The sequence below is a fragment of the Miscanthus floridulus genome, chromosome 17 (assembly GCF_019320115.1).
Source record: "Miscanthus floridulus cultivar M001 chromosome 17, ASM1932011v1, whole genome shotgun sequence".
Taxonomy (NCBI): domain Eukaryota; kingdom Viridiplantae; phylum Streptophyta; class Magnoliopsida; order Poales; family Poaceae; genus Miscanthus; species Miscanthus floridulus.
Window position 1 is genome coordinate 44,124,695 of NC_089596.1, and position 72,089 is coordinate 44,196,783.

The 72,089-nt window shown below is 43.4% G+C and overlaps 1 protein-coding gene, 1 non-coding gene and 1 pseudogene across 3 annotated transcripts; 2 read left to right on the top strand and 1 right to left on the bottom strand.

Annotated features, from left to right (window-relative positions):
• Positions 1-15,703: 15,703 nt before the first annotated feature.
• Positions 15,704-35,715, bottom strand: LOC136515591 (peroxidase 29-like; annotated as a pseudogene).
• On the top strand, positions 35,572-41,702 carry LOC136517087 (putative ubiquitin-conjugating enzyme E2 38). Of its 2 annotated transcripts, XM_066510608.1 has the most exons (7): positions 35,572-35,727; positions 35,850-35,958; positions 39,240-39,644; positions 39,721-39,784; positions 39,999-40,138; positions 40,219-40,530; positions 41,125-41,702. In XM_066510608.1, the coding sequence occupies exons 1-7, from the start codon at positions 35,714-35,716 to the stop codon at positions 41,455-41,457; spliced, it is 1,377 nt and encodes a 458-aa protein (XP_066366705.1). In that variant the 5' UTR covers positions 35,572-35,713; the 3' UTR covers positions 41,458-41,702. The 2 variants fall into 2 exon arrangements, with proteins under 2 accessions (XP_066366705.1, XP_066366706.1); XM_066510609.1 differs by lacking the exons at positions 35,572-35,727; positions 35,850-35,958 and adding an exon at positions 35,970-36,174.
• Positions 41,703-67,762: 26,060 nt separating this feature from the next.
• On the top strand, positions 67,763-67,871 carry LOC136519213 (small nucleolar RNA R71). Its single transcript, XR_010774772.1, has one exon. It is a non-coding gene; the product is annotated as a small nucleolar RNA R71 (small nucleolar RNA).
• Positions 67,872-72,089: the final 4,218 nt, after the last annotated feature.

Here is a 72,089-nt window from a genome sequence, read left to right on the forward strand (position 1 = left end):
AAATACACATCACATACACAGGGTTGCAGCGGAAATAATATTACATATGGGTTCACAAATAAAAGTACAAGTTTGGGTTTCAAAACCGCTTAGTGAAAACAACATAGCTTTCAAATGATTACATTAATATAAGTTCCAAATATATTACTAGCATAAGTGACATCATCCGGACAAAAGCATATAGATGAGAAGTAACTATAGAATCACCGAGCCCACCGGCGGTTAGCCACCATCTTCAACAGGCCGAGAACTTCCACCTGCAACATGGTGGGATAAACCCTGAGTACTCGAATGTACTCAGCCAGACTTACCCGTCGAAAACCAAAACAAATGACACCAAGGATCATGCATAGCTTAATTTAGTGGATCTGGCTGGACAACCTTTTTGCATAAAAGCTTGAGTAACCATTAGCATTATTCACCTAGTACTAGCAGTGACTTTTAGCCATTACCTACCATCTATATTAGCACCTGTACTAATCAATCACTTGATTAAGTTGCAAACAATAATAACCATATCAGGTATTTCATGGCTCATTGTCATTATCATCATCATCATCATCATCATCATTTAACCATATCTTTAAATTTAGTGAATCTACGTTGCCGCTGCTCAGTCAAGTTCTCACTATCCGGGAGAGACGGCGATTCGAATCGATTCCTATCCAGCTGGAGGGGTATTCCTAAACACAAACCCTGCTTCCCCCGTCAGGGTCGCAAACGAGTCACCTTTGGTACGATTCAGGAGTCGCGAGTCCGAACAGATCGACATTCTCAGAGAACCACTCTGCCAAGGTTGTTCGGGACTCTAACCCGCCTTGGACTTATGCCAATGGCTCTCCGCACATCCTTACTACCTCCAGAATGCTGCCACTGCTCGCGTCCCCGGCCTGAGTCGAGCTACTAGGCTTCGCGGTCGGAACGACTTATCCAGCCAGCTAAGTGTTAGGCTGCGTTCAACATGACATGAGGACGTACAGCGTATCGGTCCTTAAACGACACAGACGGGGATAGATTCACACCCAAGACCTCCATGCCTTGTTGCTGCACTACCATCATCCCGTCCGGTCTCCTTTCATTATTAACACATGGTTCTTTTTCATGATAGCTAATTATAGCCAACCGTGACCAGAGCTCATCCTACATCTCGCAGGTGACAGGAAATCACCCGACTTCTACCGGTCTATGCATAGCTAAGCATCATTCGATCCTACACTTAATTAGGATTCACAGGATTTTATCTGGACAAGGTAGGGATATAATGCAACAATTGGTTCCAACCAATTCCTATACTTAATGCATCATCAACAATAAGAGATACTCAATATATTTGTAAAAACATGGGAGACTTAGAATGCTCCGGGGCTTGCCTGGGATCCCACACTAAGTCAGTGTTAGTTAGATGACACTCGCTAAGTGAACATCTCCCGTCCTAGCACTTGTCCAGTCCTTCCACCTTCGGGATAGGTCCATCAAACGCCGTCTCCAGGTTTGGCTCCAACATCTCATCCTTCACGTGGTGCATCTAGCGTACCTAATGAGATGCAAGATGCATGTGTATGAATGTGATGAATGGTAACACAAGATGCATCACACATAAGCATTTAAGACAAACACAAGATTATGCAAGACATAGACACCAATAGCTATTTAACTAACATCACACAACTAACTATAGAGAGCAAGCACATCAAGCATGACACAAGTTTAACAAGGTCACAAGTATCATAACTTGATCATCAACAAAGCCACACTTAGCAATATACAAGCAAACAACTATAATTGGAATCTGTCAATTTCTGGACATGAAAACAACAGCTATAAGATTTAGCTATAACTGGAGTTACACAAATCCAAATGACTTGCAAGAAGACATTTTAGAAAGCTTATGAAATTATCTACATTTCATATATAACCATCACAGCATGATTCCCATGTTAAGTAGGTCGAAATTATACCTTTACAGAAACTGGTTCATACAAAACAGAGAGCAGCCATTTCTGGAACCCAACTTTAAACAGGCATAACTCACAAACTACAAGGCCAAATACCACCAAATTTTAACAGAAGCTAGATACATGAATTATCTACAACTTTTATATAAACAAGTTTCACAACAAAGCACATTATCATGAAGAACTTTGCTAAGTTCCCAGATCTGTCCATAAACCACATCGGCAAGAAAATAATTATTAACTTATGCTGCAAACACATAATTAGGCAAAACTAACTTTACCAACATGTCACACATGACTAAAGAACACCAGAAAACCTAGTGTCCATGACCAAATAAATTCTTTTAATGCATTTCTTAATTTATTTTAGATAACAAGGTGACTTAATGAACATATACCAAAAGTATACAATAATTTCTACAAAAATTACAGTGGCTCACATATCCTCTCAATAGTCTACTGTACAAATTTCACTCCATTTGAATATGTATAGCAACCTCTATGAAAAAGACAAGTTGCTAAAGCAAGAAATCATGTGAGAGCAAGATAAACCAATAACTCACTCATACTTCATCCAATACTCATGAAATTTTTACCACACATCAACTATCACATGAGTAGCATGCCACAAAAATTTCACTTCATTTGGAGCCCTAGATCTTACAGTTATGAAAAAGACAAATACAACTAGAATTAAAAACCTAGAGGCATAAATCTATTTTTACAGCTAAAACTTTAACTAAAACATGACATATTATAGATCTACTGCATAGAGCAATTTCACAAGGATTCCAAAAAGTCCACATTTACTATTTTACAAATTTCCTATGAATTACTTGCAATTCCAAAGTTCTTGCAAAATAATCACAAACCAGTCCTTACGGCACTATTCACATGAGTCACATGTTTCGCAACTGGACCCAAAAAAGAGCTTCTAAATACACATGAGTCCTCCTTCTTCAACCTCACGGAGACAGAGCAGAGCACCGGCTCGAGGACGTGGCCGGGCTTCGGGAATCCGGCGGGAAGCGACCCTAGGCAGCAGGAAGGGACAGCCGGCCTAGCCACGGCCAGCTGTGGCCCGCGCCTGGCCATGCCGCGGCCGGCTACAGCAGCAGCGGCCCAGCGGCCGGTGCGCCGGAGGCATCAGCCTGCAGACGACCGCGACCGAGGAGATGGCACAGAGGAGCAGCGCGAGGCCAGGAAGAGGAAGACAAGGTTGGTTGGGGGCGGCAACGGTGCTGCTTGGTGGTCGGCCATGGAGCTCCACTCCCTGTCCATGGTGACCGCTTCGGACTGAGAGACAGAGACAGAACAAGAGGGAGGGGGAGAATGGAGAACACAGGGAGCAAGGGCTCGGGCTCGGCCTCAAAAACACGAGCGAGTGCGAGTTGGCGCGCATGCAGCGAGCGAGGTGTCGAGCGAAGCGAGCTGAGGGAGCCACGCGGCGTCGAAACCCTGTGCGATCGGACATTGCTGCTGTTCTGAAGATTCAAAAATGTAATACCACCTCAAACGTACGACTGAAGTTCGATTTTCTCCCCTCCATATCTCTCGAAACGATTAGTAATTTGATCAACTAATTAGACCCTATGATAGAGCTACATGAGTACAACAACTTTGATTAAGGGACCTAGGATTGATTTGGCCTATTTTGAGAGATAAAAGGCTGCAAAGTAGGCTACCTGAAACTGAATCCTGAGTTTCAGTTTCAAGTCGACTGAAACTGCATTTTTCAACGATCCATAACTCCAAATCTATTCGTCCTTTGCCACAATTTCAGTAATACAAGATGTAGAGCTACATGGGAACTACAACTTTGTCAACATGAGTTAGAGCTGGATCGACCTAGATTGGGAGTTACATTGTTCCAAAGTATGAACCCCGAAACTGTAAAACAGCTTAACACTTAGCGAAATTTGCTAAGTCTAAAACAGCCCCAATTCTGCCATGTGGGCCACTTTTGAGGGTGTTCTGATCATTTTCATGAGATGACCATAAAACAACTTTTGTTCCTTAGCAAGTTTACTACAACTTTGCTTAAGGGTGCTCCTCCATGCAAACACTCCAAGCTGCACTTTTTAAATAGTCAACAAAACTAGTTCTAGGGTCAACATGAGTCAACTAGGGCTTAGAAACCTAATTTGGACTAATGACCTTTATGAACATTGTTCCTAATGACATTATAAATGTAGCTAGGGTGTTTTGGTGGGTCACCACATTCATTTGCATGTGATGCAATTGCTCTAGCTTCTCAAATCAATTTAAACATGCATTTGCAACACATGGAATGTTAACTCGAAACAAGCGAAACAATCCGTTGAAACACTGGACCCTAGTACATGGGACATGTACAACCCCTCTAGGGTACTAGGCATAACACACAGACACCATAGAAGGTACAAACATACATGAGCAGTAAAGAACACCATGTTGCAACATGGAAACATAGAATGATGCACATGTGGTAATGATATGAATGTGCTTATGTGATGCAATGCAGATGCACCAATGTAAGGCAAACACCAGGGGTGTTACAGGAGTGGTGGTCGGTTTTTACTGGCTAAGTTAGAATAACCATAAAATTCGAAGTGACACATTAGAGTGGTCGGAGAAATCATAATTGCTTTATTGAAGTAAATCGAAAGTACAAAAGGAGTACATATCTTAGTAGTTAAGCATAGAAACGTCTAAGCTTGTCGATGTGCCACAAGTTTGGTACGTCCGTACCGTCCAGGTGAGCTAACCTATAAGACGTTGGTCGTGTGACTTCCTTGATCATGAAGGGTCCCTCCCATGGGGTTGCAAGTTTGTGGACACCAGCCTGGTTCGTCTTCCACTTTAGGACCAAATCCCCGACCACGAAGAACCGCTCTTTAACATTTTTGTTGTAGTACCTACGCAAAACAGCAAGGTATTTGGCCGTACGTACACAAGAATCGAGCCTTTTCTCTTCTGCGCTGTTTACTTCTAGCTCCCGTACTTCATTGACCTTGCCCTCGTCGAAGTTCTCTACCCTTGCTGGTCTGAAAGCTATATCTAGTGGGAGGACTGCCTCAGCGCCGTAAACCATAAAGTATGGTGAGACGCCGGTGTTACGACTAGGCTGAGTTCGGAGGCCCCAGACCATGGCTGGTAACTCCTTGAGCCATCTTCCGGGGGCTTTGTCGTTTTCTCTGTACATCCTCTTCTTCAATGCATCCAAGATCATGCCATTTGCCCGCTCGACTTGTCCATTAGCTCTAGGGTGCGCCACCGAGACGTATTTTACTACTATGCCCCTTTCATCGCAGAAGTCCCAAAAAGCGTTCCCGGTGAACTGAGTACCCAGATCGGTGATGATGCTATTGGGTATGCCGAAATGGTGGATGACCTGGTCGAGGAACATGATAGCCTTTTCTGAAGATGCCTGTACCAAAGGCATGTATTCTATCCACTTAGAAAATTTGTCAATCAGCACAAAGACGCATGTAAATTTCCCAAGAACCGGTTTGAAGGGCCCAATCATATCCAGTCCCCAGCATGCGAAGGGCCAAGAGGCTGGTATCGTCTAGATCTCGTGTGCTGGTACGTGGATTCTTTTGGCGAAGAACTGACAACCCTCACAGTGGCGAACTAGCTTCTCTGCGTCGGCTACTGCTGACGGCCAATAAAACCCTGCTCGGAAAGCCTTACCGACCAGTGTTCTTGAGGCCGCGTGGTTGCCGCAGGAGCCAGAGTGGATTTGGTCCAAGAGATGTTCACCTTCTTCCTGGGTTATACACTTCATCAGGATTTCTTCCTTTGTGTTTTTGCGCCATAACTTGCCATCGACAAGCAGATACTGCTTACTGCGATGCATCAGGCGCTCATTTTCTGTCCGATCAGTATAACCGCTGCCATCTGTTAAGTACTTGATGAAAGGTACTCTCCAGTCTGGCTCATGAGTGGTCGGAGGCGGCTCGGTTGTGCTTGGCACCGGAACCGTAGCCACCAATTGCTGGTCTGGAGCTTTGTCGACCATGGAATCTTCCTCTTCGATGGAAGGCATGAGCAGGTCTTGGACGAATACACCATGTGGGATTTTGGCTCGGGATGATCCTAACTTTGATAGCGCATCCGCTGCTTGGTTCTTGTCCCGGAACACGTGTATGTACTCGATGCCATAGAACCTGCCTTCCAGCTTTCTTATCGATTTGCAGTATGCGTCCATCTTTTCGCTGGTCGTGTCCCAATCCTTATTGAGTTGGTTGATGACTAGAGCCGAGTCTCTGTAGACATAGAGACGTTTAGCACCAAGCTCAACCACAATGCGTAAACCATGCAGGCATGCTTCATACTCGGTGGCGTTATTAGATGCTAGGAAATAAATCCTGAGCACGTACTGGAGCTGCTCCTTGGATGGTGACACGAAAAGAACCCCTGCTCCCGCACCATCAATGTTGAGAGAGCCGTCGAAGTACATCGTCCAATATTCGTTGGATCCCGGAGAGGCAGGCGTGCTTAAGTCTGTCCACTCGACGATGAAATCGACGAGTGCCTGAGACTTGATTGTAGTACGGCTTGCAAATTCCAAGGAGAAGGGGCATAGCTCCATTGCCCATTTGACGATGCGCCCGTTCGCATCCTTATTGCGAATGATGTCCCCCAAAGGGTACTCGGTCATGACCACCACACGATATCCGTCAAAGTAATGTCTCAACTTTTGGGATGTTATCAGTATGGTGTAGAGCAGTTTCTGAATCTATGGGTACCTGGTCTTAGATTCGTTGAGTACCTCGCTGACGAAATAAATTGGCCGCTGTACCTTATAGGCGTGGCCCGGCTCGTCGCGCTTGACCACCATGGTTGCTGCAATGTAAAGTAGGAGGGTTTCGTCTTCTCTAGGAGCAGTGAGGACTAGAGGTGATGTAAGGTAATGTTTTAGCTGCATGAAGGCAGCGTCTGCTTCTTCCAACCACTCAAACTTCTTGGATGCTTTGAGTAGTTTGAAAAACGGTAGCCCTTTTTCTCCTAATCTTGATATGAAACGGCTTAGAGCGGCCATGCATCCGGTAAGCTTCTGGACATCCTTCACCTTCTTGGGGGGCTTCATGTCTAAGACAGCTTTGACTTTCTCTGGATTAGGGCGTATGCCATCGTAACTGACGATGTTGCCTAGCAATATGCCAGAAGGAACACCAAAGATGCACTTCTTTGGGTTTAACTTCCATTGGAATGTATTGAGGGCCACAAAGGTACATTTTAGGTTGTCAACAAGGGTATATGCTTCCTTGGTTTTGACAACTACATCATCCACATAGGCCTCTACTAGGTCATCTTTTATCTCGTCTGCGAGGCAGGCTTGAATGGCGCGTTGGTATGTAGCCCCGGCGTTCTTGAGCCCGAACAACATGGTCGTGTAGCAGTAGGCGCCAAAAGGCGTGATGAAAGACGTCTTGATCTGATCGTCCTTTTTGAGAGCGGTCTGGTGATAACTAGAGTAGCAATCAAGAAAGGAAAGCAGCTCGCAACCGGCGGTTGAATCTACGACCTCGTCTATGCGAGGTAAGCCGAAGGGGTCCTTAGGGCAGTGTTTGTTGAGATCAGTATAATCAACGCACATTCTCCATTCATTATTCTTTTTGCGTACAAGAACCGGTTTGGCTAACCACTCCGGATGATACACTTCTTTAATAAATCCGGCTGCCAAAAGCCATGTGACTTCTACCCTAATCGCCTCCTTTTTGTCGCAAGCAAACCATCGTAGCTTCTGCTTGATTGGTTTGGCCTTGCTGTTGACATTTAAGGAGTGCTCGATCAAGTTCCGAGGTACACCGGGCATGTCGACAGGTTTCCATGTGAACACATCCACGTTGCTCCTCAAGAACACGATGAGCGCATCTTCCTATTTGGGATCCAGGTTGGCCCCGATAAGGGCCGTTTTGCTGGAGTCGCCATCGACCAGCTGGATCACCTTGTGCTCCTTTGACTTGATGTTCTTGCATGGAGTCTCGAGGTCTAGGATCTTCAGGTGGTCGGCTGAGGTCTTCTTAGCATCGAGCATGGTCTCGGCCATGCGAATAGAGAGGTCGTGGGCCTCTGCTATTTTGAAGTTGTCGTCCTTGCAGGTATAACCTGCGTATACATTGCCCCTGAGGGTTAGAACTCCTTTCTCAGTAGGCATCTTGAGCACTAGATACCTATAATGAGGTATGGCCATGAACTTGGTGAGCGACGGTCGACCAAGAATAGCATGGTAGGTGCCGTCGAAGTCAGCGACCACGAAGTTGAAGTAGTCGGTGCGGAAGTGGTCCGGAGTCCCAAATTGAACAGGTAGCATGATCTGCCCAAGAGGTGTAGAGCTCTGTCCAGGGAGAACGCCCCAGAACTGTGCCTCGTACGGCTTCAGGTCCGCCTGGGCTATTTTCAGGGTGGGCAGACTGTTCTTGAACAGTATATCAATGGAGCTGCCGCCGTCGATCAGTACCCTGTCGAAATGAATCTTGTTGATACAAGGGTCGAGGACCAGGGGAAAATGCCCTGGCTCAGGTATGGCAGCCCATTGGTCCTTCCTGCTGAAGTAGATTTCGCGATGAGACCACGGTGGGAGCCGTGGATCGGTGAGAAGGTTGTCGATGTTTGCCATGTTCAAGCAAGCGCGGGCGAGCAGCTTGCGTTCTCGTGTGGTCTCAATGGACACCTTGCCGCCGATGATGGTGTGCACGCGATCAGTTGGCTTGACGTATTTATGATGAGGGTCTGCATCGTTGTCGTCGTTGTCCTCGTTGCGCTGTTCCCCTACGTCGTTAGGCTTGTCGGACGTATCTGGAGCCTGTTGACGTGTGTAGATAGTCTTAAGGACGCGACAATTCTCCATGGTATGGTTCGACTTAGGATGGAGCTGGCAGGGCCCCTTCAATGCTTTGGCGTAGTCGTCTTAAGTTACGACGTCCGCCACCCTTTTTCACAGTATTGACCTCACCGTCGTCTTCCCAAGCACGCTTGCTCCTGTAATCGTCACGATGGTTGCGCTGCTGATTACGTTGGTCACGGTGGTCGCGGGAGTCATTGCGCTAGTTGCGGCGGTCGAAATTGTCGTTCCGACCACGACTGCCACGGTAATCGTTGCGGTGTGGAGGGTGGTCGGAGCGTGGAACCCTTGCTGCTTCTTCAACAATTATCTTTTTAGCATCGTCGGTGTCCGCATATTTCTTAGCGGTGGCCAAGAGCGCTGTGACTGATTCAGGTCTCTTCCGGAGGAGCTTGTCTCTTAGGGCATCATGGAAGCGGAGGCCAGTGATGAAAGCCTCGATTGCCTCATTGTCGGAGATTGATGGGACCTTGATGCACATCTCCGAGAAACACCAAACGTACTCACACAGTGGTTCGTCTTTCCGATCTCGGATCCATTGCAGATCGTACTTGTTGCCGGGTTGTTCACAAGTAGCGATGAAGTTGTCGATGAAAGCCTGCTTGAGCTCCTGCCAAGAATCAAAATAGTTCGCCGGCAAGCTAACCAGCCATTGGTGACCTGCATGACCAACAGCGACTGGGAAGTAGTTAGACATGACGTGCTCGTCAGCCATGGCTGATCGGCACGCAGTTTCATAGAGCATGACCCATAATTCAGGGTTTTCCTTGCCGTCGTACTTCTGAAGTTTCTCGAGCTTGAAATTCTTGGGCCATATGACTTGGCGAAGGTGCGGAGTAAACTACTTCAGACCCGGCGGGCCGTGGGTGGTGTCATACTCCATACGGCGGTGGCTTTCATAGGATGCTCGATCGTCGGCTCTCTGGTTGATGTGAGCACGCAGATCCCGTCCACCGAGGTAATGGCGGAGATCGTTATTGCCATCGCAGCGATCCCAATTGCCATCTGGATTAGCTCTGCGACTGAGGTTATCACGGCGATTGTCGTGGTTGTCCTGGTGGTCATTGTCCCGACGACGGTTGTCATTATGGCCACCATCGTGGCTATCGTTGTTGCGCGAGCCACGTTGGTTGAGTGGCTGTGAATGACTTGGGTGCTAGCGGTTGTGGCTTGACTCGACTGACACGGATGGAGCCCGAGCTTGGTTTGCAATCTCCGTGGTCTAGGCCATAGCAGCCGTCAGATAGGCTTGTATTTCGTCGCGAACTGCTTGGGTTTCCGGGGTGTTCGGTAGCCGTTGCATTGTCGCCATGGCGACGGCTACGTTAGCACTTGGAGTCCTAAAGACTTGTTTGTCTCCCACCCTGTCGAAAGCGTCGTTGAGGTCACGTGGCTGGACCCTTATGCGCCGTGCCTCCTGGTCTGCTTCGGCTTCAATTTGTCGGTGATTAAACCGGTCAGTGTTGCGTGCTTCGCGTGCAGTCCTCTCTTGTTCTGTTTCGCCAACTGCCGGTGGTACATCATTGCTGACCACGTTGATCAAACCCCCTCACCTTGGCGGGAAAGACGGGAATTGCGGGAATCCTAGGGCGTGATCCGGGATATTCAGATCGTACTTGATGCCTTCATCCTCGTGATGCTGGAGCTTGGTGTGGACAGAGGCATCAGATGCGGTGCCAGACAAGAAGCTGGAGTCACCCTCTTGGATCATGTGGATGGATCCTTCACGATGATCTTCAATCCGGACCATGTTGACGAAGTTGCGTGGCTTCTGCCGAGGTCGGCGCATAAAACACAGATCCGAACGGTGTTGTAGGTTGTACGCGTAGCTGGAAGCAGCATTTCGCAGGCCATAGGGTTGGACCTGGTGGTTCTCCATCGAGGCTTCGTACTCGAAGAGTCAGAGACCTGTTGCGAAGGTCGGCTGGCGACGAGCGGAGCGCCCCTCAGGAGTAGATATAACCACGAGATCTGTTCCAAGTCACGTAGGACGACTGGTCTGAGCTGGTCAGATAGATCTATTGTGGGGAGCAGTTACGTGCTCATTAGGTTGACTTTGGATCATACTTACCAGAGCTAGGGTTTTAGCGAGTTTGGTGTCGACCCGATCGATGGAGTCGAGCAGGTCGGTGTTGTCGATCTGCTTCCCTTTGTAGCGGGGAAGCGGATGACGGGTCGTCGGCGTGGCTAAAAGTGATGTAGGCATGGTCGGAGCCGGATGTACCGTGGTCGGAGCTAGATCCATCGTGGTCGGAGCCATATCCATTGTGGTCGGAGCCGTATCCATAGTGGTCGGAGCCGTATCCGTAGTGGTCGAAGCCGTAGCCGATGCAAGTGAAGTAGTGGTCGGCATAGACTGAATCCACGCCTCCTCCATGGTCATGGCGATGGTGTCGTCGGAGCCGGTGGTCCAGGTGATCTGGCCGACGGTGAACGTGAGGCCATTCGGTGTAGCCATGGAGCCGGAGGTGATGACCGTCTTGTTTGCTTGGAGAGTAGTACACACACCCCCTACCTGGCACGCCACTATTGACGAAATATGGTTGGCAGTCTACCTAGGGGTATGCCCAAGGTAGTAGATTGTCGGCAGACAGATGCGCAAGTCACAAACAAGATGGTGACGCAAGACAGACACGAGGTTTTATCTAGGTTCGGCCACCAAGAAGGCGTAATACCTATGTCCTGCGTCTGATTGATATTGTTGTATGTCAATGAGAGGTATTTTTTAGAGGGATCCCCTACCTGCCTTATATAGTCCGGGGGGCAGGGTTACAGATCTGGAAACTAATCCTAGTCAGTTACAATTGCCATATGTGGCCGGATAAGGATTCCTATTCTAACCGACCAGGATCCTGCTTGATCGCCAAATCCGCCTTGACTCCTTGCGCGGGACTCCAACCAGGTTGGCTGGGCCGCACGTCATCTTTCGGATGGACCAGACCCATCGATCCGGGCTAGCCCAAGCTTAGCCGTAAGGGTATAGGTGTTAATACCCCCACATGTAGTTACTAGTTAGGCGCATATTTGCATACTCTTGCTCTCTGTTATGTTGGCATTTGCTAGAAGCTTTAGTTAATAAATACCTTTGTAATCTAGATGAACAACCACTAACTACTTTTGAATGAGAGTGGGAGGCATAGGTCACAAAGAAACATAGGAGGATGGAAAAACTAGGGGTGGTTGTTGAGGGATTTGGTGATACAGATGAAACATATTCAGCTTTACAAGATGAGCTAGTGGCCCTTGTAGTTGAGGTGCTTGTTTTACCTTGTATTGAGTTCGAGCGGGAGGGGCCAGGGGTAGAGGGGGTTAGATAGCAATGTAATGCTTTGTTGTCTGGATAGCAATGCAATTTGTTACTCTAGCCTTTATATAAATAGAAACTCATGTGCACTATTAATAAAAGCAATAGTGGTAGGAGCCTAAGGCCCCCTTTGGAACGCAGGATCGAAAAAACGTAGGAACAAGAAAAATACAGGAATATGATTGGAATGCATATGAAAAACAGAGGAATTTTGTTAGAAGGGGTGTTTGGTTTTGTACTAGAAAAACATTGGAAACCAATACAATGAGGTTTCACTGGATATTTTTTCCTTTGTGTTTTCCTATGAAAGTTGAAGGATAGGAAACTTTCCTATGGTTTTCCTTCCTCCATTTCTTCCTGTGAACCCAAGGCCTCTACGGTGCTGATTCCATAGGATAACTGATTCCTACATTTTTTCTTTGGAAATCCTATGAACCAAAGGGACCCTAAATCTGGCATCATCATTTAATTTTGAAGTTGCAATACCTGTGCATTGTGCTTATGTAATCCATATTTGTAACCTATTGTTTACTGCTTGAATTTTGCAGTATGTAATCCATATCAATACATGTGCGTTGTGCTTATGTAGAGGGTGTTTGGTTGAGGGCCACCTATCATCACGCCACAAACTGTGCCTCATCATGGGAACCAGAGCAGCTGTTTGGTTACTGACTTAAATGAGGCTACCATAGCTTTACTCAGTAGAGAATGAGCCATAAGAGTGTGGCAGATGAAAACCTCGCCACCGCCACAACTCGCCACAGCGTGGCTATGTGTGGCCAAGATCCAAACAGCCTTGTAATCCATATCAATATGAAACCTATGTTACTTGTTATGAACTAATCTCTTGGGTTTTCAATTAAAGTCCTCTTCCACTATCTGTAACCTAATGATTACTGCTTGAATTTCATAGGAAGCTATGGAAACTATGCGAGCAGAACCTGTTGCTGATGGGCACAAACCAATGACAAGTGTTGATGTTGTTCCCACGGTCCTTTGCCTCTCCCATGGCCAGGTCCACTCCCAGGTCAGTGGCAACAAACTTTTTTGAAGAATGCTGGTATACCGACAAGCTTCGCTAGAACAAAGACATCAGCGGAGAGAATGCTTCAGGAACAGCTTGTTGCTAAATAGGAAAGTTCTGCTAACCTCATCGAACAAGTGGATAAACTAAAGAGGAATACATAAAAGACTGAAAGGGAGTTTGAGGAGTTCAAGATACAGCAACAGGAGGAGTACAATAAGCTATGTGAGGATATCATGCACTTTAGCCCTTCTTCTGGTAAGTCTTAGTCGTCAACTCTGTTGGCTTGATACAGTGAACATTTGTGGTTTGATGTGTGTACTCGTGTGCGGGTTTGATGTGGTGAAACTATCAGTGAGTTGCTGCTAATGTGTAAATAGTAATTTGTTGTATTTGATTGTTATGCTGAATAATTATATCGACATCGCCGAATAGTTATGTAGTCAATCAATGCAGCAGTGACGATCTTTAATTACTTTTATGATAAATTGATTATTGGGCACGTGGTAGAACCTGGGCAGGCCATGTGATCAAATAAAAATACAACACATGGACAAACCAGTGCATGACACATGAAATAGCCATGGCACAGCACGAGGGCTAATAAAAATCTGATATGTGGAAGGAAGCCATCAAGCCACGTGGTCGAATCAAAAAACAAAATGTGGACAAACAACATTGTGACACGTGGTCGAATAAGAAACGGCCATGTGGACCAATAAAATATGACACATGGTCCAATAAACAAATGACACGTGACCCAACCACAACATGACACATGTGCCAATAGAAAATAGACATGTGAAACAACAGTGGCCCGACACATGGTCCAATAAGAACCTGAAACGTGCAAGAACCAGAGATGGCCACGTTGTCCAATAATAAGGTGACATGTACCCGAACCATCTCCAATGCAACCGGCTATAGCAGGTACACGTGAAAAACATCTCTAACAGAAACAACCACCAGCGCGGCTGCCCCCTGCCATGCATGTCAAAGCAGTTCTATGATGATCAGTTTTTGTCATAGATCTATCTAATTCTATGACGATTTTCTATAATCGTCATAGAATTGCAAAAGTGACGCGACTTCTATGACGAACCGGTTTTCATCATAAAACTAAAATTATGACAAATTTGGCTCCTTCAGTGATGAAATCTATTCGTCATAGAAGTGGATATTTCTAGTAGCGCTGACCATGCCCCTGCTTAGCCACCTCTCCCTCGCATCCTGCCTAACGCCACTCTTCCTCTACTGCTTCACCGCTGTCACCGCCTAGGCCCCTCGCCCACCGCTACCATCGTGGGTGACCTAACTCTTTCATTCAAGATGGATGTGACAATGATAAAGTTCAAATGTTTCATGTATTTATTTAATTTGTTTCAATTGTTCGTTTCTCTTATTGTGGATTTTGTTCACTTTACTGGGATTTCTATTCTGATTTTTGCTTGCCCCTCTCTATAGGAATTGTGATGCTTCAATGTTTGATTTTGCATGTTGCAATGGTAGATTTTGCACGTTGCAATCGTGAAGGCAATGCTTTCATGTTGTTGCCGAATGAATTTGATGTTGAAGTAGCCTTTGTTCTGATGTTGCAATGAGTAATATTTCTTTGTTGCATTAGTCTTTTTTTGTTGTTGCATGGGTTATCATCGGATGTTTGAATAGCTAAATTGCAAAGTCTCCCTCTTATAGGAAAAAAGTGCTCCCGATCGGATGTTGCATGAAACATCTTCGTTGTTCCAGTTCGAATTCATTTTTCTTAGAATCTCATGGGATCGGATAATGTTATTCTTATCATATATTTCTCATTGTTGCAAATAATAACTTCCAATGTTGCATCTCACATTGCTCCGTGTTGCAAAGTCACTTTTGGTTGGATCACTTGTGACATGCGAATCCTCCAAGCCACCATGGCGCCCGCCATTGAGCACATGGGCCCCACCATCATTGGACCATCGTCGTCCATCGAATCCTTTGTCGTGCTCTCCGACGGTTGTGCATCCTGAGTACTAGGTGCGAGTCGTGAGGCGAGTCCCTTCACCTCCGTGCCATAGGCAATGTCTACCTCCAATCTCATCAGCTCAGGCACTGGCATCGATGGGGGGAGAAGTAGCAGGGGAGAGGACAATGTTGTGTTTGCGAAATGATAGCAGGGGAGAGGATAAGACTATGCTGGATCCATGGGGAGGAAGCGGCATGCAGATAAGCATGGTGAGGGATTTTTTTAATTTCGCGTATTAATGTTTCAGTGGGAATTTGCACTGTCTGTCGCTAAGTGCCCGAACGTCCAATCCCCGGACTGTCTGCCAGGATTGGACGTCCGAGCGCTAGGAACTCCATTCTATTAGTGAAAACCGACTAAAAACAACAATGAGTTCTAGTCCAGCCCTTAATTAAAATTTTCAAGAAACAAATAATTAGATTGTAATCTCACCACCACTGAATCTCGAACTAGGCCTCTGTTGCAGAGAGCTACTCATCAGCGCCGGCTCCCTAGTTAAAGTTATAAAAACCTGCTTCACTACTAATTCATTTTACAGGGAGCATTTCTTTTAAACATAATTTACAGGGAGCTTCAGTGAAGGTAAAGTAAGATTATTTCAACTTGTTATTCCATTCCCTCCATGACAGTACTAATCACAAGTTTATTCCAAAGCTTTCATTCGACCACCAAACTATATATATATATAGTAGTTGATCAGTAGTTGACGACGTGACACTCCTTCCTGATCTCACCCTCCTGACCGGTGAGCACGCCAAACCTAGCGAGCTTCACGAACGCCGAGGCAAAGACGCCGAAGAAGCCCTCCCTAGTCGTGAGCAAACCGCCGCACTGTACTCCGCCGTGCGTGCATCAGTGGAAGCCTCGGCGTCGACAGTTGAAGAGCCCACGACCTGCGACGGCAGCCCCAGTAGTAGTGGGTGTCGAACCATGTCGGCGTCAGGTCGCTGGGGACAACGACGACGGCCTCTGTGATCAGTGGCGGCACTGATCTTGGGGCACTGCAGATGCTAGCAGGGCCTGGAATGCCTTGTCACGCCACTCGTGGCCGGTGTCTATGTTGATGCAGTGGCCACCCCCCAGCGTGTGGCTTCCTGCATCAAGAAGAACAACACACTGATCACACACATTAAGAAATCTTCAAACTTTTGTAGAAATTTTACATCAATGTATAAGTTGGTGTATGTGTATATCCATAGGATGGATTTTTTGCACTGTACAAAATTAAACCTAGAATGGCGACTGTCTCCTCGACAGTCATGCCGTGGTTGGTAAAGATGTTGAGCGCGCCATCAATCCCGAGGAAATAGGATGGAAGCTATGCATCGGTGGCCTGCATGCTGGTAGTCATCGCATCCCTACGGCCAAGGGACACGGTAGGGATGCGTGGCCCGCTGGCGTGCGCCACAGCCTCCCTCACCGCCAGGACGATGATGTCGGCGTAGGACACTAGGATGGGGTAGGCCGCTTCCACAACCACCTTCACAAGCCCAGTCGTGCTGACGTGCTGGATGCCGAGGTTCTTGCATGAGTCCAGCTCCAAGCTTATGTGCTGCTACAGCCACACGCACACCAAAGATCGATACCATCAGTCATCCAATGAAGGCGCTACTAGATCACTTCACCACTCAAGAGCTACTAGCTAAACTAGGCTATTCTAGTTAACTAAACTAGTGAACAACTAAACAAACTACTCTATTACTAAAGCTACAATTTACAAGCAACTACCACAAACAATATATGAATGTAAAAGCACAATGTGCAGCTCAATAACGAACTGGGCAAGAGAGAGACACAATTAATTTCTATGTCCTCGTTGTGGTGAGTCTCAATGTGATGATTCATGCACTAACAAGCCTTACAAGCTTGGCCCTCAACTTAAGTGTCAAATGAATCAAGCACAAGCAGCACTCCAACTAGCCACGAGCATTCCACTAGAGTATCTCTTTGCAATCTCCGCGAGGTGGGATCAATACCTCTTACAAATCACCAATTGGAGGTGGATAACAATCAACAACACTCCCCTCAATGACCACCACTGCTCCAAGTTGTCTAGGTGGTGGCAACCACCAAAAGTAAGAAAAAATCCACAGCCCAAATGATGAACTAGTGCCACTAGATGCAAATCAACTAAGCAAATGCACTAGATCTATCCCAATCTCACTTTAGATTAAGCAACAAGCAAAACATGAGTGAGATGTGTTCTTGTAGGCTCACACAAGTGATGGAATGCTTAGAGTTCCAAGAAGAGCTCACCAAGAGCCGGTCAACACAAATATATACTACTCCACCAAAACTAGCCGTTGGAAAGATTCCTGGTGGGTTGTCTGCTGAGCACTAGAATAATCCAGTGCTCACCACACAGACACCACTGAAACAAGCATTACTCAATCAGACAGCTAAGATTTAATTACATATTTAAACTTTGTAATGCATTTCTGGTGTTCACTTAACCAAGCACGCCGGATTAATCCGGTGGCCATGCACACTCTGGCCCAAGTCAAACTAGCTATTGGCCTCCAACGGCTTGTGGAGTGCAAGCTTCGGTGAGGGGTATCGAATGAACCCGGTGACCCCCAAAACCTTACCGGTCGCCAACTAGAGAGCTACAAACCTGTACGGAATATGTCCAGTGGTCAGCACCGAGACATCCTATGAGTAAGACTGAAAAACCCTCTTGATGAATAGTAACTCCTATTCTTCCAGTGAGTTCAAGGAATAAGCACCGAATAAATCCAATACTTAACCCTAGTCACTATGAACTCCCAACACCATAGTGTATACTTTGGTGACTCCCTAACTAGGGAACCAGATTTGGTTGGAGGAGAGGATAGTCATATAGATGGTGTGATCAACTCAAGTTGGAGAAATCTAGGATGTTCAATTCATTTCTCAACTTGCAAAATCATGATTCATCAAGTGGCTTTATGAATATATCGACAAGTTGATCTTCGGTGCTCACACTCTCAATTGTGATATCCCTTTTTGCTTGATTATCTCTAATGAAGTGATTGGCGGATATCAATATGCTTTGTTCTTGAGTGTTGAATTGGGTTTGTGGCTATCTTCAAGGCAATCTCATTATCACATAGCAATGACACTTGTTTAAACTTGATTCCTTAATCCAACAAGGTTGCTTTCATCCATACCAATTGTGCACAACAACTACTCGCGCGTATGTACCCTGCCTCTGCCATTGAAAGTGCAACTGATCTTCTCCCTAACATTAGAGTGTCTTTCCATTTATTCGCTACTCAATTTAGGACGTGTTGACATGTTGCCACAACAATCGAGATTCAAATTGAGCTCTAGTATCTTGCTAACTAGGGATGCTAGTCCTACCCACAGGTATGAGTACCCACAGGTTTCTTACCTAATGGGTGTGAGCATGGGCACAAAAACTCACCTATGGATACATGAGGGTCAGATACCCATAAAGATGCGAGTAGGGTGTTACTATTAAATTTTACCAACGGGTACCCATCACTCCATCAGGTACCCACAATTTGAGAATAAACATGAATATCTATATACTGTGGCATATGCATATCATGTCGACTGACCCATTTAACATGTAATTAGTAGCATGTTGAACTATAAAGATGATATTTTTCATGGATGCTTGAATACAGTGATTGTGTGAGCTATTAACTTGTTGATTGTGTAAGTTGTGTTGTGTTATTTGTATGAACATGAAGGATCGAACTAGTAATCTATGATGTAGTGTGACTTGTGAGCTACTGTATATTATCCTTGTGAACTCTATGTAAGCGAGATTGACATATTTATGTGATGCTTAACTATTTACACCAAAATTTGGGAAGAAGAACGCGGGAACTCAAAGCTTTCAAAATTGTGTCGATCAAGGAATTGATTACATGAGGATCGATATCAGCTGATTTAGATGCGACATTGGAATCGGCTCTCTTTGAATGACATCAGCAGATAATGATAATGGGCTACAGTTAGCGTCGGAGAATACATATCTGACTCTACAAAAAGGAAAGATTAGGGTCCAAGTTATCTTAAGTTAGGAATGTTTTCTTTTATACCAAAGATTATAATGAGTCGTACTTGAGTATGATTCATGGTTAGGCTCCGGGTATAAATATTGGACCCCGACTATTGTAAAAGGACATCAAATCAATCAAATACAATTTAATTTTTTTGGCTCTGTGCCAACCCTTAGGAGTAGGAGTAGAGTAGATCTCGGTGAGTTCTTCAGCAAACAGGGCTGCATTGGTCTAGCCAACCTCTGGCTTATCTATAAGTACCGTCATAGCTTATACTTTGGTTTGTACGGCTGCATCGATCCGGTCGACCTCCACTACGAACTCTAATATAAGCTAGTTATCGACTCTTGTCTAGTTCAAGTACGGCTATATCGATCCGGTCGACCACCACTGCTCGAATTAGATTAAGGTCAAGTTATTGGCTCTACCTAGGGGTGGCGTCCTTTAGGTAGATTCATTAAGTTACCGATCCTGCTGATGTTCTTATTGTCATTAGTTTACAGCAACATCAACCTGCCTAGTCAAGATCAATTTAGATCAGCCTCATATCCATTTACTCCGTCATTTGCTTTGTCACAACACAATATTTCTTACTCTGAGCGACGGGTTATGTTTCACCGGCTATTTTGACTTTGATCTTAATCGTGCATAGTATGCGGTTAAGGCATGTATGATCTTGGAGAGGTTTGCTGGTTAGTTAAATCTAGTTTATAGTTCGCTATTATGGTTGTAACGATCCGGTCGATCCCCACTGATGGCACTATAGATTGGAGGACGCTAGTTAGTAGATTTGTTCTCGATTAGGCATGACCTTAACTATTTGCTATGCCTGCATAGGCTAGATAGTCGATCACCTATGCTTTAACGCCTACAGTGTCCGTCCATGATTCTATTAAACGTGAATAGATCTATTTACTTTAAAGGTTTGATTTGTTGTCTTTATCACGGCTGCATCGATCCGGTCGAACCCCACTGTTAGAGATAGTAGGTTAGGTCTGATCAGTCCATAGGCTTGTCCATGTGAAATAGTCGATTGTTCACACGATGTAGTCCCTTTTCACCTAAATCGGCCTGAGCCTTCACGTATAGCATGTCTTTCGAAAAGCCTGTCGAAATATAGATGTTTTTGCGGATTCTTTGGTTTTAGTTTGTTATTATCATCATAGCTGCCATCGATCTGGTCGAACCTCACTATTGATGATAACAGATTAGATTCAAAGCATTTGTAGATCCATTTGTATCAGACAGTTGATTTGTTCACATGCTATATCCTTTCTCATTAGATTCATCGGCTCAATGCTTTATACTGGTGATATCTGCCTAGCTGGTGATCTCAATTAGATCTATGTGTGTTGTACCTGTCAACATAAAAATCAATCGCTACCCACGAGCTTTATAGTCTGTAACAGCTGATTTCTGTGTGTATTGGCTATTTAGTCGATTTTCCCGTCTGGCTGCTCCCAAAGTGGCACAGTTGGAACTGTCTGGGCAAAGACCGGCATGTTCCACCTTAAATTACTGATAAACTTTCTCTCCTTGTTAATTGTTGGTCAAATTGACTGGCACGTCTCAGGAGGAATTCGCAGGATCGGTTACCCCTGCGTTGAAGCCAAACGGATCTCTAGCCTTGCTCCATCAAGCTGATCCTTCTGGCTTGGCATGTGTTAACACACATTTTCATGCCAACACACGTTTTTCCATGCCTAGTGGGACCCACAATCGTCATAGTGGCTTACAACAACAATGACATTCTTATGGTGCCTTATGAAGACCTACCTAATGGAGATAAAGATATCATCAGGAAAGCTATAGAAGAATTTTAGAACAAGTGTTTGTTGTCCTACACCAAGACACGTGATAATATAATTGTTTAGAAATATCCACTACCAAGAGTTTTGTTTCATGGGTAGACAGATGCAGATGAAGCTGAAGACAGGCGTTTCTTCGTAGAGGCTATAAACAAGTCTATTCATGATGCCATGTCAAATCATAATGAAGTTTTCTTGAACACATTCCACAACACCATGAAAGAGGTGTTTCATGGGTTTTCAGTTGATCAGGTTGGGCCAGCTTATTATAACATTCCACATCTGTCGACTCAGGGGACTAATCAAGCCGGTACTAGCCATCAAGAAGCAGCACCAGCTGGTAATGATGATGTCCAGGTGGTTCAGAGCTCATCTGAGCAAGTTTAGAGTGCTACTACTAATCAGATACAGTACAATCCTGGATCGTCAAAATAGCATGTGCAACAGCCGATGGGGTAAGTTCGGAATTAAATGGTTAATTTTGGCACATCAGGTCAGATACCATTGTCAGCTCAAAAGATAGCGCCATCAGTTCAAAGGATTCATAGAGATATAGATCCTAATGTCTATAACCAGAGACTTCAAGCAGCAAACCAGCAAGGGACCCAATAGATAGAGATTCCACAAGGGTATTATTATGGCATAGATTACAACACCCTTCACATGATTCCAAATCTAGGGTATCAAGGTACCTGAAATTTCAATCCACAGATGGGTCAGCAATTGCAGAGTAATCCAACTTCAAATGCTAATGAGTTGTTGCTTAGAGTGACCAAAATGATAAAGAATCAGTTCGGTTTGAAGCCAAAAGGGCAGACCTTCTCGTACAAACGCCCATATCCAGAATGGTATGATTTGGTCACTCTTTCTACAAATTATAGGCTCCTAGAGTTTACTAAGTTCACTAGCCAAGGTAGCACAAGCACAATAGAACATGTCAGTCGGTATCTTATATAGTTGGGCAAAGCATCCATTGAAGAAGCCCATCGAGTTCGTTTCTTCTCCTAGTCTCTGTTAGGGCCAGCCTTCACTTGGTTCTCATCATTATCAGTTAATTCCATTGCCAATTGGGCTGACCTGGAGAAGAAGTTTCATACATATTTTTATACTGGGACTGGAGAAAAGAAAATTGCTGATTTGATAATGATAAGGCAAAGAACTAATGAATCAGGCACCGAGTTTCTTTAGAGGTTCCGAGAGACCAGAAATCCATGCTTCTCATTGAACTTGACTGATGATCAGCTAGCTACATTGGTCGTTCAAGGAATGTTGCCAACGTGGATAGAAAAGCTGCTAGGGAAAGAATTTGACAATTTAGGTCAGTTGGCTCAATGAGTGGCAAGACTCAATAGCCAATTTCAGAGTGTGCGTAGGGATACCCAATTCCAGAAGAGTACCACAATAGCCGAAGCCGATAATCCATATTCAGTCGATGACGACTATGAGGATGACCAAGAAGAAGAGGTTATCATGGCTAGATGAAATTGGGGTAAGAAGATAGTAATGGTGCCAAATCCTTGGGGAAGTGGAGTTAAAGAGAGCTACGATTTCAACATCACAAAATCAGACAAGCTCTTCGATTTCTTGCTCGAGAAGGGATAGATCAAGTTGCCCAATAATCATGTTATGTTGCCCCCTGATCAGTTGAAGATCAAGAAGTTCTACAAATTTTATAACACCGCTTCTCATTCCACTAATGAGTGCAGGGTTTTTCGGCAACATATACAGAGGGCTATTCAGCAAGGAAGACTCAAGTTTGATACACCTCGAAAGATAAAAGTTGATGATAATCCTTTCCCTAGAGATCAGAACATGGTTGATGCTAGGTTGCTCAAAGGAAAGACTAAAGCCCTAACATCAACTAGATCAAGAGAAACTAGAACAGTTGATCCCGAGACACAAATATCGGCTGATGAATATAGAGAAATTAGAAGGCATTGTGATCAACAAAAGAGCCGATATGAGTAGAGGGAGATGTCAAAGGATGGGGCAATAAGGCCACGTGTTACACCTCAAATTTTGTTGAATAAATGGCAGTGGTAGAAGGTTTGCTGGAATCCCATTGGAATTGTCCTTTCTTCAGACATTGCTGGAACGAAGGTTTGAAGTTGCCTACCAGAAATAACTGTCTAGAATGCAGCGAGCAATATTGGGAGTTTGGGCAATCTCAAGCCAACCGCCCGTCTATCCATGCTCAAGATGAGTATCATCATAACAACATGGATCGGCGCTTAAAAAATAGAAGTGTTCATGATCGGCTTGGAAAGCGAGTTGTTGATCAAAACTGGGTTGATTATGAAGAACAAAGTAATGAAGAAGAATATGTTTGGCAGGAAGGCCAATGGTGTCCAGGAGATTTAACAAGAAGCCAGAAAAGAAGGGTGCAACACCTAAAAAACAGAGAACTAGAACAGGCTCAAGCATCTAATAGACCTCAAGTGTGGCGTGCTAAACGAATAGCCGATAGAGAGCAACCATCGGCTAATATTCAAATGGCTTTTCTATTACCATCAGACTTCAGGGCTCCAGTAGATCAAGAAGTTTATTCAGATTTTGATGTATCAGAGTATGAGGGAATAGTTGCCAAGTTAACCATGATACAACATGCGACACTGCAATCGGCTCTCTTTGAATGACATCAGCAGATAACGATAATGGGCTACAGTTGGCGTGTGGAATACATATCGGACTCTACAAAATGGAAAGATTAGGGTCCAAGTTATCTTAAGTTAGGAATATTTTCTTTTATACCAAAGATTGTAATGAGTCGTACTTGAGTAGGATTCATGGTTAGGCTCTGGGTATAAATATTAGACCTCGGCTATTGTAAAAGGACATCCAATCAATCAAATACAATTTACTTTTTTTGGCTTCGTGCCAACCCTTAGGAGTAGGAGTAAAGTAGATCTCGGTGAGTTCTTTAGTAAGTAGGGCTGCATCGGTCTGGCCAACCTCCAGCTTGTCTATAAGTACCATCATGGCTTATACTTTGGTTTGTATGGCTGCATCGATCCGGTCGACATCCACTGCGAACTCTAATATAAGCTAGTTATCGACTCTTGTCTAGTTCAAGTATGGCTGCATCGATCCGGTCGACCTCCACTGCTTGAATTAGATTAAGGCCAAGTTATCGGCTCTACCTAGGGGTGACGTCCTTCAGGTAGATTCATTAAGTTATCGATCTTGCTAATGTTCTTATTATCATTAGTTTGCAGCAACATCAATCTGCCTGGTCAAGATCGATTTAGATCGGCCTCATATCCTTTTAGTCCGTCGTTTGCTTTGTAACAACATGATATTTCTTACTCTGAGCGACGGGTTACGTTTCACCGGCTATTTTTACTTCGATCTTGATCATACATAGTATGTGGTTAAGGCATGTATGATCTTGGAGAGGTTTGCTGGTTAGTTAAATCTGGTTTATAGTTCGCTATTATGGTTGTAACGATCCGGTTGATCCCCACTAATGGCACTATAGATTGGAGGACGCTAGTTAGTAGATTTGTTCTCGATTAGGCATGACCTTAACTGTTTGCTATGCCTGCATAGGCTAAATAGTTGATCGCCTATGCTTTAACGCCTACAATATGCGTCCATGATTCTGTTAAACGTGAATATATATGTTTACTTTAAAGGTTTGATTTGTTGTCTTTATCATGACTGCATCGATCTGGTCAAACGCCACTGTAAGAGATAGCAGGTTAGGTCTAATGAGGCCAGAGGTTTGTCCACATGAAATAGTCGATTGTTCACATGTTGTAGTCCATTTTCACCCGAATCGGCTATTTTAGCCGATTCGCCTGAGCCTTCACGTATAGCATGTCTTTTGGAAAGCCTATCGAAATACAAATGTTTTTGTGGATTCTTTGGTTTTAGTTTGTTATTATCATCATAGCTGCCATCGATCTGGTCAAACCTCACTATTGATGGTAACAGATTAGATTCAGAGCATTTGTAGATCTATTTGTATTAGACAGTCGATTTGTTCATATGCTATATCCTTTCTCATTAGATTCATCGGCTCAATGCATTATACTGGTGATATCTGCCTAGCTAGTAATCTCAATTATATCTACGTGTGATGTACCTATCAACATAAAAATCAGTCGCTACCCATAAGCTTTATAGTCTATAACAGCCGATTTCTGTGCGTATTGGCTATTTAGTCGATTTTCCCGTCTAGCTGATTCTGAAGCGGCACACTTGGAACTGTCTGGGCACAAACTGGCATGTTCCACCTTAAATTACTGATAAACTTTCTCTCCTTGTCAATTGCAGGTCAAATTGACTGGCACATCTCAGGAGGAATTCGCAGGATCGGTTACCCCTGTGTTGAAGCCAAGCGAATCTCTAGCCTTGCTCCATCAAGCAGATCCTTCTGGCTTGCCATGTGTTGACACACATTTTCGTGCTGACATTAACTATAAATTTATTATTTATATGACTATAGTTTTATTATTTGTTGATTCTTGAATATACCCGTCGGGTACCTATCGGGCATAGATACAAAACGCTCGTGGGTAGATAAAAGCTATTTTTGTGGGTATACTTGCGGGCCGGTAAATGCTTTACTTGCATTGTACTTGACCCGCTGTCATCCTTACTGCTCACTGCATCTGTCTATGGATTAATGTCTTTTTCTCAATTTAGAGTCACTAGATGAGTGTCCGTGCGTTGCAACAGGTGCAACATAAATTGAACATGATGTTTGGTAGCCAAGTCAAACTAAAGAATATATCAGTTCAATTTTGCACGTGTGTTATACCATGATAATGTCTAGAAACACATTCATTATCATAATGGATCTAAAATAAAAGCTAGGCTTAGAGCTTGTTGTCTTAAAGTTACGACAAGCATCAGTTGCCTGAAAGGCTAAAAATTTGTTGCTAGGCATTAAATTGAATTTATCCATGTGCTCTGCCTTGCCCAAAACATATATGCTCGGAATTACAATGTCGTAGCCTAGATGCATGAGGCATGGCAACAATTCAAGAAAAATGTATTCGTTTCTCTTCTGTGGCAACAATTCTCGTCCGTCCTTGTAATTCCGAGCAGGGAAACACATTTTTTCAAAAGATGCATGAGGCATGACAACAATTCTCATTGTGTGGCAACAATTCCCATAATTCTCACCACACAATGAATGCGAAGGATCACGATCATGATCATTGTGTGGTGATATACCGATACATTCCTTTCCCTTCCCACAATTCTTTTTCCGTTTTATTCCATTTTATTACTTGCCTTCTGGTGTTTCCATTTGGTGATTATTTGTCTGCCGAGGATTCTGTAAGGGTGATTACATTCCTTCTGTGTTTCCATTAAGTTCCATGCGGTGTTTGCGGGTTTTTTTTGTGCCACGGGCGTGCGATTGACTTTCGTGTGTGGGTGATTGACAGTGATTTTTTTCCCGTATGCGTGATTCACGGGATTTTTTTCCTACCGGGTAGTCATGGATCGCATGATTGTTTTGGTGCTATCGGGTAGACGTTGACAATCCATATGTTTTAGTTGTAGAGATAGAGATAGAGAAGAGATATAGATCCATGGCAGTAGTGATCTTTGCAACATCTATTTGTTTCCCTCGTTACTTCAAAAGGGATTTTAGGAGACACACTCCTTGATTAATAAAGATAGATATTTTAGGAACCTAGACAGGTATCACGCAAACACCCGTATCTATTAATCATTTACAAAGGCTTAAGAAAACTACCTTTGTTAATCGACTATTTATAGAGACAGTTGCTTAGGATACTCCCTTTATTAGAGTCTCTTTCCATTTATTCGCTACTCATTTCAGGACGTGTTGACGTGTTGCCACAACGGTCGAGATTCAAATTAAGCTCTAGTATCTTGCTAACTAGGGATGCTGGTCCTACCCGCAGGTGCGGGTACCTGCGGGTTTCTTACCCGATGGGTGTGAGCATGGGCACAAAAACTCACCTACGGATGCATGAGGGTCAGATACCCATAAAGATGCGAGTAGGGTGTTACTATTAAAATTTACCAGCGGGTACCCATCACTCCATCAGGTACCCGCAATTTGAGAATAAACATGAATATCTATATACTGTGGCATATGCATATCATGTCGACTAACCCATTTAACATGTAATTAGTAGCAAATGCATAGCATGTCGAACTATAAAGATGATATTTTTCGTGATGCTTGAATACAGTGATTGTGTGAGCAATTAACTTGTTGATTATGTAAGTTGTGTTGTGTTATTTGTATGAGCACGAAGGATTGAACTAGCAATCCATGATGTATTTGTGACTTGTGAGCTACTGTATATTATCCTTGTGAACTCTATGTAAGCGAGATTGACATATTTGTGTGATGCTTAACTATAAATTTATTATTTATATGACTATAGTTTTATTATTTGTTGATTCTTGAATATACCCGTCGGGTACCTATCGGGCAAAGATACAAAATGCTCGCGGGTAGATAAAAGCTATTTTTGTGAGTATACTTGCGGGCCGGTAAATGCTTTACTTGCATCGTACTTGACCCGCTGTCATCCTTATTGCTTACTACATCTGTCTATGGATTGATGTCTTTTTCTCAATTTAGAGTCACTAGATGAGTGTCCGTGCGTTACAACGGGTGCAACATAATTTGAACGAGATGTTTATAGCCAAGTCAAACTGAAGAATATATCAATTCAGTTTTGCACGTGTTATACCGTGATAATGTCTAGAAACACATTCATTATTGTAATGGATCTGAAATAAAAGCTAGGCTTCGAGCTTGTTGTCTGAAAGTTACAACAAGCATCAGTTGCCTGAAAGGCTAAAAATTTGTTGCTAGGCATCGAATTGAATTTATCCATGCTCTGCCCTGCCCAAAACATGTATGCTCGGAATTACAATGTCGTAGCCTAGATGCACGAGGCATGGCAACAATTCATTTTCTTGGAAGAAAAATGTATTCGTTTCCCTTCCGTGGCAACAATTCTCGTCCGTCCTTGTAATTTCGAGCATGAAAACACATTTTTTCAAAAGATGCATGAGGCATGGCAACAATTCTCATTGTGTGGCAACAATTCCCATAATTCTCACCACACAATGAACGCGAAGGATCACGATCATGATCATTGTGTGGTGATATGCCGATACATTCCTTTCCCTTCCCATAATTCTCTTTCCGTTTTATTTCATTTTATTACTTGCCTTATGTTTCCATGTGGTGATTATTTGCCTGCCGAGGATTCTGTAAGGGTGATTACATTCCTTCCGTGTTTCCATTAAGTTCCATGCGGTGTTTGTGGGTTTTTTTGTGCCACGGTCGTGCGATTGACTTCCGTGTGTGGGTGATTGACAGTGATTTTTTCCCGTATGCGTGATTGACGGGGATTTTTTTCCTACCGGGTAGTCATGGATCGCATGATTGTTTTGGTGCTGTCGGATAGACGTTGACAATCCATATATTTTAGTTGTAGAGATAGAGAAGAGATATAGATCCATGGTAGTAGTGATCTTTTGCAACGTCTATTTGTTTCACTCGTTACTTCAAAAGGAATTTTAGGAGACACACTCCTTGATTAATAAAGATAGATATTTTAGGAACCTAGACATGTATCACGCAAACACCCGTATCTATTAATCATTTACAAAGGCTTAAGAAAACTACCTTTGTTAATCGACTATTTATAGAGACAGTTGCTTAGGACACTGCCTTTATTACTTGATTAATATAGGCAAAATTTTTAAATATCCCTTTAAAATGGCTATTAATAAAGATGGACATTCTAAGAGACCCGTTTTAGAAATAGTTTTCATATAAAGTCGGATAAAGATGAAATTTGTACCAATTCCAGATCTCAATGCGATCTACAACTGTATTTGATAAGTTTTTGGTTTGGAACTATTTAGAGTCACAAAAATTTGTTTTAAGTTCTCAATTTTTTTTGAAATTTAAAATTTAAAATTTTTAAACAACGTTGTATGTTAACATGGTCTATACCAAAGTTTTAGTCTTGATATAATTTATAACTTTGTAGTTCACAAGTTTTTTATTTAAAGTTGTTTAGAGTCCTAAATATACATTTTAATTTCTAAGATTTTGAAATTCAAGATGTAGAATTTCCAAACAACTTCGAATATTCACATGGTTAATACCAAAAGTTGTAGTGGTCAATCCAGATGTACAAGTTTGTAGTTGATAAGTTTTTGATTTTAGGTTGTTTAGATTCTCAAATATTTATTTTATTTTCTTATATTTTGATGTTCAAAATTTTGAATTTTTTAAACAATTTTATATGGAGGCATGCCTGGTAACAAAGTTGTAATGCTTGACAAGATTAAAAACTTTGTAGTTCATTTTTTTATTTGAGATTATTTAGTGGCCAAAATATTCAATACAAGACACGAAATGTTAATAAACAAAAATATCACTCAGTGTAGTTGTTCGGATGCTGAGAAACCTTCATTTTTTCGGTTTTCTAGAAATCATTAATGGAGATGGACGTCTAAACACACTAAGGCACGGGCCACTTAAAATACTTACCTTTGTTAAATGATATACAAAGGTGAATAGACTAACCATCTCTACAAGTGACCTATTGAGATATACTACTGTGCCGTACCAAACTATTTGACTTTATAGGATCAAATTTTATCTCAAAATATTTTACTTTCTCATTTCTCAATATACCTTTCTATTCTTTAATATATTTTTTGTTTTTTTAATACATCTTTGTCTCTATTTCTTTATCTTTCTTCTACTTGTTTTCTGTGTACCATTTCCTTTTACTCTTTAATTCTTACGTTCAAATCTAAAACATCAAATATTTTAGGACGAGGGAGTAGACCATTTGAGTACTGTAAATCGAAAAAAACGCATGCCTTTTGGTAGTAGTGCATCTCTTACTAGTTGTATGATCCTATCCAAACAGTACACGATATCAGCAGTTTATAGAAATGTCTTTCCTTTGAAATTCCATTGAAAAATATTAAATTACATGCACCATAAAATAACTCGTTGTGCTGTATCGCGTTAGTCCAATTAGTTGTAATATGTTATCAATCCGGTATTGTTTTATGAATTCGAGTGAGCACCGTTGCTTACTGAAAATTCTGAGAATTAATTAATCCCTCATGAATCCGAATGAGTAATGTTTGTTAAATTGTGGATTTTGGTTGACCCCATATTCTACATTGTAAACAAAAGATGTTCAATTAACTATTCATCGTCTATCCGATCAGAATTTGTTCTATTTCAAAGTATTCGAGTTTAGTTTATTTTGAATAGTCTTGCACAGTTTACAGTTCACAATTCGTGTTTGCTTCACCTACTATAGTGGGCCTGTTTGGCAGCATCTACAGTATGTGTGTGTGAAAAAAGGTACAGACGCTCAGCGGCTCCCCCCTCACATGTACTGTAGCTACAGCCACAACTGCAGCCGAACACCGCCGTTGTTCACTCGGGTCAAGAGGTTGCATAGTTCCCCGCCTTGCAAAATTGTCATCGCTTTGCAACGACGTTTAGAAGCGAGGTGGTCCTCGTCGTGTAGCTTGAGATAGTTCTGGTGGATCCAAGATTAAATTATATAGTTGTCACATGAACTGTGATGATTTAGATAGTAAATTTTAGAGAGACTTGAAGATGCTCTTAGATATAAAATGGAGGGCTAGGTTAAATCTCTCTCCACATTATCTTCTTCTTTTCTTCTTCCTCTATGCACACGCACCCGACTCTGACCCCCAATGAGTCACTAGCCGGATTGCTGACCTCCACCACGGCTCGGCCCTACAATCCATCGGATATGTCTCCTTCTGACTGTCCTTGTCCATCTCTGCCCGAGCTCCCCCGCTCGGTTCCGCTTTCTCCATCGCAGCTTACATCCACCGCCATGCTAACTCAATGGAGGTTGTTGAGCTATCTTCGTCAAATCCCCGCCCAACTGTCTTCCCCCATTGCCCAGCCAACGGTGCCACTGCTGTCTTGCCCCACATCGCCCCCACGCCTGCCACCACCGCTGGACTAGTCTTCTCACCCAACAATCCTTCTAAGCTTTGTCAGCTTCATGTAAGCCCTGAACCACAAATCTGAACCCTAACCTTGCTGGAATTGAGAGATAAGACCATGTGGCATTCTTAGATTGGGTGAAAGGAGACTTTAAATGCCCTGTTTGCTTGAATTTATCAGTGTAGCTTATCAGCCATGGTACAATATTTTTCTATTACAATAAAACAACATCAGCCGACTTATCAGCCACGAAAACCATCAGCTGAACAGCTTGAAAATCCCTTGAATGATATTTCGCTTTACTTCTTCTAAAAAGTGCATGTCGAACATGCATTTTGGCCGTACATTCCTATATATGAACCTTCTCATGTGAGCATGCCGCTAAATTCAAACAAACATGGACCCAACTTCATACATGGCCACCGAGCCAAAATAGGGTGACGCAAAAAATGTTTCTGCAATAAAACGATGATTGCGCTCGAATCTGGTAAGATATGGATATGAGTTCGAATCCTTTGGAAACTACACTTGATAAGTTTTCCATGAAGTATTAGAACGTCCTAATCAGAATCCGTATGATGCCGTGGTGACCGTCGCAAGTTGATATTGTTCTACAATATGAATCCAACTTCCAAAACACGTTGGATTTGGACTATCTTTTAATTAGGCCAAAGTGATGTGGTGGCCTAGCGGAGGATATTAGAAATACTTGAACTTGGACCCTAATTAACTTTATTGACTTTCCATACTTTTCATATGCAATCAAATCTTCTTTTGATCTATGTAAGTAATTCTGAAAAGAAAAATATACAAACTTTAAGGTGCAACGTCAATTCATAAATTCTTTTAAATATATATATATATATATATATATATATATATATATATATATATATATATATACCTAAAATAAAGATGCAAAATTTCCGGCCATTTTTTTTCGTCCATCCATTTTTTGGTCCATCTCCCTCTGACTACTGGACAATGGAGAGTTTCTTCCATCGGGACTTACATATATACAACTCATGCTCATACGAATTCGAATAGCTCTGGTCTAGCGCAATAAGGAGTCCGATTCCAAAATGTATCGGGTTGTGTACGGTCTATGTTTAACAAAAGAGTTCATACTCCTACGCAAAGAAAAAGTCCATACCAAATACAATTACTATATATAGTAAATTTGGTTTTTTTTCCTTTTCGTATTCCGTCATCTGTTCGGCATTTTCCTGTTTTTTAGACTATTTCGGATCAGTATACGATACGTTTTTCATTTTGTGTATTTGTTCCACTTCTTTTCTTGATTTCCTTTTTTTGTTTTCTCTTCTTCTTTTTCCTTTTTTTCTTTTCTGGACTATCAAGTCAGTTCATATCCTTTCTCTTATTATTTTGCATGTCATCTTTGTTTTCACGATTCTCTCATGATTTTTCTTATAAACATAAAAAAATAATAAACACAATATTATGGGTCTTTGGATTCTTCATCCTTCCCTAATCCTTAATAATCAAATATTCCTACTACTAAATTATTGATGTAATTTGATTAAGAATAAAAATTATTCTTATTATAACCTAGATTAGATAATGGTCTAATTAATAAAATCATGAACAGAAAACTTGGGCAGTTTATGTCCAATCTAACCAGGAAGCGACAGCCAGGGTTGCTCCTCTAGCAGATGTGGCGCCGCGGGAGGCGGTGGCGGTCGGGCAGCGAGGCGGCCAAGACAACCTGTTGGGGTGGGGAGGCGAGCGGAGAAGGTGCAGGGGGTGGGGAGGAGGTGGCAGACGTTGGCGAGGTAGCTACCGCCGATGGTAGCGATGGCGAAGCAGACGCAGCTGCTACGGCGGAGCCCCAGCGAGCGAGGCGGGCTGCCTGCAGAGATTCCTCTTTCCCACCGAACTTTTTCGCTCTTTCATGGATAATTAAGTATGTTTATATATTTCTACTGATTTTGCATGACATAAGGAATTTGCTAATTTAGCTGGTATTATTCTAAATTGCACTTTTATAGACGGTCAATGTCCTAATGTAATTATTGCTTCATTGCCAATGGATTAAATGTAAAATATACATATTATTAGTAACTAAGTAGAGATACAAGTTTTGATTTCCTCACGTTGCAACGCACGTGTATGAATATAAACTTCGTATTGAATAGTTGGATCTTTAGTTTAGAAGCCGTTAACGTAGTCATATATAATGTAGCGGTGTTCTAATAAAAAATTTATAAACGTATCTGACCTATTTTTTTATGAAGGGGCACACCTATTTTTCTCATGTCTCATCCGGTGACTTCCATCGTCAAGCCGTCAACTGCCTCTAGCTGAAACAAACGATCAGCATTCACGATGGCTTCCAATCCAAGGGAAGAAGAGTCCCAGGCAAGCCAGGCTCAGTGGGCCGGGTTCAGGCGCCGCCCACGCAGCCGTCCAACGACCCGCAGAGGCACCACTGCCCCAGTCTTGGGCCATGTTCAGATTGCAAAAAATTTCAAAACGATGAATAGTAGCACTTTCGTCTTATTTAGTAAATATTGTCCAATCATGGACCAACTAAGCTCAAAAGATTCATCTCGTGATTTCGAACTAAACTGTGCAATTAGTTATTTTTTTTACCTACATTTAATGCTCAATGCAAGCGGCTAAAAATTGATGTGATGGAGAGAGAGTGAAAAAACTTAGAATTTGGAGGTGATCTAAACAAGGCGTTGATGGAAGTGTCAAATACTTAGGGCTCGGTCGGCAGATCACAAAACCAGCCGGATTTCACTGTGTGCGAATGAAAAACACTATTCACTATCTCACAAATTCCTTCAGATTCCTCTAAATTCCTCCCAGCGAACAGGGCCTTAGTAGGAAGTCCCGGTGGGTAATCATCAAATGTTCCGGTACGAGTACATTTGGTTCCCGGTGGTCATCTAGTATGGGACCTAAGAGAAGTCCTTTTTGAATCCTTTTATTAAGCCATTGCTAATCCCGTAATCCTTCGACGTCGTAGAAAAGAGTTCAATACAAAAGCACACAAAGGCTTTGGACTATGAAAGGCTACCTTTATCTTGCAAGAATAAGGCCGAGAGATTATGTCCTCAACAAACCTATCTACTACTAAATGACAATTAAAGGGACGCCAACCATTGGAGGTGATACTGGTGATGGTAATTGTGAAGATTATTCTCTTTTTTCTAGGTACATAAAGATCTCGGGGTCTGTCTGGAAATGGAAAATAGTTCTCTCTCACCTGTTCTCGCCACAATAACAAGAAAAACAAGTGAATAATTAGAACAGAACGCAATCATCAACCAAAATCGGGTAGGATGTATTATAAAAAAGAAATCGTCTATACAAGAAAAGAAGGATTTGTGTTTAGCAAGACATAATTTAATAAGTAAAAAAAAGTGTGTGCCCTTTACCGAAAAGCAAATATGACAGATAGGGTCCGACATATTGCTTATTCCTGATTGATCTAGTTGACGACAGTTGACTTGTTGGACCGATTGTGGATTGGAATAGAAGTTTCTTATATACAGATATTCATGTTTACTGATTTCGCATACTGGAAATGGAATTTGATGTAACCCATTGGAAACTCTCTTTGAGACTCATTATTTGTTATATACGACAGGCTAATTAAGTCCTTAAATTTAAGAAAGGAGTCTTTTCTTCCTTCCTTACACAAAACTGTTACGTTGTTACGCTGCTCGTGCAATCAAAACTTAGAATAGAAGAAAAAGAGTTCCCTCGGGACTCATCCTCTTCTCCTTGGCTTTTGTGACTACCATGAGAAGAATTCTATTCCAAGAAGTAAAATAACAAGAAAAAGAACGAGGTCAAGATCCACGAAATGGAGAAAGTGTCCTCCGGAAAACGCAATCTATGTTGGTGTAGTCAAAGAACAGGATGTCCCGTTTTTTAACGTGACCCATTGGTCTTCAGACCAGACCCATGACATGCCTACAAACACTTTTTGAGTCGGAGGCTGGCCAGATCGCCTTCCTGAGGCTCTCTGGGCTTATCGGGGCAGGTAGATGCACCCCACCCCGTACACGGGTGCACCCACCCAATGAAAGGCCGGGCCCACTTTGTCTTCTTTACTGGTAACGGCAGCGGTGGACGTGGACGCGGCGCCGCCCCCGATGCGCCAGAACGAAGGCGTAGGCCTGGTTTAGTTCCATCCCAAAATCCAAAAAGTTGCTACAGTATCTGTCACATCGAATGTTTGCGGCCCGTGCATGGAGCATTAAATGTAGACGAAAAGAAAAACTAATTGTACAGTTTGGTGGGAAATTGCGAGACGAACGTTTTAAGCCTAATTAGTCAATGTTTGGACACTATTTGCCAAATAAAAACAAAGGTGCTACAGTAGTCCCAAAATCCAAATTTCGCGAACTAAACAAGGCCGTAGTGTGTGTTGCCTCGGTCGGGTCCGAAGTCGGAACTGGGAACGGAACCCGAGTCGTCGTCGTCGCCAGTCGTCATCCCCGGAAAGGAGAAACAAATACGCCAGCCGCGTCCTGTATTCCTGTGGGCTGCCTGTTCTCGGCCCGCTGACCGGTGGGCCTCTACGGAAGCTGCCGTCACGGCCGATCCCCCGTGGGGCCCACGTGGGAGCGATGGCGGGGAACGAGTGAACGGGTCCCGGTCGAGTGCCGGGCGATAAATCGCCACGCGCGAGCGGCTTCTCGCCTTTCTGATCTTTCACATCTCCTCTCCCCCTCCCTTGGCAGACCACCTCCGCGGCCCCGTCCCACCCACCGTGGTTTCCGCCCGGCTCCGGCCGCCGCTCCCGCCCATTGGCTGCCGCCATGGACGCTGCAGGGTTCGTGCTCCTCGCCTCTTCCCCATCGAGCGAACAATCGGCGTTTTTTGTCCCCTCCTCTTTGTCGCCTTTTTTTTTCTGTTGGTTTCGTTCCGACGGGTTTCTTGATCTCTCTTCGTCAGGTACCCGCACATGCAGGGGAGCGGGTCCGCCGCCTCCTCGTCCTGCCGCGCCGCCGACTATTCCGCCGGGTGGGACTCCGCGCAGCAGCAGAAGCGCCAGCGCTGCCAGGTAATCCGTCCCGCGTCCTCCTAACCCCCGCCTTTTGCGCGGTGTAAATGCGCTCCGGTTGGTTTGGTTCCGGTCGTTACCATCGCGATTCTCGTGCAATCGGTTGCTCTGATCGTTTTATTCCTTCTGGGAGGGTCTTCGAGTGCATTGCGGCCGAGTATGGTGCGAGGGTTTTGCCTAAAGCTCCTTTATTTGTGTCGCCGAAATTCGTACCTGGTGAGAGGTCCTTTGATTTTACCCTGCTTTTTTTTGTTTCTGGGTAGGTTTCGGTCGAATTGATGATTTGTGCTGGTTGGGTGCCGTACGACGGAATTTACCTGGATCGATCGTATTGACCGTAGGCTTTTGTGTTTTGGGGGCAATTTCGTTCTATATTGGGGGTACAAAAAAAAAGTATTCTTCTTCAAGGTGTGTTGCTGGTGGGGATAGATGTTCTTCTTACTTTGGTGAAGCATCTGTTCCAGTGTGTTGTATGCCGTCTGCACTTGTATGTTTTGAGGTTTGCTTGTGGTTTACCTTTGAATCAGTCCTCATTACTCAAAGTGCTACATGTTTTGTAAGGTATGATCATAGCCTAGGTCTAAAATTTGATTTCCATGTTGTTTTGTGTAAGTTTCTACAATCGGACCTGTTCGCCTGTACACGATTGATTTTTGTACTGGAAACTTTGTATCTTCAGTTTGTATTTTGGCACAGATACTTGATCTGGAACTAACCAGTGTACTAAAGATACCATACAAAATCCTCCATACACATGTAATTGTCCTTAATAAAGCCTGAATTGCATTCGAAATTCACATTGCTGTAGCAAAGCTGTTGAATCCTACCACCACATTTATACACATTTGCATACCATCATCCAAATCCTACTCCTACATAAGGTCCCAAGTAAAGATGCTGTCACCAGAATCAACTTACTATGTTACATTATAGAAAAAGGATAAATATACAGAAGAATATCATATGCTATATTTACAGCAGCAGGATCTGAGATGGAGATTTTGGTATGGGTTATTTATGTTGTGAATACATGAAAGTTTCGAGCAGCTGATTGGTTGATTTTTAAATTGTTGCATTGCCAACATGTTTTGCTTCTTTATTACTTGGAAATTTGGCTGTGATATGTTATAAACAGTGGGGTATGGTGGTATGACCAGGTGAGGTGTTATTCTGCTGTTCAACGCAGGAGGCAGTTATTGTACTAGTACATATCTTCATTAAAAATCTTATATTCTTGAAGACCATTTTTAGCCCTTCTACTTAAAGTTCTCAACATAGTTGGTTTTAGAATCTGGTTGAAATTATTCTATATTTTTATGTAAAGAGTTACAAGGGACAAAAAGATAACTTTTCCTAGAAGTCATATTACTGCTGATATTAGCCTGGTAACGTTGGCTTTCAGAATACATGGTATTAAGGTTATATGCTAGGAGAAAAATATTGGCTTCAACCTAAACCTTATAGGTTCGCAGTGAGAGCAAATAGGAAGTTTCAGTTTACCATGTGTAAATGACACTTTCAGCATGCATGGTGTATGTTCTAATATGAAATAATGTTGGTGCAAGATTTTACTAGATTCATATAATAATTTCAAGATGTAAATTGTTGGCGTGTGTTAAGAGGTACTAATATATTAAAATTTGCATGTGGATTTGCATCATGGTAAAAAAAAATATATCTTTCAACATACATAATCTTTGCTAATTAATAGATTAGTAAATTAATAGATTAGTATGTTCTTAATGTTTGGAAGACTGCTGATGCTAAGTGTAGTAAAAGGCTAGTTGCCACTTACTCATGTAATGGTACTGGCACACTGAATATATTTTGTGTTATGCGTCATAATCAGCAAATTTAAGGGATAACAGAGACTGCTAAATGTAAGAGAGAAGTAATTGCTTTGATATGTTTTATGGTTGCTTGAATGTTTAACCAACTAGATGGCATGCTACCCACCTGGTTCAGTCTTGGAGGATAGAAAGCAAATCCTGTTATTAATCCAGTACTTAAGTCAGGGAACAGTACAGCACTACTGCCAACAAGTTTATACATAAAATTATCAGAGAAGTGCTGATTTCTAGGACATTTCTTAACTTTAAAAGAAAACATGTATTTTTTAGTGAAATAATTTATTATTAGGTTCACAGGTTGTCATGTAGTCCTGTCCGCAGTCCTGGAACATCTGCATCTCCTTATTGCTTGGGAAGTTCTGAATGTGCACGCAATTAACATATCTGGTCTCAGGCCCTGTTGGGGTGTTCTCCTTAATCAGGATTCTATAGGCAGCTGCTGAGAGAGGTGCTTTAGCTATTTGTGTTTTATAGGGAGTCAGAAGGCCAGCCTGCTGGCCCTCCTTATTAGTTATTAGTTATAGACATTGCTGTAAATAGCCCATTATAGCATTGCTATAGTTTTTTCAAGGGTCTCTATCTGACATTGCCAATTGTTATGTTATTGCTGCTAATGATGTTTTAGCTTCGCTAAACATCACTTAATCACATAACGCTATAACAATATGATTATATGTGATACAATTCCATCTCTAATTTTATCTCTATTATAATTACTCCCTCCGTCCCTGAATATAAGGCGCGATTTGACTTGGTGTGGTCTTCAAGAGCATACTTTGACCTATAATTTCTCTTATAATATGCAATATACATGCACAAAAGTTTGATCATTAGAAAGTATTTCCAAATACAAATCTAATGTAACTACTTTTGTAATACAAACTTTTGATATAATTAGACTAATTGTTAGTCAAAGATAACAAAGTTTGAATTTTGAAATATGTGCGTGCCTTATATTCGAGGACGGAGGAAGTAAATAAGATACAATACAATGCTATCTCTTACCTAGAGTTTGCTTAATGGACCCTTAATCACAGTTTCTAAATTTAAAGGAAACAAAATAATCGGTGATATAATCCCAACTAACAAAATCCTTCTATCCCCATGTGAAACCGTGAACAGTACCCACCATGCATTGTAACTGTCATTATGGCTGGTTTAGGTGTATTTTCTGTGAATATCTTATGCAGCTTTTTTTATGAGAGCACTATGGTGTGTTCTTTCTTATCCTGCTACTGTGTTGGGGTTATGCCCTGATAAGTGTAGGCCATGTAACCATGGAACCTTTTTTTTAAAATGTCTGCATTGGATATTTGGAGTTGACAAGGCAATTAGGCTTTGCAGTTCAACTTGTTTGTTGGCAAACATATAGCAAAGTGCGCGTTCTGTTGTGAGAAGTACTTGACATTTTATTGACAATATTGCACACAGGGTTCTTCTTCTAATGATCAAGTTGGATCTAGCACAGATAATAAGTCTCTTGAAGCACCTGGATCTGAGCTAAAATTTGACTATGGAAAAAATGAGGAAGAAGATTACTATTTTGAAGATGTAGATGATGGGTGCTATGATGAGGATGATGAGGGATCTGACTATGAGCTTGAGACTGCTGACTATAATCAACTGCTAGCTGATAAATTTGATCATTTAGACCTGCCTCCAGGTGTGGAGGCTACAGTACCATGGTTGCAGAAAGTTGAAAGGGATGGGCCTGGAAAATTCAAGTCAATGTCAGAAATAGAGGAGGAAATCGCAAAGAAGTATAATTTTTTCAAGCAGTTTGATACCGTTGAGGATTTCATAGATCATAAATATGCTAAAAATTCTGTCGGAAATGTAAGACCTTGGCACATATTACTTTTTTTTTTAAATTTGAAATCTTTTTCATCAATAAATCTCCTAACTGTTTCAGGCAAGGAAAGAATGGGCAAAAAGAATCCAGCATGAATGGAGTCTCCTGGAGAAAGATTTACCAGGTCAGCAATTTGCTAGAGCAATTGTGTCACCCTTGTTGTAGCAATGCATCTACCTATTCATTGACTATTCAGAATTTAAGCTCCATACTTCCAACTCCTGAAACTCAGTATTTCACTTTAACAAAAAAAAAAACTGCAGATTAAGTTCAAAATATAGTATTCCATCTGAATAATCTCTCTGAATTCATAACCTGAATTTTGTTCTGTTGTGCAGCATTAATATATGTTCGTGCCTTGGAAAATCGAATGGACCTTCTCAGGGCTGTAATGATTGGGCCTCAAGGAACTCCCTACCATGATGGCCTTTTCTTCTTTGATGCCCACTTTCCCCCTTCTTATCCTGCTATTCCCCCAGTTAGTATTCAATTTTTGTCCATTTGGTATGTAATACACTTCCATATTTGGATAAAAAAATTGTGCTGATGCTTTTGCAGGTGGTACATTATCATGCAGGTGGGCTAAGGCTTAATCCAAATCTATATGCTTGTGGAAAAGTCTGTCTTAGCCTCCTAGGCACCTGGCAGGGTCAATCTTGTGAGAAATGGAACCCAGCACAATCAACAATGCTTCAGGTGCTAATCTCCATTCAAGCTCTTGTATTGAATGAGAAGCCATTCTATAATGAGCCTGGATATGAACGCGATGCCAATAGTGCTGAGGGACTGGCACATGCCTTGGACTACAATGATACAGCATTTCAGTACTCATGCAGGACGATGTTATACTCACTTCGTAAACCTCCACAGGTAATGTTTTGCTAATTCTTAAGCTCTTGAACTAAAATTGAGTAGTTAATAGTATATATATTTGATAGTCATCTATTGATAGCTGTGCTGATGTTGTAGTATCTATCATTGTGCTTTTGTAAAATAGAAATGTGGACGCAGTCCAAGCAGGATTCCAATATCTGTGGTTAAGTTACTTTTCACTTATCGACATTTTTTACTGATTTAGACACCCAAATTTGAGCTGGAATCTGATACTCTTATCTCTGTCCATGTAATATCAGGTACTAGGCTAGACAATTGTTTTCAGTTGATGCAGTGATGTGCTTTTTCATTCTTTCAGTTATCAGCACAGTGTTCTCTTTCTTAGCACCTATGCTCATGTCCAGTATTTTTGATAAATAAGGCACCCAAGGTCAAGTTAGATATTCTTACACCTTTGTCATCCAAATTAGCATTGGATAGCAGGCTAACAATTGTTTTTGGTTGGTGTTAACATGCATTTTCAATCTCAGTTATCAGTACATTGCTCTTTTTTCAGCAACTGATGCGGGACAAAGAATCTTAGGTTTCATAGATCTAATGGTATTTGTGCCTGTTGATCTGTTGTTTCAGCACTTTGAAGACCTTGTCGCGGGCCACTTCCGTGAACGCGGGCATGCCATTTTGGCTGCATGCAAATACTACATGGAGGGCCATGAAGTTGGATCCAAAGTCCCGGAGGAGGACGAGGACACCAAAGGGTGTCAAAACGGGGAAGGATCCAGCAGTAGCACCACGGCAAAGCCACAGCAAAATAAGCCTGCATTGCGCACCAATCGCAATGCATCCTTCAAAACCAACCTGGAGGTTCTGTTTGAGGAGCTCTTGATGGAGTTCAATGTGAAGGGTGCCAACACTGCAAGATTCCGTGCAGAGAAATTGAAGAACATGCTGGCGGCTGCTTGAACTGAATGGACCTGGCAGTGGAATTCTGTTAACTTTTGAGGTTTCCATAATGGAATGGGTTAAGGGGATGTTTTTTTCGCTTTTGGCTGACCATAGGAATGCAATGTAGATAGCTCTCTTTTCTTTCAGTTAGTGGTACATGTCCTGTGTGAAGTTAAACCGAGAACAGTGGACGGTCTTAGATCCTAGTAATCGAAGCATCCACCCCAAATTGTGGTGTGATCTGAAATTGGCATTTATATAAATCGTCTTCCGTTATTTGCCTTTGAAAGGGATCCATGGCACCAGGTTTCATAATCAACCAGCCATGGAAGCTGTGGCATGGAGCAGTGGTTTGTTGATTCTGGCTACTTTTTACTGGTAAAAGTTACCTAGTGCAGACGCATAGCGTGCATTTGTTGTGTAAAAATCTACGCGCCCTTCGAATTTTGTCATTCTCCGTCTCTGAGCGTAGGGTGCATTTGTGCTATATTTTTTTGTATTTTGTTTTGTTTTTATTATTTTTGGTGTAGAGCAACCAAACGTTCGGTGCTTTGTCCATAGGATTTGACATGGGTAAGCCTCGAGTGACACTGATTGTCCGTCTGCTCAAATAGACAAAGTGCTAGCCAAAATTACAAGATGTCTTTTCAATAATAATAATTTGCGCTCCATCGTTTCCTCGAAACGTTGAAAAAAAAGTAAAACTACTAATTGCCAATGGGTGGTTTTCGACATTAATTAAGATGCCATGTAGATAAATGCTCACATGGCATTGAAGTTAATGAGGAGAGATATAAGGAAATAGATTCTTAGAGCATTTCTACTGCAGTTCTCCAATTACACCCCCACTATTGGAGGAGTTGAGACAATTTCATTGCCCTAACATTCTTTCAATAGTCATCATTTTCTTTAGTGGCCACTAAAAATACCTAATCTCCCTCAAATAAAGAGAGATTTGTATCTCCTCCAATAGTCTAGGGCCCACAATAGTTGTTACTTTTTCTCCACCGACCACACTTGTTGTTCACCGTCGTGCCATGGGAGCGCTACCTGCATCCACTGCTCGCCATTGCAGACATAGGAGCATTGTTGTCTATACATCCGTCGTTCACCATCGCGGATGTGGGAACATCGCCACCTGCGTGAGCACAGCGACCCTCAAGCTAGGTGGTGGCAGATCGGGATCCATGTGCCGGCACTACAACGACACTCCGCAATCCGTTCGGCCGTTCCTAGTCTTTAACTTCGTCCTCATGGTCGTCGACTCAGTGGGCAGCTAGATGTTTACTGCACCTACTTTCTCCACGGTGGCACGCGGAAGTGGCTGCCAACCTTCCTCCAGACCACTGGCTTCCTGCTCCTAAAGCGACCGACTTTCCATTCTTCCTCGTGATACCCCATTTCCTAGCGGCATTTGCGAACCGGCCTTAATGACCTCCTCTATGTCTACGACCTGGCCTACCTGTCGTTCTCCACATCATCCATCCTCATCTCCACGTTTCATGGAGCTCGGTGATGGGCCTACAATGATGATAACGGGGTGGAGGTCGGGGCCGGTACGATAGGGTGAAGTTCACGGATTGAGGTCTGGGTAAAGGCCGATGCGGCTAGGTAGGTCTGGGCCGATGCTACCCAAGCATGCACGTGGGGGAGGATGAGCCAAAGGAAGAGGAGTGAATAGGGAAAAAAGAAAATAAATAAATTATAATATGACAGGTGAGCCCTACCCATTGGGAGAAATTATTATCGGTGATCTGCTAGAGCATCTCCCCAATAATCCAAAAACTGATATTGAGCACCTAGTTTTACCTTATTGGGGGAGTTGTAGGAGCTACTGGAGATGCTTTTATACACCAAACCGTGTTTATATGGGAACCAAGATAGAAAGAACTATGATAGCTGAATGATAAAAGAGAGAAGCTAGATGGTTGGATGAAAATTTTATTTGTAGAAATAGATACTTTATATGGGTAGTGCCTACTGTATATATTAATTGGCAAATATAAAAACTATCTCATAGTTTCATGGTTGAGACTGTTTGTACCCTATTATTTGCACTATGTGATTTCAAAAGTCTATTAAAATTTATTTGATGTATTCAATCCATTTAAAAAGATCTAGCAGTTTTAAGTTTTTATATTGAGTTAAACATTTAATTATTTAGTTAAGATCATAGAAAAATATATTAACATTTACTGTGGATTTAGTGAAACTGGTTTTATCTAAATTTGGAACGAGCAAAGTATATGATAGCCCCTAAATTATACACAGTGAACTGTTGGTCCTAATGGACCGAGAATCACCTACTTCTCTCCCTAGTCCCAAAAGAATAGAGACAACACTTCATTTAAATGTAATGAAAAAATTCTGAAATGGTATTAAAGTTAGTTAATGACACCCTCTCCGATCACAAATAACTAGTATGGAACCTATATAAAACTAGAAGTATATCTCGTCTGTTGCAACGGGGATTGCGAATGAATTTTAGTGGATAATAGGTATGTTGACGTGGACAAATAAATGTATGTTAGTCGATAACGTGGCATGATATGCTGACGTTGATATTTGGCATGAATAGATAGGTGCCATAAGTACATGCGCTACTGGTTTGCTGATGTGTATGGTTATATGTGGAGATACAACTCTACTAAGGTTTAGGATTATAAGATATATAAATATGGATATAGATAGATAAAATATAATAAATATTGTACAAATCTGAAACAACTTTTAAAGACAAATCTAGTCATATATTTCTGTATAAAATATTTTAAGAGAGATTGACATTTTAACTTTAATGCGTTGGCTAATCTAAAACAAAAAGCACTATCTGTAGGAAAATACAGTTATCGATGGCCTAATGCAACGCTACTCGCTATATTTTTATATATTATAATATAGTCATATCAATTATAAATATATGAAATTATATAGTGTTTCGCAATCAAATATACATCATACTTTTTGTATTTTTTAGCTAAATATTTTAAATAAACATTTAAAAGTTTGACTAAATTAGACTGAAGCTTAAGCACACTTGACCATGCTGGAAATTCAAAAATTGTGAAAACGTAAGGTATCAAGGGTTTTATTCGCTACAAAAGAAAGGATGTTATTAGCAAAGTAATATTGGATTTGGTACATGTCAACCAATATGGCATTATCAAAATTTGTACAATTCATAATTGTTTGGCTTGTCCTTTGAGTATTTCCACCTATACATAAAGAAAGAAAGAAAACGTCTTACTTAAACTAGCAGCCTGTTGGTTTGGCTGTGGCTTGTCGTAAATTTTCAGTCGGAACAATACTTTTCTCTCACACAAACCAGTCAGCAGTACTTCTTCACGAACCAGCAACGATATGAACCAGCCAACCGAACAGGCTGTAGATTTTGAGAAAGCATTGGATAAAATTGAACATGAAGCTACGCTCTACATAATGCAACACGATATTTTTTAGAGCTTTTTGCTATTTTTAGCTAGAGACATCAGCAATCCTTCTCAAAGGTGCACTAGGCAAGACTTTACATTGGAGGAGAGGAGTAAGGTAAGGGGCCCCTCTCTCCCACTCTGTTGTGTTAGCTATTGATTCACTAGTCTTTGCTAATAAAGTCAATGATTAGTGTTTTACGAGACTACCCATTACTCTTGAATCTACATCTAACTTTTTCAATTTTGCAGTATGCCTATGATACTTTGATCACTATGGAAGGTTGTGGTCCTTAGTTGTTCTTCCTCAAAGCTCTATTGTTATAGAACTGTCTAATTAACCTGTTTTAAATGCATTTGTCACTGTTATAACAATAAGCACACTTCAAACAAGCTTAATCCGGTAGTTTGTCGGGAGTCCTCGGAGGATACCCGATATCATGGTTTATTGATAACCCAATCGAACCACAATTTCAAATGACATTAGTTCAAATAACATAGAGACAATACTGCATAAGGTCCCATCAAAGTTTGCAAAACATAATTAAATAGCAAATCCATGTCGTGCCCACCGACAATGAACCTTCAACTTCCCCCAACTTAATTTTCATAGTTTAAGCATCAAGTATTATGTTTACAGGACTAACAACTACAAACACACACTTGATTAGCAATCAAATAGTACAAGTACCATCATAAGTGTCACAGAACCGACCAATTTATAAGAGGACAAGTACAAAAACAATCGTCGAAATGATCAAATTCTCGCACTTGAGCCCATATAAACCCGGTAGTCAACTGAAACCAAAAAGGATTTCAAACCAACTTGCATACAACCAAGATCACAGTAATTCAACATAACATATCATACATTACAACATTTCACAGACGATTTGCAATTAGGTTACAACACCTCAGAGTCATCGTTATTACAAAATAAGTCTTGTAAAGTATGCGGAAGCAAATAGTTTAACTTACACACCCGAGTTCAAATACAAATACCAGTTTGCTGATCACAACCCGCAAAAGCATTCAAATAAGAGAAACAGAAATCATGCCCATGATCTAGTCTTTGTCACCCGTCGGGTGGAGACAATACTTACAGAAGCCCTGATATAGAAGGTCATCGACAACAAGAGGAAATAAACCCTGATACGAGAATGTACTCAGCTAGACTTACCCGTCGGAAACCAAAACAAATGACACCAAGGATCATGCATAGCTTAATTTAGTGGATCTAGCTGACATTTTCTTTTTGCGGAAAAGCATAAGTAATAATGAGCAACTCTTAACCTGAGCTAGCAGTGACTTTTAGCCATTAACCTATCATCTATATTAGCACCTGTACTAAGCAATCATTTGATTAAGATGCAAACATTAATAACCATAGCAGGTATAAATCGTGGCAACATTATCATCATCATCCATTTAACCATATCGTTAAATTAATTGAATCTACGTTGTCGCTGCTCAGTCAAGTTCTCACTATCCGGGAGAGACGGCGATTCGAATCGATTCCTATCCAGCTGGAGGGGTATTCCTAACACAAACCTTGCTTCCCCCGTCAGGGTCGCAAACAAGTCACCTTTGGTACAATTCAGGAGTCACGAGTCCGATCAGTGCCGCAAAATCAGAGAACCACTCTACCATGAGTGCTCGGTGACTTAACTCGCCCTTGGGCTTACGCCAATGGCTCTCTACACATCCTTACTTCCATCCAGATTGTGACCCCTGCTCGCGTCCCCAGCCTAAATCGAACTACTAGGCTTCGTGGTCGGAACGAGTTATTCGGCCAGCTAAATATTAGGCTGCGTTCAACATGACATAAGGACGTACAGTGTATCAGTCCTTAAATGACACAGATGGAGTCACTATGTCCAAACCTAAATAAGACTCTACCCGGTCTTAATTCATTATTAACATGGTTCTTTTCCACGATAGCAAATATAGCCAACCGTGATCCACCTCATCCTAAAGCTCGCAGGTGATAGGAAATCACCTGACTTCTACCGCACTAAGCATGACTAAGCATTTAACCCATTCCTGAACTTAAATAGGATTCAAGTGCGATATCTGGACAAGGATGGATATATAATGCAACAATTGGTTCCAACCAATTCCTATACTTAATGCATCATCAACGAATAAAAGATATTCAAGATATTTGTAAAAGCATGGGAGACTTAATATGCTCCGGGGCTTGCCTTTTAGGAAAGAGGACGGTTGGTGGTCAGGGCACTCGGGCAACTCCTCCTCGGCGGCTGCTTCGTCAATTGCTTGAACCTCGAGCTCCTCCTCCTGGCTCGCTCCCTTGAACTCCAGAAGCGTCACTCCCTCCGGCACACCTATTGCATATATGCGTAAGATAAATATCATGGATGCACATGAACAAAGTTAGGAATGCTTGGAGAATGCACATGCTTACTGCAGTTCGCATTTTCCGACTTAAGCTCTATTCAAATCACTTTAACTTACCAAGTTTATACAACCTAATGTACAATTGCTCATCTTCAGTTAAGGACCTAGCACCTGTACCTAAGCATGTTCTCAAGTTAGGCTAGCACCTAAACAATCAACAAGAACATCGCAACTGAGCACACACAATCATTCGTATTTCAGCAAAACAAGAACTTATATAGCGGTATAGTAAACTAACCAAAACTGGAGATCTACAAATCGAAATGATAGGCAACAAGATAATTTGGAAATCTTATGAAATTGCCTACAATTCATTTTTAGACCTCAAGGCATGATTCCAAACTTTACCAGGTCGAATTTACAGAACCACATAATCAGGTACAACAAGATAGAGAGCAAGCAAAACTGTGATCAAACTTTGAATGACTGTAGCTCCTAAACTACTAGGCTAGATGCCCCAAATTTTGACAGGAGCTAGATACATAAGTTATCTACAACTTTTGTATTCACCACATTCCCAGAAAACCAAAATATCATGGGGAACTTTGTAAAGTCCCGAGAACTATCCAGAAAGACATAATGCAAGGAAATATTTATTAACTTATGTTGCAAACAATTAATTGGACAAAACCAACTTTACTCACTTATTACACATATCACAAGAACACCAGAAAGTAAAGTGTTCACCACCAATTCATTTCTTTTAATGTCTTTCTTAATTTATTTAATTAATTAAGAGAAATGATAAACATATATGAGAACTACACCATTTAATCTACCAAAATTACAGTAGGTACTACATGCTCCAAGTAGACTACTATAAAAATTTCACATCATTTGAGCAAGTATAACATCCTACACAAAAATGACAAGACATAAAGGCTTAAAATGACATAATTAGGAAACCCTAGTGAAAAGTATCAAGCAACAGATCTTATATTTTCCTAGCATCCTTAAGGTACTAGGACATTCCCCACAAAATTTCATGGTAATTGGATTCATAGATAAATTACAAAAATTCACACAAGGATCATTCAATGATAAAAGGAAAATCTATAACTCAAAAACCATACATGCAATGACTCTCAAATTTTTACCAGAGCATCTACTAAGCAAGAAGAGCTCACCAACAAAATTTCATAATTTTTGGAGCACAGGAACTCAAGATATAATTTAAACAAGTTTGCATGCATTTAAAAACACATTTCAAGTTTCAATTTAATTCATTCAAAAATTCCACTACAAGTGTCCATGTTATATTTTTTCTAAATACTACACTTCACTATGATCCTAACAAAATTAGAACCACTCAATTTGGAGCTACCAAACTCTAGATATAGATTTTACAAAATAGCATAAAAACTGGAAATAATTGAACTGGCTTTCTATTCATAGTGACTGACAGGCGGGGTCCACATGTCAGCTGGCCCACGCGTCAGCGATACGAAAAATTGGGGAGGGACTGCCGCGGTGCTCCGGTGAGCTTTTCCTCGCCACCGCGGAGGGCTCAGGTGGTCGCGTCATCACCGACGCCATCTCCGAGCCGAACCGCGTCGAGGGATGTACGGGGCACGGCGGATGGTCCCTCGGAGCATGGACGGCGGCGGCCATGGCGGACAATGGTGATGCCCGATGGCATGCCGGCCAATTCTGGTCATGGTATAACCCGGTGAAAGGCGCTAGAGCTACCTAGAGACCTAACGCAGAGGTAATCTAAGGTAAGGGCGGCTAGGGAAGCGCCAGTGAGCTTGGCCGCACGCACGGTCACACAGTGGTGCCCCGAGCATCACAGCGGCATTGATGTTACGGCTCAACAGTGGTGAATCCTAGGACTACATCTTCGAGGTAGACACTACAGCTCATATGGGTCCCATGCACGCACTAGAAGAGGCAGGAAAGGTTCAAAGGCGGCTGGCCACGACAAGCTCGTGCTCGCGGCCATGGCGGACACGATGAGGCGCACCGGAGTGTTCCTAGGCACACGCTCGGTAGCATCTAAAGTTATTCCTACTAGAGCATTAGTAAGCTAGCGCAGTGCTGGACCAAAGGAAAAGGCAGTGCGTGGTGCGGTGGAGTGCCACGACCACGTGAACCGCAAGCACGGCGTGCTCCGATGAAGTCCCCGGCGGCGGAAATTAAAATGTGCCTTACCAACGGTTCAAAGAGATAGAGCGAGAGGTCCGGGAGGTGGAGTGGAGGAAGACATGGTGATGGCCGAGATGGATTGGCCAAAGGCGCAGCGTCGAAAGCGAGCAGCGGTGGCAAAGCTGGCGGCGTCGGCAATGGCAAGCAGCGGCTTTGCGAGAGAGAGAGCAAGCGAGTGGGAGGCAGAGCGCGTGCGGGCGAGCGGAGAGGCAGCAGGGCATCCTCCACTTCACGCCGGCCAGCGCGTAGCGCGGTCAGGGCCAGCCAGGCGTGTGTCATCCATGCGGTGGCCACACTCTGGCCTTGGTCGGCCATGACCGGCCTGATCAGCGCTGCCATCAGGCTTGATGGAGCCGACTGATAGGCAATCTTCGACGATGCTTAACTCCTAATTGGCTTGGCCAAATGCTAATCCAGTTGAACTACATGATAGAGCTAAGTGAGTACTCCAATTGACTCAACATGAGCTCAAGCTAATTCGCAATGGATTTCAATCTACAAAGCTCCAAAGTCACCGTCATGAAACTAGAAAACAGCTCCAACACTTAGAAAATTTCTAAGTGTTGGAACAGCACTGATTTCTGGCTTGTGGGCTCTATTTGAGCATGTTCTGCACATTTTCATGACTTGGCTCCTAAACAAAGTTTGTTCCTTATAAAATTTGCTAAACCTTTTCTTTAGGTTGCTTAGACATGCAAACACTCTAAGCTATACGTTTTAAACAGTCAAACTCAGGAGCTCTAGGGGTCCATAATAGTCAAACCATGACTTGGAAACCTAATTAGGCAAAATGATCAACATGAACATTGTTCCTCATGACATTCTAAGTATAACTAAGTTGCTTAAGAGAATAATTAGCCACACCACACATTGGTCACACCAAAATCAAGCATCACATGTATTGAAACAAGAAAAACAAGTGACTTTGTTACTTCTGTTTCAAAACCATGTTTCATGTGTTTCATGAGTTTGTGGCATTATACTAGCTAACCATGTTTCACTAAAGTGTGTTGCACATGTTGCACTTGAGTGTTACACACTATGCATTTCCTAAAACAATCACACATAGAATTTAATAATATGTTGCAATATTTCAAAAGCATGTTTCATACAATTCTAAACTCAAGAATGGATCAATGATGCTCATGTTTATGAAATGCAAGTGCAAATGTGGAAGCCAAACACCTGGGGTGTTACAATAAGCAGCATCCATGTTCCATAATATTAATTTACATCCACCTGAGTAAACCTAATCATACGAACATGCATGTCTGAGGTCACACGTGGCAACCTTTCACTAATTTACTACGAGGATCCTCCAATTGACCACACTAAATCAAGTTGTCATCTTTTGATCAACATTCAATTTGACATGATTAGTCCGGCTGTCCCTACAATTACACCATCGTGCATCTTTGAGGATCCATTGCAAAGATAGGCATGCATAGCTCAAACAAATTGTAGTTTACTAGGGTACCCGAAAAGTAGGAGCTAATAACTATCAACATTGATATATCTGAGCAGTCAAGAGCGCGACTATAGCTCCAACCGACCTCCAGGTGTGCAAGCTCCGCCTCGCCTAACCTCTAAGGCTGCAGGCTCCGCCTCACCCGACCTCTAAGGGCTGGTTCCGCCTCACCCGACCCTTGGGTCTATGCTCCGCCTCACCCGACCTCTGAGTCTATGGGCTCCGCCTCGCCCAACCTCTGAGTCTATGGGCTCCGCCTCGCTCGACCTCTGAGGGCTGGTTCCGTATCACCCAGCCTTTGGGGGGGACTCCACCTCGCCTAACCCTAAGGGCGCGAGCTCCGCCTCGCCCAACCCTTGAGTCTACGCTCCGCCTCGCCTAACCTCTGAGGCTACAGGCTATGCCTCGCCCGACCTCTGGGGGGGACTCTACCTCGCCTGACCTCGAGGCCATGGGCTCCAGCTCGCCCGACCCTTGGATCTACACTCCGCCTCGCCTAGCCTCTGGGGGAGTACTCCGCCTCACCTGACCCCAAGGCCGGGGGATCCGTCTCGCCCGATGGAGACCTATACCGCCACCAACCACTCTAGGTCCAAGTGAATGTGGCCTAGGTCAAAGCTCTAACACCAGGGAGGTGACCAGCATGTCCCGATATAACCCATGGCCGTCATGGGCCATACCTGGGGATTCACATCAGGAACAACGTTGGGCGTACTAGTACTGTTCTGCCTAACCCTTGTACGAGCACTGACAGGCGCATTAGTTCACCACGATGACTGCTAGCACAGAGTAGAACGCCACAACCGGGAGATGACGCCTGCGCATGGCGCCAGTGACAGACAGGGCCACGCCGTGGAGCTATCCCTGTTGACATCTACAGGGTCGGCAGGGCCCGCGTGAAGGAAAAGAAGAGCCCGACGATCCTAGAGGACTTCTTCTCCTTCTTGTTCTCCCCTTTTCCCTTGACTGTAACCCGTGGTTTCTCTTGGCCTATAAAAGGGAAAGCAGGGCATCCCATGAACGGAGGGATTGGACTAGGATCAATCGCATCACAACACATCACACCGATTCGGACTCAAACCCCAAACTGATTAGAACACACAAGCACATAGCTGGGAATCCACCGAGCCCTCGGTGCTCGTTCGCTCCTCTCATAGAGACCGGTGTTCGCCTAAATGGCCTAAGCCATTTAAACAGCCAGTAAATGGTAAACGGTGGTAAACTATTTTGTTTAGGGGGTAAATGGAAATTAAACGGTTGACCGTTTAAACGGTAAAAAAACAGAAAAATTAGTCTAAACGGCCTAAACGGAACAGAGATAAACAACATTAAATGAGCTAAATAGTTGTTTAAATGGCTGTTTAGGTGAACACGAGGTAAATCTAGTTCACTTTTGTATAGATAAATGTGTATACTTAAGTTTATTATATTTATAAATGTGTACACTTGATATGTTACATGCATAAATATCTATATTTGGTTCTTTTCACATGCATAAATATATATACATACCAAAATAATTGATTTTTACTCGGATAAATATGTATAAATGCTAGAATACTTGATTTTTTACATGCACAAATATAATTATATGTATTTTTTTAAAGTACAAAACCGTTTAGACCGTTTAACTTTGTTTAAACACCATGTAAACAGCCTAAACGCTAAATGAAGGGCAATCGTATAAAGACCGTTTACTGTTTAGGAAAACATTGCCAGAGACTTGGGACCTATCCCTCTCTCGACCGTTTATAACCCCTACTATCGGTGCAAAAAGTGACCAACTAGTAAATATTTGTCGTTTTACCGTACGTTGTGATCGGATGTGGCCTAGCACTCAATGACATAGGGTTTATACAGGCAACGTGCCCCACGTCTAGTTTAAGTCGGTTGATGACTTTATTCCTGAGCCTAGGTGCTCAAAGTTTGTTGTGGGGTTACAAATGAGTGGGAGTAAGATTGGGGGTGTAAGAGGTCCGGTCGGACTCTAGACTGAAGGGCTGAGAGTGACGAGAGCTCCTACGTGCGCTAAGTATTCGAACATGCACTCTATGTAGCTTTAGAATGTCTAAAGCTAGCAGAGAGTGAGTCGGAATGATCCGTCTATTGTCCTGTGTGTTCGTTGTCTTCTTTTTTCGTTGGGAGAGGGCGCATCTCCTTTTATAGATGAAGGGGATGGCCTTACAAGTGAGAGAAAGAGAGTGTGTGTGTTACTTAGTCTTGTTGCCCATGCCATTGGGTACAAGATGGTTTGTCGGCACCCACAATACTGTTGACGCCTAGATGCATATGGTAGGCTCCATCATGTTCTTCTAGTTTGGCAAATGTTGGCACCTACCATACTGTAGGACAAATGTCGGCGCCCACAACACTGTTTGTGCTCTGACATGTCTGGAAGGTTATAACGTACCCTTCTAACATGACCCGATAGTACTGTCCTGTAGGTGTGCAGGGTACGGTCCTCGGTATTACAATTGACTTGAGCGCCTTACCTTATCTGCTTCACCTAATTCTTGGGTCCTTACCGAGCGAGCGTCCCCGTTCGATCATTCCTAGTTGGCTCCGACCGCATCGGTCGGAGAAAGAGCTATAAGTAGAGGTTCGGTGTACTTCCGATCGGAGAAGCGGGTCAGAGTCGAAAGCGAGTGTCATCCCCTCCTTGACCAGGCTCCTGGTCGGAGATGTAGGTCAGAGTCAGAAGCGAGCGTCATCCCCTCCTTGGACATGCTCCTGGTCAGAGATGCGGGTTGGAGTCAGAAGCGAGCATTGTCCCCTCCTTGGCCAGGCTCCCAGTTAGAGATGTGGGTCGGAGTCAAAAGCAAGCGTCATCCCCTCCTTGGCTAGGCCTTCCAGTCTGTCATTTAGGTATTTGTGCTGGCCTAGGAGTTGTGCGTCGTTCGCAACATCGTCTGCTGGGCCGAGCTTTTGCTAGGAAGCGGGCCAATTAGGGACCCCAAGTTTATGAACCCGACACCTACTTTGAACTTTTAGTGCTAGTAACATGAGCAGCAGCAATGAACTGGACGTAGGGACATTCTGCCTGAACCAGTATAAACCTTGTGTCCTCTTAGCACACCATCCGGGCCAGACGCGCAATATTAGAAATTTACTTGTTGGTGGTAACTTGAAACACCGACAGTTGGCACGCCAGGTAGGGGCCTTTTGCGCGTCTCGACATTCACACCAGGCCTTGGATGGCCAATCGCAACGTCAGTTAGGTCCCAAGCATGCATGTGCGCCTCAGGGATCTGGACTTCATCGTCACGATGGAGGAAGAGCTGGTGCAGGCTCCTGCCACCATCCAACCTATCCACTCCTCTGTCCTCAACTCAATTGCCAAGGCGCTAGAGGAGCTATAGCTGCATGCACCGGAGGCCGCGCCCCTAGGAGTGACCAGCCCTTGGCTTCGACTATGGGAGGTTAGAGCGCTTGCTCGATGCCTTCTTAGGATCTCGATTGTCCCGGGAGGACCTGCGCTACCTCACCTTTTCATTCACCAATGTCATAACGTAGCTTGCCAGAGGAGAGCCGCTCTCTTTAGAATACCTCATCCAGAGCGCCCTGACAGCACTCCCGTGCAAGCCGCACACCGCGGTTCTAGTGCATGAGCGTCTTGGCCCCCCACAATGACGCATGCGACACCCTCAATGCCTATAGGCATAATGTGCCCTTAGAACAACCCGATGATGATGTGTCAGTCCACCAGGCGCAACAAGGTGGTAGGCCACGCACTGTGGTTTCAGTGCATGAGTGTCTTGGCCTCCACTGCAATGCACGTGACACCCTTGATGCCCACAGGTGTACCTGCGGCGTTGCGTGGGAGGTGGCTAGCCATGGATACCACCCATGTCATGGCGGACGCTACGATAGCGGCGAGGACCGAAGGCCGAGCCCCGACTTGCCATGACCTCAGGCCTTTGGCCGATGCATCGTCAAGGGCAAGGCAAAGCAGGACGAGGACACTGACGAAGGCACCTCCAACTATCCCAACAAGAAGAAGAACAAACAACGGCATGAGGGCTTGCTAGTGGCCACTGTCGATGGTAAGGGAGGCTAGAAGCCCACCGAGGGTACCCCGAACCACTTTGAGAGGCTGCTCAAAGGGCCATGCCTGAACCATGCTTTCCCCATCGAGCACCTATACAAGGACTGTGGCCTCTTAAAGTGGTTCTTGTCCAGGGGTTTCAACAAGGAGACCAACTAGATGAAGCATGTGTCGTTGCCCTCCTCCACTCGGCCAAGTACCAGCAAGCATTGCGCTGGTACCATGGCCGTCGAGTGCGGGGTTGGGCCTTCAACATCAGGGACCTAGTGCTCTGCTTCATCTAGAGCAACTAGAACCACCACTAGCTCTCTCCACCATGGGAGGGACCATACATAGTCACGGGGGTGCTCCGACCAAGTGCCTACATGCTCAAGGCCATTGATGGCAAAGTTTTTGTCAATGCCCAGAACATCAAGCAGCTATGTCACTTTTACCCTTAATATATGCACACTTTCTCTTATTAGTTTCATTATCAACTCCCCGATCTTTAGGTGACGCCTGACCCCTGCAATGGCAATAGGTTGGGTCTCACTTAGGGGCTAACAAGGGCATATCTATCTGGTAGACAATCTCTATGTCTGACCTTTTCTCATGACTAAGACCTAGAATTGAAGTTGCAGAAACAAACGCTGAGTAAAACTGGTCAGACTGTGAGAAACTTATGCCTCGGCGACTACGATGCCTTTGCTCACCAGCGTGATCAGAGTTTTTTTCCGCACCCCAGGCTTTTTGTCCTTAGCCACGGAAAGAGTAGGTACGTGTTTAAGAGTCTATCCACCTGGCAAACATTCTTCGCGCCCAACCCCCTCTCACGATGAGACTTAGAAGCTAGGGATACAGAAATAAACTCTAAGTAAAACTAGTCAGACTATAAGAAACCTATGCCTCGATGGCTACGATGTCTTTGCTCACTAGTGTGATCAGAATTTGTTCACCCGCACCCCAAGCTTTATGGCCTTAACGATGGAAAGGGTCGGAGCGCACCAACCTTTTTATACGAAAGGGAGAGAAGGGCTAAAAACTATTTGGCCATAACAAAATCTAAGAGCTCGTCCATTTATTATGAGTTCATCGCCTGGCTTATCTACCTAACTAAGTTTTTGGGCAGGATGTTCTCATCCCCTATCCTCGTAGGTAAGTACTGTCCCAGCGGGTAACACAAGTCGATCAAATGGCTTGGCCATTGCTGAGAGACGGGTAGGGAGTAGCAGGATGCCCCATGCGGGTTATGTTGACCCTGTCACAAATGACGAACCTAGACCCCACACGAACATGTTTGGTAAGAACTCCTCGAACCCATCACTTGTGCCATCAAGGTAGGTCCTATGCCAGTAGGTCGCCCTTAATTTGCACACGTCTTCTCTTATCAATTTCGTTATCGAGCCTCCGACTCTAGCAACGACAAGGGGTCAGCCCTCGCTCGGGGGCTAGCAAGAGTGTCAATTCGGTAGACATTCTCTATGCCCGACCCTTTATTACATTAAAAAACTAAAGGCAAGGTGTGCGGACACAGACTCTGAGTAAAACTGGTCGGACCATAAGAAACCTATGCCCCAGCGGCTACGACATTTTTTGCTCACCAGCATGATCAGAGTTTGTCTTTACATCTCGAGCTTTAGCCACCACCTTCCTAGGAAGGATTTGGAGAGGCCCACCTGTGGAATCCCCATCGAGGAGAGGCCAACAGGTCACCTAGAGCCAGTCGAACGGCTCGGGTCATGGCCAAGACATGGGTAGGGAGCAGTGGGATGCCCCATGTAGGTTATGCTAGCTCCATCATGAACGATAGATCCAGATCCCACATAGACATATCCGGTAAGAGCTCCCCGAACCCATCACTCGAGCCATTGAGGTAACTTTACCAACCCCCACTTTGCTTTTCTAGTACATGAACATTCATTCATCCATTCTCATGCATGCATTCATACATTCATTCATGCATTCATTCATACATTCATCCATACATTCATCTCATACATCCAAGCATTGCATATGCAATTATTGCATCATAATGCTTTGCGTCACGTCATGAAGCTATAGTCATCTCATTCGACATGAACGGCGACCGATCGAGGTTCGAAGGTTAGCCCATGAAAGGCTCGAGGCCGCCTCGCTTCAAATAGAGCCAGGGGACAAAAAACTTAGATGAGCCCTAGTGGCCTTGCCTGACCCCACTTAGAAGCGGACAGGGACATCTAGACCTTTCTCATTCGATCCAAACCTCGAGCCAAGCCCACAGAATCTCCATTAAGGAGAGGCCAGCGGGCCACCTGAGTTGTTCTCTAGAGCAACATGGGCATCTACCGGGAGGTGTGTTAAGGAGTAGTAGAATGCCACATGAGGGCTATGCTGACCCCGTCAGCGAACGATGGACCCGAATTCCACTCGAACATGCCTGTTAGCGAGCTCACCGAGCACGACACTTGAGCCATCGAGGCAAGTGTCATTAGCTCAGCCCCTCTAGTTGAGAAAACTAAGGATGGGGTGATGCATGAAACACGGCCAACCCCTACCAAGCCCCATGGGGCTCGGGCGCTTGAGCCGCCTAACCCTAAATCGAGAGTCCAATTGACCGAGGTTCGAAGGTCGTCCCACAAAGGGCCTGAGGCCGCCTTGTATCGAATAGAGCCATGAGAGAAAATGCAGATGAGCCCCAGTAGCCTTCGCCCAACCTGCTTAGAGGCGGACAGGGTCATCTCAACCTTCTCATTCGATCCTAACCTCGAGCTAAGCCCACAGAATCCCCATTGAGGGGAGGCCATCGGGCCACCTGAGTCGCTCTCTGGAGCAACATGAGCATCTACCGGGAGGTGAGTTAAGGAGTAGTGGAATGCCACATGAGGGCTATGCTGATGCCGTCATGAATGACAAACCTAGATTCCACTCAAACATGCCCGATAACGAGCTCACCGAGTGCATCACTCGAGCCATCGAGGCAAGTGACATTAGCTCAACCCCTTCGGTTGTGAAAACCACAGACAGGGCGATGATCACAAAGACAAGCCAACCCTCGACTAGACCCCTACTATGTGCGGGGGCTCAAGGAAAGTTGGACTCACAAGGAGACCGAATGCGCGATCAGAGAATGATGGCTCAGATCCTAAGGAGGGGGTACGCACGAAAACAAGAGACGCTTTCTCCTACTAGTTTCGCTATCCTCTCCTCGATCTTTAGTGACACCTGACCCCAGCAACGGCAAGGGGTCGGGTCTCACTTGGGGGATGATAAGGGTATACATACACCCTTTCTAAAACAGTCATCGTGCCCAACACCCTTCCTCATGTTAAACCTAGTAGCAAGGTCTGCGGAAATGAATGACGAAGCAAGGCTGGTCGGACTATGAGAAACCTATGCCCCAATGGCTACGGCACTCTTGCTTACTAGTGTGATCAGAGTTTCCCTCCTACACCTCGAGCTCTATGGTCTTCACAAACAAACGAAGGGTTGGAACGCACCAAAACAAAAGAACAGACTTGGTCAAATGGAACAAAATGACAAGTTTGTTTAAGCGCTACACAAAGGTCAGCACCTGTCCTCTGATTACAAGAATGATCAACCTATTGAACTAACTAACCCCTCTGGGGGAGAACTATGCTTTTGATCCTATCCGCCAAGTACTGCGAAAGGGGAGCCACCGCCGCTTCCATCTCCTCCATCTCGTGAACTTCATAGCTAGGCGCAAAGCCATGGTTCATCATCTCTAGGTCGATGTTGTCCCCATAATGAGAACAAGCAATCATGAAGGATTGGTTGACCCTAGCGTGAAGCGCATTCCTCTCAAGCTGGCACACCCGAGCTATGATCTCAACAGCATAGACCGCGAGTGAGCTGGTCCCCTTCGACCGCACCAACTCAAGGTCATCACAAACCACTCTAAGGGCAGCGCTTAGGATATTGAGCTCATCACTCTTGGCCTGAAGATTCCTCCTTGCCTCGGTGAGGTCCATGGCCAGCCTGGTGAAGATGCTCTCGGCCTCTAGCTTCTGGGTCGTCGCATTTCTAATCTTGGCCTGGAGGGAGCTGACCTTCTATTGCATGTCATCGCACTCTTGGCAGGCCTGGTAACATTCTTGGAGGGCCTAGTCATGCTCCTCATGAGCCACGCCATGCTCTGAGCAGAGCCTCTCCATGGTTTGGAGTAGCTCAAACCGCTCCTTGCATAGCTAGGTGACTGCCGTGGCATCTAGACTTGCCCTCTTCTCTAGGGCCATGAGCTTCTCCTCATCCCCCCAGCTTCAGCTCCCTTTCCTTCTCAACCTTGGCCAGAAGGTCGAGGATCCACTGGTGGGTCTCGGCATCCTTCTGGAGCAGCTCATCCCGCTCCTTGTTGACCTTGGCTGCCTCCTCACGTCCCTCTATGATCTTGCCGACAGGGCCTCGAATGCCCTCTCAACCTCGTTAGCATGCCGATGGGCCTTGGCCACCTATGACCGAAGACTCTTCGCCTCCTCGGTGAGGGGAGTCAGCTCGGCCACCCTCTGCTAAGTGACAACAAGCTAAGCGGTCACCTCCTTGTGCAGCCATGCCTCCTCGATGAGGTGGTCCCAAGTTTCCTTCTGCTCACGAAGGAACTAGGACTTTCCTCGGCTACGAGCGATAAGGAACTAAAAGGAGACGATGGTCAGAATACAAAAGATATATAGAGAAAGAAAATGGTGAGAAGCAGGGTTAAGCGAATACCCCGCCAGAGGGAACAACAACGTCATGCAAGGCACCTCAGGCATGGTCTAGGGCTTCGAGCATGGAAGCGATCCCCACATCGAGGCTCTCCCGCTCCATGCTCTCTGCAGCGGCATCGAGTGTGAAGAGCATCGACGTTAGATCCTATACACTTGCCCACGAAAGTAGGGGCTCGCCCCACATAGGTGAGTCACTGCCCACCGACATCAGGGCTAGGGATAGCTCCCCGCCAGCTCTATTCACCGCCGACCCTTCTCGCTGCGACGTCCCCACTGGGACACTCCCTCTGGTGATGGAAGTGGTTAGTGGTATGGACACTAACTCCTCTCCTAGCACCACAACTGCTAGGGACCCCTCAGACGTGTCCCACTCTGTGTAGACCACGCAAAACACCATCACCTGGGGCGTCGATGGCATGGGTCGCACTGGTTCCTTAGGCGCCACCATGATAGCACCCAGCTGTGACCCGCCTATCATAGCCACCGCCACCTCCGCCAATGTCGGTGGGGTCCTAATAGGCTACATCACGCCCACCACGGTTGGCGCAGAGTGCGGTCGGTAGCCCTGTCTACCCTGTTGTCAGCAGCGGTATTGCCGCCATCACTGGCTGTTCCACGACCTCCAAAAGCATCCCTTGAGCCCCCACGTCCACCTATCCCACCGAGGGCATGGGCATCACCGTGGGTGGTGCCTGATCGGCTGGCGATGTAGTCACACTAGCGCCACTCCTGCCTGAAATGGGTGCGATGCCAGCCGACGGCTACCACCTCGCTTGAAGGGCGACGCTCTTCTTTGGTGCCAACGTCAAAGGATTACACTGCCTCCCGACGCTGCAAGAGACATAAAGCATAAGTCATGATGAAATCTGACCAAAACAGAGGAGCTATGACTCACCTCGGTGCCATCAGGCGGTAGATATGTTCGAAGGGCGAACCCCTCGACCTCTGCTCTACCTCATTGGGGTGAGGCCATTTTGAGCCTGCCCCCTACTCCTGGGTAGAGGGGCTCGCTACCCTTAGATATTGGGGTGTGATGGTAGAGCCACCCATCTCCATTAGCACCTCGGGCACAGCGGTAGAGCTGCCTACCCCTGTTAGCTCCTAGGGCGTGCCAACGGTATGGCCCGTCTTTGCTGGCTCCTCGAACATGCCCTCCCCTCTGTGGAATGGGAAGGTTCCTGACTCCTACAAGGATGAACCGATACCTATCAGCACATCCTCGTTCTCCAGGTCACCCCACTCGATGTCGTCAACTACCTCGTCGTTGTCTCCATCATCATCATTGTCGCTGTCAGTGTCCTCCCCTCGCTCCCACGTTGTAGCTTCCACTGCTTCTTCTTCCTCTTGTCCTCCTTCGCCTTCCTTAGCCACTCGCCTACAGCATGATTCGCCGCCCTCATAGATGAATCCCTCGGCAACGGCATCAGGTGATCCATGAAGATGAGGTCCCTCGACTGGTCCAGTCCCTCTCAAAGTTAGTATCAAGAGGTTAGGAAATCAATTGAAGAGGAGGTATGAGGAGGGGAAACTTACGAAGACGACATGGCCTGGTTCTGGCCACATCAGAGGATGTCCTAGCACTGGGTAGACAAAATTGAGAGGGGCGCCCGCATCATCCCACGAAGGCTCCATTGCCTCCTTAATGTGTTGCGTAACCACGGAGTGGGGGAGCGCTCTCTCGGCAAACGTCGTTCTGTTGAATGACGCCTCGGGCTCCATCGCGTACAGCGGGAGCACATGCATCATCAACGACACCACCCTCCTTGCATGGTAGGCCCCGATGATGCCTGACCCCTTCAGGCCGCTCTCCTTCAGGATGTGGATGGCGGTGATGTGGTCCCAGATTTTCTTCTTGTCCTTCTTCAGAACGCCCCACTTCCTCCATGACCCAAAGGAGCATGATTATTTAAATTTTTACTTGTTAGTGATTTAGCAAGTTGAGCTCATCATAAAGGTAGGGATGACCAAGACAAACTAGCAACATGACATGAGATGTTTTGAAGAACTCTATCTCCCACACTCAAATTTTGTGAAATGCAGAATCAAGTTTTGATGATAAAATTCTCCTATGAATATGATTCTATGTTGCATAATGCTTGGTTGGATATACCTTGTGTTTTCCTTCTTTTTATTGAAATGATTAGTGACAAGCATATCTGAAGAAGGCTTATCCAATTTACTTGTTGATGAGAGCTCGTAATCCGTTAAGCAGGACCTTTCCTTACATTAAGCTCTGTCTTTGCACCATCCAGACAATTACATGCTCTTCTTCCATCAACCTTTCTTGATTTTTGTTGATTCTTGGTTGATGAATTGGGGTTCATTGGAGATGCAACTCAAGTTCCTCCTTGATTGTCTAACGGCATGGCGAAAGGTTGTTCTTTGTTTGTTAATGATACACTGGCCGTCTTGATGGTCAAAGAAGGAACCTCATTGGTATTTGCATGAAAGCTTCATCTCCGATGACATAGGGATGTCTTCTTGTGCCCATGGTTGTTCATGATTCCATGAGACACCATCGACAGACCACCACTGATTGATGACATTTTGTTGACACGAGATTGCACGTCATGATGTAGTGGCATCTCGTTGTCCTGGTTCTTGTTGATGACATGTGAGATGGTGTTTTCAAAGATGATGGAAGTAGGCGTATTCTTGGTGAATACAAGGTGGGTTGCATCCCTCTTTTCATCATGACCCTAGCTTGAGTCTTGGGAAGGCTCAATGCTAGGTTGTCTTTGATGTTGCTCATAACCTATCAATTTGTTTGTTCACTTCTTCTGAGTGAGTGATTTTTATGCCACTTGTCTTTTTTTCTTTGTTCCATAGCTGAAGTGGTGGTTTGGTTTGAGCTTGCATGTTCATACCAAACCATGGACAGACATAGCTTATATTCATTCTTTCCTACAAAATGTTAATGGACACATACCCGAGGGAATACAACAAGTTTGAAATATGGGTTGTTATCCATAATCTGTATGATTTTTATCTATGCTAATGAAAGGATGGTTTTTAGAATTACCTTAGCATAGATCATGTTCGATAGCAAGTTTTATGTGTTTTCTGCATTCTAGCATGGTTCAAGGCAAAGGTAACTTGCAACAAGAGATAAGTGGATAAACCTTGATACTCATAGTTCTTCCTTCCATGAAGAATGTACTAGGCTTTCTTTTACGCAAAGTTGTTGGAGTTCATTGCATGCCTTGATTCATTTCTGATGTGAATTCATTTCTTTTACCCAGATTGGATATGAGAGTTTCCTGCAGGGGTTATTCCAATAAAATATCTAGTGTCTACACAAGCAATTTTTAGTTCAATAACCAAACTAGACTCCATGTTTAAATTTGATTAAGGAAGACTATTTAACCTAAGCACCACGCTTAATTTAAAAGCATATGGAAGTATGTGCAGTACTTCTAAACCAAAACTTACTATGGTAGGCAAAGGTAGCATGAAAGTTCTATAGAGATTTATTCAAATAGGGATGAACGGGCATGATCATGGTGAGAAGTATTTTTATTTATTTATTTTTTAGATAATTGATGCAAGTGGCATGGATGTATGCAAAGAACTAAATATGTTGTGGATTTGATATGAGAGAATTCAAACTAGATGGAGTGGATGCATGGATTATTCAAAGTAAACATGCAAAGGAAAGCAATAAGTTAAAGGATAACTACTCATCAAATTTAAAGTCCATGAGTAAGACTATCTCACCTTTCTTTATCAAACTCACCATGACTCACAAGATAGAATTTGTGAGTAGCATTTGTTTCTGTCACTTGAGATGTGATTTGAATTCTTGTGACATTGACCTTCTTCTCCAATCTACACATGGTTAGAGAATATACATATGTCTATACAAACCTATGAGATTATAGGGTTCTAGTGTTGATGGATCTTTGAATGTTCAGGCACCCTGGGTTCTTTAATGTCTTTCTTATGGAAGCTTGCCGGAAGGTTGAAACGGCATCTGTTGTCCTGTCTTATTCCACAATTCAACAAAATAGGGGTAATCCTACTAAAGCTAGCGGTATGCTAATGATCTAAACCTTTACGCCAATTGTGTCCCCAGCAACGGCGCTAAAAATGCTTGTTGGTATTTATAAGTGCAAACAAAATATGAAGGATTCCGCAAGCGCATAGAATACCATTGTAGCATTTTACCGGGAGTATTCCAGGTATCGTTATTTATATTTTACCATAGGGAAATAATGGAGTAAAGACTTATTGAATATCAAAGGAGTATCTATCAGTCAACACACCAGCATGGCTAGGGCAGGTGTGAAAGTAATGATAGGAATTAAGGATAATGATACTTAGGGGATAGATCTATAAGATAACGTAAACTAGTCAACTCGGGAGAGCAACGGTGAGGTAGATTCCTATTACATTCTTATTACATGGTCAAAGTATATATATCTGACTATAGCTAAGACTAACTCTACTCTTGTGCACTTTGGGACGCCGCTTAGATGGTAGAGCACCCACAATAGATAACTCTACTGACGTGACTATGGTCCTACAATTTAAGAATCTGCTCAATTCGGTATGGACTACAAAGGATAGATGGGGTTGTCACCTCCTGCTGCTACCATACAACCAGAGAATAGGGTGTACTCATAGGCAGAGCATCATATAAGCACCATGCTTACATGCAGCTCAGCTACTTAACCCAACCATGGTAAACTAGCAGGCTAAGCGCTCAATGAACCCGCACACAAAAGTAATGATAACCTCAACTAAGCAAGATACATATTAAAAGTAAGCATAGTCATGTAGACATGAATATGATGAATTGATAATAAGTCTTACAAGATATAGAAGTGAAGATATACGGCTTTGCCAAGCCTCCAAGACTAGATCCGGAACTTGAGCAAGAGCCCAACTCAACCCTCACTCCCAAGCTACTAATATACTACATTAGAGAGTCTAGACCTAATCCTCCTAGTGTATCTTCATCTTTGAATGAGAGGTATGAATTAGGGTTTTAGGGATGGCCTAAGGGAGGGGTTAGGGGCTAGTATATATAGGTCAGAGCGTCCATTGTGAGCCCTTGGATCAAACCAACTTAAAGGATGGCATAGATGCATCCTAGGAGGCGATGGAGAACCGTCATTGTGACGTGGAGGCTGACAGTGGGCCCCAGGAGCCAGGCATCCTATAGGTGGGGCCCGGTGACCCCACATAGCAGCCACCAGCCCTCTGCTTTGGTGGTTTGTGCTCTAGAGTCTTCTAGAGTCTTCCCACATTGGTTTCACTATGGATAAATGTGATTTGCTTTGACGAATAGGCCCTCCTTGACGGTTTTCTGAGTAAATCCTCCTATAACCATAGATTCACCAAAACTTGTGGAGTTTATTAGTTTAAACCCCGAGACCTATGTTGGTGATCCTTTTTATGCATTTATATAAGTTATATTGATGGTTTATGATGAACATTAACTACCATCAACAAGGTGCATGTGTGTGGTATATTTGGTGGAAGTGGTACTCCTTTGAGAAGTTTTCCTTCTCTAGCTTCTTTTAAGAGGGCATGGCTACTTTTCTTTTTTTCTCACTCTCTCTCTCTCTCTTTGTTTTGAATACTAGAGATTTTTGCTCTTTTATTCTCTCTCATTTTTTCTGTAGCCCATGCCTCTCTTTTGATGTAAGACAACATAGAGAGGTAACTTTGATTCTCATAGAGCAATAGCAAATGCATATGTGAATGCGTATCCCTAGTGTAGGAATAGCATAAATATGTGGGTGTATGTGATCTTGATCAAAAAGTAGGAAAAGTTTCTCTACTCAAATCAACAAGGCTTGAAAAAGCTTAAAACAAACAAGCAACTTTTATGGAGGCTTTATCATGTATGAGTGATATTTATTTGGCTCTGGTAGGAATTTATCACCATTGAGGAACTTCTAGCAAGAAAGTTTATCATTTTGCAAAACAAAACTCTAGGTTGTCTTTACTATTTCTCAGATAGGTTCAAAGATTTACTCTAATCATGGCTACAACATATCTCACAATAGCCTATTCTTGGTTCGAGCATTTGCAACTCATGAAAGCATTCAACTTAAGATGAACTCTAAGTTTATCATGCTCAAAACTTAAAAAGTATAAGGTTGTATAACAAGCTTTTTCAAAGAATCACATAGCAACTATTCATCATCTCCAAATAATTTTATCATCATTTTATTAGAGCAGAGTTTTTCTTGAAACAAATTTAAAGGCACTCCTCTCTACATTCTATGATCATGAATATTAAAATATAAAGCAAACATGAATGTAAAGGGAGGGTTTAAGATCTTCATACCTAAGCGGGGAGAGACGTCTCCCCCAAGCTTGCCTTTTGCATAGGTTGGAATGTCTTCTGGCGGCTCTTTTGATTCATTTCTTTATTGACTAACTAATACTACAAAAATGCATAACTAACTAGCTAAACCTATAACTACTAGATAACTTATTCAGCATGGATACTACTAAATTTTTATTCATTATTACTATTTTTTCATATGTGTTGCGTTAAATGCATATCTATCCTATCAGGCATTAGCTACTACAGACTTTATTTATTAACATAGAGTAGCTAAATGCAACTATCCTATCATGCAACGTAAAGCAACTTTATTGGAAATGAAATGCAACTAACAAAAATGTGGTAAATAAATGCAAGGAATAGAAAACTTACCTTTTTGTTGGGCTCAAGGTCATTCGTCCTTGGTCGGAGGTGTTTCCTCTGGTTCCACCTCGAAGGCCTTGTCAGGATCAGGATTAGGGGATGACGAGTTTGAGGTCGGATCTTTCTTTTTACGCCATCTCTTTCTATTCTTCTTCTTCTTCTTGATAGGTTTCTCTAGTTCTTTAATCGGCTTTGGTTTCTTCATCTTGATTCTCTTCGGATGCTTCTTCCTTACCTGTTTCTCATCAAAGAGGGGTTGTCCAGAGGCAAAAGCAAATATTTATTTTCTTCCAGCAAAGTGGAATTGGATTTGCCCAGAAGCCACATATATTCAAGCATTTGCAGTATTAAGGAAAGGGCGACCAAGGATTAAAGGTGTATCCTCAGCGTTACCCATGTCTAAGATCATAAAATCCATAGAAACATAAGCATTCCTAACTTTAACTAGTAAATCAGTGGCTACTCCCTCGAGATAATAGATGGATTGATCGGCTAGTTGTAGGTAAACTGAAGTTGGCGCTAAGGTAGTGTAAACAATTTATCATATGTTGTTTTTGACATTATGTTAACACTAGAGCCTAGATCACACAAAGCATTATGGAAGGTATGAGTTCCAATGGAGCAGGTAATCGTGGGAGTGCTGGGATCACCTTTCTTAATGGTAAATGGGGAATCTAATAAATAGGAACCCCAACAATTTAAAGCATAGCCATACTTTGTTGTAACAAGGTTGGCTATCTCCATTGTTCCCTTAGGTTTGCTAGGAATTCTATCTTTTTCAAAGGATGGGAAAGCAGCAACAATTTGAGCTAATTGGGTTTCTATCATCTTATTGAAACTAAGTTGATTCTATAAGACAGAAGAAAATTCATCCAATTTAGCATTTATATTTTCCAACATCTTGTCATGAGCATGTAGTTCTTATTTATACTATCAGTCATTCTACCACTGCTATAAACAAGATCTTTCAAGAAACCATAACTATTATTACCTTGATTATTCAAATGAGAAGAACAGTAATAATTGTTACCTCACTAGTTGTTGGAGCGCTGATTCTAGCCTTGATGTTGTGGACGGAACCCGTTGTCGGTGTTGACGAAGTTGAGGTCCTCTTGAGTGTCAGGGCATGAATTGCCCGAATGTCCAACATCTCCACAAACTTCGCAAGTCATATGGGAATCCATGGCTTTGAGTGTCTCTTGGGCACTCACCTTCTCATAATGTTCCACTCACTTTGCGAGTAGATCCATCTTAGCTACAAGCTTGTCAATTTCTTTAATTGAATGCATACCTCATTTACGGGGTTGGAGTTGATCATTGCTCCATCCTTAGTTGGAGACCATCTTCTCGATCAATGTATTTGCATCTGCAACACTTAGCAAAAAGAATGCACCACTAGCAGCAGCATCTAAATGGCTCCTATCTAACAACACTAATCCAAGGTAGAAGTTCTGGATCAAAAGCCAGTCTTCCATGCCATGGTGTGGGCATGTAGAGACATACTCTTGCATTCGTTCCCAAGCTTCGGGAATCGATTCATCTGCTAGTTGTTGAAATCTATAGATTTTATTGCGTAGAGCATTAGTCTTCCCCATGGGGAAAACTTAACTAGGAAAGCATTGGAACACTTGTCCTAGGTATCTACAGCATTACGGTTAGAGTAAAACCATTGCTTAGACTTTCCTAACAAAGAGAAGGGGAAAAGGCGAAGACATATAGCCTCTTGGCTCACTCCCTTAATGGTGAATGTGCTACAAATCTCCAAGAAATGTTGGAGGTGAGCATTTGCATCCTCGTGGGCTTTCCCACAGAACGGACTAGCTTGAACCATCGTAATTAACACTGGCTTAAGCTTAAAGTTAGCATCCCCATTGATAACATTGGGTCCACTGGCTACATTAGCAGCCGAGGGTGCTGAAAAATCACAAATGGACTTGTCGCCCATGATCGTGTAGGGTAGTGATAGGATATGAGGAAAATAGGATAAACTACTTAGGATAACTAAAAACCTAGCTAGCGAATCTAGCAATATAAATCTGAGGTCAGTTGCCTTCCCCGGCAATGGCGCCAGAAATGCTTGTTCATATTTCTTAACGACTATTGGAGGATTCCGCAAGTGCACAAAACTATCGCATAGCACTTCGCTCGGTGAGTACCGAGTGTCGAATTTATATTTTTTCCCACAAGAAGGCGGAAGGCTAGAATTCATAATTGGACTAGGATTTGCTAGAGGAAAGCTTTAAGTTTGTCCTAGGTAGGTGAACGATAGTGAAAAGGATGGGTGTGAACTACCAAAACTTACTACAAAATACAAACTTACCAGAGATAGCTAGGTGGGGGAGCAAGCAATATATCTTTCTAGTAACTAAGGGTAAGCAAATAACTAGGAGAAATGTGATAGTACCTTGGGGCCTAGCCTGCCTACCAACTAGGAGAGTTAAATAGACAAGGTCTACCACGAGCCCTACGATTGGTAAGGGTAAAAGTGGTATGGTATAGTAATTAGGACTAAAGTTTGGGCCCTGGCATAGTATTACCATTCTCATGAGCTTCCGTTCCTCATTATGGTTACCAATTTAGTAAAATACATCTTACCAGATAGTTGTGGAAGTCTAATCATATTATCCCATCCTAGCATTTGCCCATTCCAAGGACGTGGCTATTCGAATAGATTTAGTTAACTCTGCAGAGGTGTACAAATTTCCCCACACAATAGACATAGTCCGACACCATCGTCATGGCTTAGACAGGCCTAACGAGATCCCGTACCCACTCGGAAACTAACCTAGATTTCTATATAATCACTACTATGGCTTCCTAGGGGTTGGAAACACAAAACAGAGAAGATACCAAATCCCCCCAAATGTGATGATACCAAATCATCACAAAAGAAAGGCATGGCTCGAACACGGCCAAGAAAATAGTGGCTCAAACACAACCTAAAAACCTAACGCTTAACGTGGAAGATCACATAGCATCCACACCAAACAGACATGGAAGAAAACCTATTCCCCGTGTCAGCTTCTGATATTCCGTTGCCTACACCGACTTCCTAGTAGGAACTATACTTTTATCTAACGGCGTGTGAGATCAAGTCTACCCATATAGACACATGGCTATACGTAAAAACTCACTAGGCGAGTGGGACTACGAACCAGTCCTTAGGTGACCGAGGCAACTATCTCCCACAGGAATCCTCTCCAGGCATTCCAGCTGAGGTAATTTATCCCACATTGTCGGCACAAAAACGTGTCAATCGTGTCGGGCACATGAGCAAGCCGAAAGGGTGAAAGCTCTAGTTTGGTTTTTGTGAATTGATGAAACCCTAAGTGCTAACCTAGCTTATCAAGTGATCATGAGATAGGTAGCACATTCCAAGTGGTGAAGCAAATGAAGATCATAGCATGACGATGATGATGCCATGGTTATGATCAAGTGCTTGGACTTAGAAAGAAGAAAGAGAAAAACAAAAAGCTCAAGGCAAAGGTATAAACCATAGGAGCTATTTTGTTTTGGTGATCAAGACACTTAGAGAGTGTGATCACATTTAAGTTTGATAGTCGTACTATTAAGAGGGGTGAAACTCATATTGAAATGCTCACACTTTGTGAGCTTAGCCAAAGCCCTCCCACTCATCTCCATCATTGATTCATCATCTTTGTGAGATTGGGAGAGAATCCAAGTGCATTGCTTGAGTGATTGCATCTAGAGGCACTTGGTGTTCGTGTTTCTCTATAGATTTTGCTTGTTACTCTTGGTGGTTGCCGCCACCTAGATGGCTTGGAGCAGTGAGGATCGTCGAGCGAAGAGTGGTGATTGTCTCCGGCTCTAATCATGGTGATTGTGAGGGGTTCTTGACCTTTCCCCGGTGGAGAGCCAAAAGGTACTCTAGTGGATTACTTGTGGCTCGTGTGATCCTCATCTTGTGTTGGTTGTGCGGCACCCTATTGAGGGTTTGGCGTGTGATGCCAATTAGCACGTGAACCTCCAAGTGAGTGAATCGCCACAACGAGGAGTAGCTTGCCGGTAAGCAAGTGAACCTCGGTAAAAATCATTGTGTTCATCATTTGATTCCGAGGTGATTGGTCTTCATTGTTATTCATCCTTGTGATTGATTGGTTCCTTCATCTATACGGCGGTATAACCTTCTGTATCACTCTCTTTACATTACCGCACACTAGTTGTCAAGCTCTTTAGTGTAGCTAGTTGTGAGAGCTTGGTTGGTTGGTTGGTGTGGATCTTTAGTTAGCCTTTGAGAGCACACTAACATAGGGTAGTGTCATAGCTATTGTGTGAATAGATACTATCTAAACTAGAATTGTGGTAGGTGGCTTGCATTTTGAGCAGGCTAGCGCAACACTTGCTTCGCCTCATAATTGTCTAACCATTTTGTTAAGTGTTGTTGTAGAAATTTTTATTAGGCTATTCACCCCCCCTCTAGCCATTAGGACCTTTCAAGTGGTATCAGAGTCAAGGTCACCGTGATTTGAGGCTTAACAACCTTCGGTGTAAAAATGGCTCAAATCAACAACACCAAGAAGCCACCCCAATTTGATGGCACAAATTATCCTTATTGGAAGTCAAAGATGACCACACACATCAAGTCAATCAATAGAAAAGTGTGGAAGGTAGATGAAACCAAAATTGAGATTGATGATCCGGAGAATCCCACCACCGCCAAAGAAGTGCTTCTCCAAAACAATGACATTGCTCTAAGTGCTATTCATGATGCAATTGAAGAAAGAACATTTGAGCAAATCAAGAATATTGAGATGGCTCATGAGGCTTGGAAGAAATTGGAAGAATCTTTTGAGGGCACTCAAGCCGTGAAGGGTGCAAAGGCATACATCCTCAAAGAGAAGTTTGCAAGCTTCAAGATGAAGGAGGATGAGAGTGTGCCAGAGATGTTCCATAGGCTTCAACTGCTTGTCAATGATCTCAAAGCACTTGGAGAAGAGGTGAAGGACAATGACTTTTCTCACAAGTTCTTGAGATGCTTACCTTCAAGATTTGGTACATTGGTCACCATTCTAGTGAGAAGTGGTTTGGACACCATGACACCAAACCAAGTATTGGGAGATATAATGACCGATGATACTTATAGAGATGATGATGAGAAGGAAGAAAAGAAGGAGAAGAAAGATGAGAAGAAGGATGACAAGAAGAAGAGCATGGCATTCAAAGCCACATCATCCAAGGGCAAAGCTAAGCAAGAGACATCAAGTGAAGAAGATGATTCATGGGATGATGATGATGATGAGAAGATGGCTCTCTTTGTCAAGAGATTTGACAAGTTCATGGTGAAGAAGGGCTATCGTGCTAGGAGGAAGAAGTCTTCATCTAAGAACAAAGAAGAGTCAAGAAGGTGCTTCAAGTGTGGAAGCAAAGATCATCTTGTTGCTCAATGCCCATACAATAGCGACAATGATGATGACAACAAGAAGAACAAGAAGAAGGACAAGAAGGAAAAGAAAGAGAAGAAGGACAAGATGGCCTTCAAGAAGAAGAAGGGTGGTTCATATGTAGTCACTTGGGATAGTGATGCTTCCTCAAGTGATGATGATGATGATAGTGATGATAACAAGACCACCAAAAAGAAGGTTCATGCAAGCATTGCTATCAATGAGAAGCCTTCTCTCTTTGAATCTTCATCATGCTTCATGGCTAAGGCCACTAAGGTACAATCTTGTGATGATGAAAGTGATGAAGAACAAGATGATGAAAATGAACATGTAATGAAAATGATAGTGATAGTGATAATGATGAACCTACTAAAGATGAATTATTTGACATGCTAGAG

Coding starts and splice junctions, on each gene's coding strand:
- LOC136517087 (XM_066510608.1), top strand. Junction 35,959..39,239: donor AGAAGCGCCAGCGCTGCCAG/GTAATCCGTCCC, acceptor TATTGCACACAG/GGTTCTTCTTCTAATGATCA. Junction 40,531..41,124: donor CACTTCGTAAACCTCCACAG/GTAATGTTTTGC, acceptor CTGTTGTTTCAG/CACTTTGAAGACCTTGTCGC.